This window comes from Papaver somniferum, unplaced genomic scaffold (genome assembly GCF_003573695.1).
Source record: "Papaver somniferum cultivar HN1 unplaced genomic scaffold, ASM357369v1 unplaced-scaffold_137, whole genome shotgun sequence".
NCBI lineage: Eukaryota > Viridiplantae > Streptophyta > Magnoliopsida > Ranunculales > Papaveraceae > Papaver > Papaver somniferum.
In genome coordinates, this window is record NW_020622934.1 from 8,837,361 (window position 1) to 8,909,449 (window position 72,089).

At 38.4% G+C, this 72,089-nt stretch overlaps 1 long non-coding RNA gene and 1 pseudogene across 1 annotated transcript; one reads left to right on the forward strand and one right to left on the reverse strand.

Annotated features, from left to right (window-relative positions):
- Nucleotides 1–32,756: 32,756 nt before the first annotated feature.
- LOC113334879 lies at nucleotides 32,757–37,112 on the reverse strand (annotated as a pseudogene).
- A 163-nt stretch (nucleotides 37,113–37,275) lies between these two features.
- On the forward strand, nucleotides 37,276–39,553 carry LOC113334966. The gene is made up of 2 exons (XR_003353065.1): nucleotides 37,276–37,898; nucleotides 38,727–39,553. It is a non-coding gene; the product is annotated as an uncharacterized LOC113334966 (long non-coding RNA).
- The last annotated feature ends 32,536 nt before the right edge of the window (nucleotides 39,554–72,089 follow it).

Sequence of the window (72,089 nt, forward strand, 5' to 3'; positions counted from 1 at the left end):
ATATATATCACTCCCCCTTAGTCAATACTTCATCTTACAATGAAAATCACTCCCCCTTACATAATGATCTGTAAACCATATTTGTGTAGTGTGAACTACCAAATAATTCTCCCCCTTTTTGTCAATATAAATTGGCAAAGGTACGGAAACTACGGGATCGTAATGAAATTTTCAAAAATATACTTCATGAATAAAAGAGAACATATCAACTTTGTTTCGATGATTTCACGTAGTCGAAACTTAGTGTATTCATCAAGGAGTTTATAAAGATACAAGATTACTCCTACAATATTCCACAACCACACTCCCCGCAAAGATATTGAAATTAAACACAAGCTCAAGTAAGAATTCTCCCCCATTTGATGTCAGTCTCAATAGAACAACATAAGCGACCTTACTTTTACAAGTAAATAAGGATTTTTTTGGACGTTAACAAATCACATGGATTTGTATCCAGTAAACTCGAATAAGTTAACCACAATAGGACCTTATTGATTAATTTAATCGGAAATGCTCAAAATAAGAAAACTTACGGAGCCATACAGTACTTTCACATAAAAGTGAATCAGGGAAAGAACAATACTGCGGAAATTTTCAAAATTTTATTCTATCTTTCATCAATATTTGCATAATGACACAATGGACTTAACTTTTGAGCATATATGAGATAAGCACAGTTCATGAACGTAAACACATATATGTATCTCATAAGAAATTGCAATATATGAAATCAAAAATATTAAATACTGCAAAAATCATCTTCCAAATAGCTTTAGAATTTAAATAAATAGATCAAAAAACATTGCAAGATGAAAATCGTTGAAATAACTATGTGTAATCACAAATAATGTTATTCCAAACCCTAGTTACCCTTCTTAAACATAAGAATAAATTCTCATAAGAAGTTTCCTAGATATTAATAAAACCTAAAACCATGTTGAAAGACTTAGACGTAGTCAACAATTAGATATCGAACAATAGCAAGATCATCAGTCGCTTTCTTCAGTTCTGTCTTCAGAAAAACAAGATTCTTTGTTGAAATTGCAAGTTGTTCACATACAACCCCAAAATCTCAGAGAAGATTTCCAACCAAATCAGATGACATCTGAACGGGTCTGTTGTCTTCATGATCGCATGCAAAGTAACAGGTTATGGTGAGAGTATTCTCATGAAACTCAATAACCTTGCCATCTTCAATTTTGTCTTCCTTCTTGCATTCATTCATCGTGCATTCCATGATATCCCAAGAGGGTTTCGGAACGTACATATATCTAAGAAATCAGGAAATCCGTCTTAGATATATATATATATATATATATATATTCGGTCGAACTCGCAAGCATTGTTATCTCAAGCTTGTTTGCCAAGTTTAGTTGATCAAAACTATATACTTGATTTTTAGTCTATATGGCTATGTCTCTGATTAGGATAAAATGTATAGTTGAGCTTTAGAATTCACGGCGTTCACCAATTGAAAACGAAGATCTACTGAGGAGCTTGGAGGAACTTCATCAACAAAAGTTATGCGGAGACTAAAACTTATCTATCACTCAGATGTCTATTATATTTTATCTTCTAACGAGACTAAGTCGTATAGCTATATAGACTTTTACATTATACATATTTGATATTTCGAGCCGAGTTTATCTAGCTTATCTATTTTTCGAAATATGTGTTGGAAGCTTTTTGCTTTAGCTATGTTCATCATATTCTTGACGAGTTTAGTTGGAAACAATTTATTTTTTGGAAACTGAATACATCTTATATGATTTGTGTGAGACAATCATTTGATGTTAACTTGGGGAGTTTCGTATTGATCATTCGATCGCTTGAAAAAATACTTGAAGCTAATGGTTTGTGTGATACAAGCATTGTCGTCTTCCAAGGATGTTTCAATGATTGAAATGAGAGTTTAGAACAATTACCGACGTTTGGATACAACACGATACGCATACCTAGTATGCGAACTATATTGTGATGATTCAGGTCCGAAACTCCTGTTTGCTTAACTAGTATGCAAATGGATTTACCTGAAAAGGTACGGAACTCTTGTTTGCGTACCTAGTACGTGAACGGGTTTACCTGAGTTGGGTCTGGAACGGTTTTTCGCGAACCGAGTTTGCAAACGGCTTGACTAGGCCAAGGTCCGGAGCTGCTGTTCGCGTACCTGGTTGGCGAACACAGTGGTAAAGTTCTAGAATCAGTCATTACTCATGAACTAAAACATTTATAATTTAAGGAATGCAATCTTTGCAAACCACGGCTTAATGTTCATGAATTGATTATTGTATAAGTACTTCGTACAATTACAAATCAAACTGATTTCGATTCAATTTATTCATATATATTTCTATGAGATAGTGGACAATTGAAGAACTCTATTTGAAACACAGTTAGATTCGTTTGATTATCTTTCATGATTGATTAATCTTCATATTTGATCTAGATGTGTTAGACGAATACAGCTAAGACAAAAGTGTTCATAAGGCTATCTTCGGATAACTATTATTGAGCCAACTCAATATACACGTTTAAGTACGGTAACCCATATCTAAATGAAAGTATATTTCATTTGCGTGTAACAAGCTAAGACCATCTAACGGTGGATATTGATTGCTTTATTTTTAAGCAGACTTAGCTTGAATCTTAAATCAGGATTTCATCTAACGGTGAATATTGAATGCTTTGTTACTAAGCTATCTTAGCTTTGATTGAAAGCAACCCTGATTTGAAAGACTATATAAGGGAGAACTCTAGCAACTGGAAAACCTAATCCCCACACTTCTGTGTGTTCCTAGTTGCGTACTAGAGTCGATTCTCCTTTAACCTAGGTTTTTCCAAAACCATTATAGGTTAACGACTTAAAGACTTCATTGGGATTCGTAAATCCAGATCCAACTATTTTCTCTGTAGTTGCGTAATATGATTTTACTTGTTCTATCTTATTGAGTTTTATCTTCTCTAAAATTTACTCGAGATTTATCTCTGATAGGTAAGATATAAAAGTAATCACAACAGTTCTTCGTCTCAGACTTTTGTGATTCCGCAATAACTTTTCCTATTAATCAGTTGGATTATTGTGAAGTGACTAGTATTTCTAGGATGCTTTTCGGGATTATAAGACCGGATTATTAGTTGGTTCCTGTTCACCCTGATTTTATCAAACGAAGGAACAAAAACCGATTAAATAATAGACATGTCTGCGAGAGACATATTTGTTTATAAGTCTTCGAATTTGGGTTGTAGAAACTCGTAGTTGTGGATGAGATCAGCTAAGGGTATCAAGTGCACAGAATCCGACATGGTTCTAGAGGAGTAAGGAACGCGACTATACCTTAATCGGTGTGAGACTTGGTTAAGGCTCAACTACATTATAGTCTGAAGTTAACTTGTAGTAGGCTAGAGTCTGTAGCGGCTTAATACAATGTGGTATTCAAATCTGGACTAGGTCCGGGGTTTTTATTTCATCTGCGGTTTCCTCGTTAACAAAACTTCTGGTGTCAGTGTTATTTCTTTTCCTTATTATATTTTTATATAATTGTATCATAGGTTGTGTGTTGTTCAATCAGTTGATAAATACGACCTTGTTTGTTGGATAAAACTTGATTGATACTTGGGCATTGGTCTTTGGTACCGTCCAAGTTATTTCTCATATCAATCATGCTCGAAGATTTCTATCTGTTTGATTTGCTGATTGTATTGAGAAAGAGATATAAACTTTTTGATATAATTCTTGATTGAGTCCCACTTTTAAGTTGGTGCTCTCGGAATTACATTGGAGTTAGTCCATATAGATTGTCGAACGAATTATCGAGTGTGGTTGTTATACCCCCGCTTTTTCAATATATATGTTTTTCTAGGAATAAACCCTAGGGTCACATATAGTTCTTTCCAAACACGACAGCGTTGGAACCATACGTACGATCATGAACCAAGATCGCAGGTCGCTTATGGACATGAATAAGGATATTCATAACCAATGAACCAATGGAGCCTAAATGGTAGGTTGGGAAACCTACAATAATAATACTGCAAGTGCACAGTGTCTAACTAGTGGACAATGGCAAGTACAGGTCGTTCCCACGAGGAGTGTGAAAATACTGCTACTAACTAATACCAAAAAGTAACCAATCAAATTCAATATTTCAGAAGTTTTTTTGAAACAATGAAAGAAAAATAATAAAAATGTAACCAAGGATGTGAGAGTCGGTAACTAGGGTTTTATGGAATCAACTACTATTTATATTCAATTACTGATAAGAAACATAATTCTGAATATGTATTTATCTTTTGTTCTATTGGCATTACCTATTATAAGCATAAAGTCGTAAACGTCACTGGTATATCCTAAGTATAGCGCATCAAAAGAATAAATCCAAGCATGCACCATCAAAACGCATCAGCGAGAAAGTTACACGAAACTAAATATTAATTCACAAATATTGTTTGACTATTTTAAGCATAACCCATCAAAGAAATTAACCCAAGTATAAATTATCAAATAATGAGACCAAATATATTTGTAAGACTATCAATTAAGTACATAGGTTTCTAGAACCGGCAATGCAGCAACTCGTTTTCAATAAATCGATAAACAATATCAACAATTAATTTATTCAAATCATAATGGTTTAATGCTTCATAATTCAATTCAATCAAAAATGACATAATATCCAAGTAGTTTTAACCATAAACCCTAGTTACAAAACATCTAGCAAAACATGACAATGGATTTCTCAAAATCCATCAAAACAAATAAGACAAGATAGAGAGATTAAACCCAAAGGATGGTCTTCGTCTTCCTCTTGCTCCGCTCTCACCAAACGGCAGTGTAGCCGCCTCCTTTCTCCTCTGGTTTTGGCTCTGTAGCCGCAACCCCCCTCCTAAAGTTGTTCTCTCCTCGTTTATATCTAGCTGTTGCGAGAAAACAAAACCTAGCAAATATTTGTCAGGCCCGGTCCAGTCAACAAAACCCATTTCCAGTCCAGCACTATCCAACTCAATTCACGTCAACAGCTGCCATTCTCTTCGACCATCGAGGCATCTGCAACTGATTTCAGGAAAACTCAGCTAACCCTACATCAGCCATTCCATCACCTACGACCGCAGATCAGTTGTTTTTCGACCGAATCCTGTTCATCTATCGTCCATCAGTCACAGCTCGAATCCCCCGTCGCCTCAGCTCGATCACCCATGACAACAAACTTCAGTCTACACCATTTCCATTCTTGCCTGGGCTTCATCACCACAAGTTCGGATCCGAGCTTTTGCTGCCACCTCCATTCGAGTACCAGTTCATAGTACAAACCGTGATTATGGAATCGAAACAGAACCCACCAACTTCAATGCCTTAAATTACACCTCATGTGAGTAGTGGCACCTTGAATTGAACATTGCTGCTTTGTTGCTGCTATTAAACTCGTCACTGCCATCGTTATGTTGTGCAATCGAACATTATAGACTGCAGTGATCACTAACACCAATCAGTTGCGAGACCGTTCCCAACTTCAGGCCATTATCCAGTCTCCACAATAAGCTGCTGCCGCTTGATTCTTCTTTAGTACTACCAATACACGCCATGGATGAACCTCTGAAGTTTACATCTCGCAATATGTAACAGCAGATGCTTCAAACCCTCTCGAACTTCCATCTGCTTCTGAAGAAAATGAGATTTCCTTTTCATTCTGATAAAGAGAAGACTTGCATGCTCCTTTACATACCACTAACAACACGAAGCCACGTCCACTTATTTCTTAAATCCTAGTGGACCCAAGTGTTTGGCAAACAAAGCCAAATTCTTTTGTTTCATGCCATGTTTCTCTGTCCGTGAAATGGTAAGATAGCCAACATGGGTTATGGACTTGGCAGCCCACAAGTGCATAAGCAGTCTCATAGTGCCATGAGAGCGCCAGCTTTAGTTTCTTTGGTTGTAAAGGACATTTAGCTTCTTATTGAGTTGTTTATCCTCCGGAGCTCGTATTTCCTTGTGCTTTCTATAAAACCAATAAAAGAATGTTATCAGCCAAAATGTTGAGTCCTGGCTGATATAAATGTGGGTTTAAAATGTAGAATTTACGTGTTTATCAACACCCCCACACTTATATTTTGTTAGTCCTCGAGCAAAACAAAGAATTGACCCGCTACATAGCTGGTCATAATATAAGAGAGAGTTAGACCCGCTACACAGCTGGTCATAAAATGAAAATTTGAAATACCATACACAAGACCCACTACACAGCTGGTTAGAAAATACCCTAAAAAAGACCCGCTACACAGCTGGTCATAACCCTAAAAACATAATGATAATATTTTTTTAAGACCCGCTATACAGCTGATCATCTTTTTCTTTTCTTTTTAATTTTTTTTTTCTAGACCCGCTACACAGCTGGTCATAACATATTTTTTTTTTATTATTATTAGAATTCCTAACGAAAGTCCCACACCTCCACACTTAAACATTAAATTGTCCTCAATGTAATTGAGTCATCCAACGTAGAAATTAAGGTGGGAAATTTTAAAATACAATAAAAGTAAAAGATAGAGTGCATGGAACAAATATGATGGGTTGACTCCCATGAAGCGAAAGGTATTTGTTTCCCTGCTTTCCAGTAGCGTGTAGTCTCAAACAAGGTGAGGTTGGAACCCCAAAGTAAGCTGCCAATCATATATATAGAGTCTGAAAAGTTGGGGACTGACCCAACATATCAGTTTAGCTGAAAAGATAATCCTGCAACCAGATTGATTAGTACCCAGAGAGCTAAAATTGAATTCAATCTTATTTGGAAAATAATTCAAACTTTCCCAATCATATGTGGAAATATGAAGCAAATCAGATTGAACAATTGTTAAACTCCCTAAATCTGGCTCTAAGTCCGAGGAAATAACTTCCGCGGATGATATTGGTTCAAATTCAGCAAAATATGGCAGACGAACATATATTAGCTCAAATTCACTCGTTGAACAATGTCTCAATGGAGCAATGATATAATGACTCATAGACCCACTATCATTTACAACGGTTTCATTATAAATATTATCAAGATGAGTCAAGGTTGGAGCTTTATCGATTGATGGAACTAGTCGAGACTCAGGCAGAATTAGAGGTTCTAGTTTGGGTTTCCATTTATTAGTGTCTAACAGCGGTGCTGAGTCTAATAAGGCATTGACTTCACAAATAACACCATCATCATCAAAATCATACCCAAACTGAGCTAAGCAAACCTCTAATGGATCTTCCGAGTGGCTCTTGCAAAAGCCTTGCGAGTGCATACTTTCTTTTCGCCCACAACACTTCAGGCTAAGGTACCTAAAAAAAAATCAAATAAAATGCATAAAAAGAACCAAAAGAAATCTAAAAGAAGAACAAAAATAAATTATGTACAAAAATAAAATAAAAAATAAGTTATATACGAAAATTGATATCAATCAGAGAGTATTATGCAACCACTCCCCGGCAGCGGCGCCAAAAACTTGGTAGGTTGGGAAACCTACAATAATAATACTGCAAATGCACAATGTCTAACTAGTAGACAATGACAAGTACAGGTCGTTCCCACGAGGAGTGTGAAAATACTGCTAATAACTAATACCAAAAAGTAACCAATCAAATTCAATATTTCAGAAGTTTTTTTTGAAACAATGGAAGCAAAATAATAAAAATGTAACCAAGGATGTGAGAGTCGGTAACTAGGGTTTTATGGAATCAACTACTATTTCTATTCAATTACTGATAAGAAACATAATTCTGAATATGTATTTATCTTTTGTTCTATTGGCATCACCTATTATAAGCATAGAGTCGTAAACGTCACTGGTATACTCTAAGTATAGCGCATCAAAAGAATAAATCCAAGCATGCACCATCAAAACGCATCAGCAAGAAAGTTATACGAAACTAAATATTAATTCACAAATATTGTTTGACTATTCTAAGCATAACCCATCAAAGAAATTAACCCAAGTATGAATTATCAAATAATGAGACCAAAAATATTTGTAAGATTATCAATTAAGTACATAGGTTTCTAGAACCGGCAATGCAGCAACTCGTTTTCAATAAATCGATAAACAATATCAAGAATTAATTTATTCAAATCATAATGGTCTAATGCTTCATAATTCAATTCAATTAAAAATGGCATAATACCCAAGTAGTTTTAACCATAAACCCTAGCTACAAAACATCTAGCAAAAAATGACAATGGATTACTCAAAATCCATCAAAACAAATAAGACAAGATAGAGAGATTAAACCCAAAGGATCGTCGTCGTCTTCCTCTTGCTCCGCTCTCACCAAACGGCAGTGTAGCCGCCTCCTTTCTCCTCTGGTTTTGGCTCTGTAGCCGCAACCCCCCTCCTAAAGTTGTTCTCTCCTCGTTTATATCTAGCTGTTGCGAGAAAACAAAACCTAGCAAATATTTGTCAGGCCCGGTCCAGTCAACAAAACCCATTTCCAGTCCAGCACTATCCAACTCAATTCACGTCAACAGCTGCCATTCTCTTCGACCATCGAGGCATCTGCAACTGATTTCAGGAAAACTCAGCTAACCCCTACATCAGCCATTCCATCACCTACGACCGCAGATCAGTTCTAGAATTCGAGCTCAAAACCCTTCGTGAAAACAGCCATGCTGCCTAAACATTTTGTACTGTCCGTTTCTACCAGTAGCTTGCTCTCCATCTCCACTCATGCAAACACGATCTGCAATTAAGCCCACAGTCACCACCAACATCAATTCAATTATCATACCAAAACTCGCAGTAAGAACACATTCCATTCGTCTTCGTTCGAACCAACACCCCTATGGAAATCTAATTCAGCTGGCATATACATCTCTTCTTCCTTCGTCGAGCTAATCAGTGACCAGCTAATACCCGCTGGCATAACCACCTACTCCACATTCTTCTTCCTTTTCATACTCGGACAACATACAGTCTTTCTCAAAATTCGTCACAGCCAACACCCACAACTGATTGCAAATAGATTAGACATAGCCCCACTCAATACAGCTCATCTCCCAACCCCGGTTGATCACCTTCCTGTTTTTCGACCAAATCCTGTTCATCTATCGTCCATCAGTCACAGCTCGAATCCCCCGTCGTCTCAGCTCGATCACCCATGACAATAAACTTCAGTCTACACCATTTCCATTCTTGCATGGGCTTCATCACCACAAGTTCGGATCCGAGCTTTTGCTGCCACCTCCATTCGAGTACCAGTTCATAGTACAAACCGTGATTATGGAATCGAAACAGAACCCACCAACTTCAATACCTTAAATTACACCTCATGTGAGTAGCGGCACCTTGGATTGAACATTGCTGCTTTGTTGCTGCTATTAAACTCGTCACTGCCATCGTTATGTTGTGCAATCGAACATTATAGACTGCAGTGATCACCAACACCAATCAGTTGCGAGACCGTTTCCAACTTCAGGCCATTATCCAGTCTCCACAATAAGCTGCTGCCGCTTGATTCTTCTCTAGTACTACCAATACACGCCATGGATGAACCTCTGAAGTTTCCATCTCGCAATATGTAACAGCAGATGCTTCAAACCCTCTCGAACTTCCATCTGCTTCTGAAGAAAATGAGATTTCCTTTTCATTCTGATAAAGAGAAGACTTGCATGCTCCTTTACATACCACTAACAACACGAAGCCACATCCACTTATTTCTTAAATCCTAGTGGACCCAAGTGTTTGGCAAACAAAGCCAAATTCTTTTGTTTCATGCCATGTTTCTCTGTCCGTGAAATGGTAAGATACCCAACATGGGTTATGGACTTGGCAGCCCACAAGTGCATAAGCAGTCTCATAGTACCATGAGAGCGCCATCTTTAGTTTCTTTGGTTGTAAAGGCGATTTATCTTCTTATTGAGTTGTTTATCCTCCGGAGCTCGTATTTCCTTATACTTTCTATAAAATCACTAAAAGAATGTTATTAGCCAAAATGTCGAGTCCTGGCTGATATAAATGTGGGTTTAAAATATAGCATTTACGTGCTTATCACTAAACCAGAAACAAGTTTTGAACCGATCATCAAGGAAAGTTTAAAACTTTAGGAAAAACATCTTAGCTCAATAAGTAAATTTAGAGCACAAGAGATTTATTGAAAAGTCAACAAATCGATTGCCTTGTTTGAAGGAAAAGCTTATGAATCTTCCAATTGCTTGTAACAAAAAATATTGATCATTCATATTAACAAAAGAAAAAAAATAACTGGAGCAAGGCTCGATAGTAAGATGATCGTGTTTCCTTTTATAGATACCAAAAAATAATCCAAGTACAACAAAGACCACTTTGTCAAGAACAAGATGTCTTCTTGAGAATCTTATGCATCCTCACATGGTCTCAATGGAGGAGGCACAAACAGAAGTAGTCATGTTGTAACATGATGAGCATTTTACTCATCAAAGGTGTTGACTTTCTCTCACTTTCTTTCTTGAGAAACAAATAAGTTAGTCTCAAGAGAGTCAACAGAACAAAAACGATAATTACCTGATGTTGCTGCCTTCTTTTCCTTTCTAATGTTGCGCTTGAGTCTATTGATACTGGTCTTGAGTTCCGATACACGATTATTGTTCTGAATGTATCCAGGAAAGGTTGAGCCTTCCGATCCAAAACTTTCTTCAACTATAGATGAAGAGTTTGAAAGATTCTCCTTTTGCAGTTTCTTCTTTCTTCTTATTGGAACACGAAGACCGTCATATGTCCTTATAACATCATCCCTTTGACAACTGTTACAATTGTGAAAAGGTTTTGTACTACCCTTACAAACAAAGGTTGGCTCAACACGACACTTTATTTTTCTAAAAGTTGGATAATCAAAACCAATAAAATGAGATAAAGGCTTGATCACTTTTTTAGACATCCAAACAAGAATGTTATGAAGTTTCTCATTCCATAGACGAAAATGACATCTCTTTTCAAGGTGACCTTTGTTTCCGCAGTGACGGCAACTGAATGGAATGCTACTACCTGATTTCATGTGAGTTGTTTTTAGAGGTTGACGAACCTTCCCTGGTACTTCAGATGCTGAAGGTAGTTCATCACTTTTGTTATCATTGAAAATCTTCTGTTGGAAAACGCTATTAGCGTGAACTACACCAATCTTACTAATACTTGGAGCGTCTATTGCTTTATAGCCCAAACCTCGTGTATCATGATGTTTTTTACATGCTCCCAGCATAATAGATAATTTGGTTGAGCTGGAGATAAACGTTTTTCAAGTTTTCTTCCAACATTTTGACCTTATCGTGGGCAGCAATTAGGTCAGCCTCTAATTATTTTTCTCGAGAGAGAAAATCATTTTCTTTTTCACTGAAACAACTTTGTTGAGAGTCACACCTTGCTTCAGATTCTGCAAGTTTTTATTTCAGCACAAAGAGATTTCCACGAAGATTTTCACATTCAGAATTTTTTGAACACACATGTTCTTCACGATCTTTAAGAAGAGATTGTAACAGATTATATCCACAATCATAACCCTTAAAAAAATTCTCATTTTCTTGACAAAGGGGAGTCAGAAACTCAGTCAAACAAGATGTTGACTTCTTTTTCTTAATGAGATGGTCAAAAGGCTTGATATATTGCGAGACTTCCTCATCAACATCTCAATCACTTTCATATGAAAGTTCATCCAATTGTTCGGCCAGGCGGGTTTCCCAGTTATACACAGTTTCATACAATGATAAAGATGTGAGAGAATCCTCAAATGAATCCAAGCTTTGAACCAAGTCAGAATGTTTCTGAACCGGTGATGTGACGTTTGAGATAACACTTCTATCAATAGAGCCAGATTGCTACAAACACAGACTTATGAGTTATTAGCGTGTTTTCCTGCTCTGATACCAATTGATAAAGCGAGGGTATAACAACCACACCCAATAATTCGTTCGGCAATCTGTACGGACTAAACTCCAATGTAATTCTAAGAGAACCAACTTAAAAGCGATACTCAATCAAGAATTATATCGAAGAGTTTTTATCTCTTTCTCAATATAATCAGCAAATCAAACAGATAGAAATTTGTGAGCCTGATTGATATGAGAAATAACTTGGATGGTACCAAAAACCAATGCCCAAGTGTCAATCAAGTTTTATCCAACAAACAAGGTCGGATTTATCTACTGATTGAACTACGCACAACCTGTGATATTTCAATTATATAAACAAATATAATGCGGAAAATAAATAACACAGACACCAGAAATTTTGTTAACTAGGAAACCGCAAATGCAGAAAAACCCCGGGACCTGGTTCATATTTGAACACTACACTGTATTAAGCCGCTACAGGCTCTATCCTACTACAAGTTAATTTCGGACCGGAATGTAGTTGATCCCTAACCAAGTCCCACACCGATTAAGGTACAATCATGTTTCTTACGCCTCTAGAACCATGCCAGATTCTGCGCACTTGATTCCCTTAGATGATCTCACCCACAACTAAGAGTTTCTACGACCCAAAGTCAATGACTTATAAACACATCTGTCTCCCACAGATATGTCTATTCTTTATTCGGTTTTTGTTCCGTCTTTTGATAAATCAAGGTGAACAAGAACCAACTAATAATCCAATTTTATACTCCCGAAGATAAGCCTAGAAATATTAGTCACCTCATAATAACCCAACCGATTAACAGGAAAAGTTATAGCGGAATCATCACAAGAGTGTGAGACGAAGAACTGTTGTGATTACTTTTTATATCTTGCCTATCAGAGATAAATCTCGAGTAAATCTTAGAGAAGATAAAACTCAATACGATAGAAAAACTAAGATCAGAATACACAACTACAGAGAAAATAGTTGGATCTGGCTTCACGAATCCAAAATGAAGTCTTCAAGTCGTTAACCTATAATGGTTTTGGAAAAACCTAGGTTAAAAGAGAATTGATTCTAGTACGCAACTAGGATACATGAAAGTATCGGGATTAGGTTTTCTAGTTGCTATAGTTCTCTCTTATATAGTCTTTCAAATTAGGGTTGGTTTCAATCAAAGCTACAATGGCTTAGTAACAAAGCATTCAATATTCGACGTTAGATAAAATCCTAATTTAAGATTCAAGCTGAGTATGCTTATAAATAAAGCAATCAATCTCCACCGTTAGATGGTCTTAGCTTGTTACACACAAATGAAATATAAATATATTTAGATATGGGTTACCGTACCTAAACGTGTATATTGAGTTGGCTCAATAACAGTTAACCAAAGTTAGCCATATGAACGCTTTTGTCTTAACCATATTCATCTAACACTTTTAGATCAATAGGAAGAGGAATCAATCATGAAAGATAATCAAATGAATCTAATTATGTTTCAAATAGAGTTGTTTAATTGCTCACTATCTCATAGAAATATATATGAACAAGTTGAATCGAAATCGGTTTGATTCGTAAACGTACAAAGTACTTATATGAGAATCAATTCATGAACATTAAGCCACGGTTTTCAAAGATTGCATTCTTTAGATCATAAATATTTTAGTTCATGAGTATGAGAATCATACATAACCGATTCTAGAACTTCACCACTGTGTTCGCAAACCAGGTAGGCGAACAACAGATCCGGATCTTGGCCTAGTCAAGCCGTTCGCAAACCCGTTTCGTGAACAACCATTCCGGACCCAACTCACGTAAACCCGCTCGCATACCAGGTACGAAAACAAGAGTTCCGGACCTGAATCATCACAATACAGTTCGCATACCATGTATGCATAGCGTGTTGTATCCTGACATGGGTAATCATTCTAAACTCTCATTTCAATCATTGAAACATCCTTGGAAGAAGACAATGGTTGTCTCACACAAACCATTAGCTTCAAGTAATTTTCAAGTGATTGAATGATCAATACGAAACTTCCCAAGCTAACATCAAATGACTGTCTCACACAAATCATATAATATGTTCAAGGTAACTTTCACATGATGATCTTTTTAAATGATATTTAGTTTCCAACAAATAAATAATTTCCAACTAAACTCGTCAAGCATATGATGAACATAGCTAAAGCAAAAAGCTTCCAACACATATTTCGAGAAATAGATAAGCGAGATAAACTCGGTTCGAAATATCAAATGTGTATAATATAAAAGTCTATATAGCTGTACGACTTAGTCTCATCAGAAGATAGAATAGAACATACTTCCGAGTGATAGATAAGTTTTAGTCTCCTCCTACTTTTGTTGATGAAGTTCCTCCAAGCTCCTTAGTAGATCTTCGTCTTCAATTGGTGAACGCCGTGAAGTCTAAAGCTCAACTACACATTTTATCCTAATCTGAAACATAGCTATAAGTAGACTAGAAATCAAGTATATAGTTTTGATCAACTAAACTTGACAAACAAGCTTGAGATAGCAACGCTTGCGAGTTCGACCGAGCAGTGCTCTAACAAAAATATAATCATTCCAGTAAGGGAATATGCAACTAAAGAGAATCTGCTTATGCGGTAATTTTATACTACCAAGATAATAAAAATTTATCTTATCTTAATCAAAGTAGACCATACGATTATAGTTTCATTAAAAAAAACATTCTAGTCAGAAAATATTTGAAAGAACAATTTGTATTAATTTATAAAAAGAAAAAATTATATAAAAGTAAGCAAATTTTGTATTATTGAAGTAAAAAAATAAAAATATAATTCAGCGCTGATGCAATTCCAATGGGTTGAGAAGACAAGCAGATTTGTTTATTTTGGGGATACTATTTGATAGATAAACATAAAAATAGGATGGATAAATAAGTTGAATTGAATTGTTGTTTGACTATATTATGAGCGTCCATAACTTGTCCACCATCATAATTAATCCAACAAGTAATATTACACAATCCAACGTTGCAATGACTTATATCGATTGAATCCAACGCCTACTATTAGTTAAATCCAAGAACTATTACTAGTTCAATCCACTATAACCCTAAATTTAGCAATGTAAGACAATTTTTTCCATGTCCAAAAATATGCACCGCAACTATGAATTCATCATCATGATATCCAAATATCCATGCATGACATAAATTTGTTCACTAAACCAAATCTTACCTCGTAACCAAAATCTATTGTGTGGCCCGAAATATGCCATGAGACGCAAGGTTAAACCGATGTATTGAATTTATATGTTGATCCAAAGTCTACATTGAGACACAAGATCAAAATAATCACAAAGTGACCCAAGACTTGCCATTATGAGAACGAATGTGCTTCGTGACCCAAGTACATGAAAATCACTAACAATGGAGAAAATTATTTTTAATATTTCCTAGTTAAATATAAAATTGACTAGGAAAAAAGTGAAATAACCCTCCATCCTAAGCATATCTATAGAATATGTTGTCGTAATAATAATCATTATGGAAAACACAATATTATCATTTAAATTAAAGGTACTAGAATTAAGCATTTATAGAGCTATGTTTTGCTATTGTCATATCTAAAAACTGAGTAAATGACTTATTAAATACTTTAAATGCGAATATTAGTGGAAAATCTTAGCGTATAATATGTATTCTAAAATCATATTTTTATACATAGTCTTAGTCAACTTACTGTATCAAACCCTAATTATAATATTCATATTACACAGTTGTACTTCTACTCAGGTTCAAATCATAAACATGTCATGAAAATTCGGCAGTGCTATTTGGCTCCCTAATCTCCACCTTCCTATTCTCCTCTCTACAATCTAAATCCCACATTAGGGGTATGGTGAACCCCACATGAACCTGAATGCGAATCTCGATATGGATGTGGGGCTTAGATTGTAGGGAGGTGAATAGGGAGCCAACTAGCATTTCCGATAAAAATTCTACATCTGTAACGGGGTTTTGAGATTTATAAACTAAAAAATAAACTCTAAAGTAAAGACGATAGTTAAGGAATCGTTATCCATCACTAAAATTATGATCAATTAATAAGTCAGATTTTATTTTTTCATCTCCCTTTATTCCATTAAATATTTAGCATCCTATCATGGACTCGCTCGGATAAAATTCATTATATCATCAAGTAAAGCAAAAAGAACTATTGCTTCCTATTAGATTATGGCTCAATAGCCACTTAAGTGTAACCTAGTGAAAGCAATGGTCTTTGTGAATTATGTTATTATAAGAAACCTAGAGCAAGAGCCTCTTAGTTTTAACTTAGGCTACGATCCTACACATAATGACATGGCAGCATCTCGTCGTTAGAAACTATATTGTGAAACTTGTGATTAGGGTTTTACAAAAAAATTGGATCTCAAAATATAGTCCATCTATAAATATGTTATCAAGGTTACTCAATTGCGCATTTAAATAATCAAGACAACAATCATATGTGGCGATCTTACTTCATTAATTGAATTACCATGTCTAGGAATTCAAATTCATACAACCAATAAGAATTAGTTTTGCATGGGTTTTTCGAAACTCGTGGAAATCTTTCAGAACAAGAAGTAGAAGAAGAAAATGCCATGGTTTTGTCTTAAAGGTGACATGTATTATTCTACTTTAACTTTTTTGATCCTTTTGTTATACAATTGCTTATGGGTATTTTATAATTATAGGAAGTCTTCTTATACATCTCTCACAAATCTAGGCTTTAATGTTTAATTGGGACCTTGTTTCCTCAAATTAAAAGTCAAAACCACGGAGAGAGAAAATCCCCAGAAGCTTGTTATAGTCGACGTAGTCGTATCCCATGACCTCGTCAACCGTAGAGACATAGAAAATTCAGAAAATTTCTTCCCAATTTTGACTAGAAGTCGGCATGAATGTGGTTACACGACCATACCGACCGTACATGAAGCAAAAATTTCAAGTGTCGATTGTTTCGCTCATAACTTCTTCTTCTTGGGTCAGAATGACCTCGTTATTTCTTTATTATTCAAAACTGCTCGGAAGCTACTACATCAAATAAAACAAGTAAAATTAAAGCATAATATTATATTTACCTAAAGCGGTGAGACGCTAAAAGTGGGATTCTAGGGTTTTGAAAGTGAGTTACGGGAGGTTGAGCACGAACAATCTTCACCTAAACCACGCACAATGGCCGTTCAAAGGCTGCTTCAGTCACAGGAAAGAGGCTTATGGTTGGTCTTAGGTAGGGAAGCAGATGAAGAGAGAGATCAGAGAATTATAGAGATCGAAGAAGAATTGCTCTGAGAGTTTATGAGAAAGTTGTGTTAGCTTGGAGAAATAGAGGACCTATTTATAGCTGAATTCTCTAATCTCAGGTTGGTGAAGATAGGGATTACTTGATGTGTTGTGCGGAGAACTTCTCCCGTCTCTTCAGGATTAGATAGAGATAAACTAGGTTAAGTTTATCCCATTATTACACCGCATTTACTATCTTCTACAGTGAGAAATAGGCCGGGTATTTCTCACACGTGCCGTAGACCGCCAGACCAAAATCCTAATTGATATCCCCCCATTTGTCTGAGGCTGAGTTAGCATTTGTGATGATATGTTGAGAAAAAGAAATATTTTATTTATCCGAGTTGGCCAAGATAGAGAAAAACTTTCTGATTTGTGAGAATGACTAGGATGAGTCAGGTGAAAAGACATGAAATGCCTCAGAAATCGTGTGTAGAGTGTGAGACAAACTAAGGTTGAGATCCCTCTCTCAATGAACGGTCACATATGTCACGCAGAGACCTTATTATTGCATGTGAGTCCCTTTTTTGATCATGCGGAGCTCAAGAGAAGTTATCCACGTTTTGGATAGACGTGTATAGTTCAGGCCCAATTTTCTAGTCGTGATTGTGTTTGAGACACCGTGAAAGAGGCCTGAGGCATAGATGAGGCTTGTGATTAAGTTTTATACTTGTATAAGACTTTTCAGACGAACGACTCAGCTTGGATGGGGCCATCTGAGATTTGGCCGACGCGGCTGGGGTTGTCTGAGATTTAGCCGACGCGTCTAGGGCTGTCTGAAAGTTGGTCGACGCGTCTGGGGACGTCTGAGAGTTCGCCGACGCGTCTAGGGACTTATGAGAGTTTTCCGACGCGATATAGTCTGTTCGAGACTTGTCCAACCCGATGGAATATCCCCGAAGTCAGCAGTGAAATGTTTGGGATAAAAAAGAAGGCTTGCACGCCTGATAATGTCTCTGCGAGACTTTGGCTCACTTGTATTTGACTAGCGTATCTTGCAGAGATATGATAGGAGTCATTTGTGTCTGTATTTGTGGGTACGACATGACCAGTGTATCTCGGGAGGATGCTCTAGGAGTCTATCGAAAGGGCCCATAGGCAGAATAACCAGCGTATCTCGCGAGAATGTCCTAGGAATTATTCGGAAGCTTCAGTAATTCGAGTCAGAGCCTAGAGTAAACATGAAGAGTGTATCTCACGGTGATGTACTGGGAATCAATCCTTGATCTCAAATAGGGTGAGTCGTTCTTACATGAGACATGTATATCTCCGTTCCGGGTCATAAATACGTCGGGGGCGTTTTTACGCATCTACACAGCTTACATGACCAGTAGTTTCTCGTTAAGGATGTTTACTAGGGAGGCTCTTTTTACTAGGCAGGTTGTGCACCCTACCTTGAGTGTGCAATACTGGAAGATTTGGGAGAAGTAATGTTGTGCTAGTGAAGACAACATTATTAAGAAGACGGGCAGGAGCATGCCTACTATGTGCCACTTGTGCAGGAAGAGTTGTGAAACTATTAGCCATATCACTTGGCATTGCAGAGTTGCTAGGAGGATTTGGGCTTGGGCGGATGGAATTTTTAATCTGCAACCTAATGAAGATTTGGTGGCCTCTTACAAGGCTGCTAAGGGGCGTAGCAGGATGATAAAGGATCTTTGGCTTGTTGCAAATCTTGCAATTTTCATGGAATTATGGAAGCTGCGCAACAAAGCTTATTTTGAAGGTATGGCAGTTCAGTGGCTTGGTTTTAAAGGTAGAGTTTATCAGGTAATTCGTGATAACTCAATTAGAATGAAGGGCCATATGTACAACAATTTATAAGAATTGCGCATTTTGAATTATTTCAAGGTGCGGCATAGATCATGCAAAATTTCTACTCCAATTGAGGTTAGTTGGTCCCCTCATAATCCATATGAAATCATGATCTGTTCTGATGGTGCGTCACTGGGTAATCCAGGCCAGGCATGTTCTGGTGTTACTTTTCGTGATTCCTGCTCAGCGGTGCTTGGAGTTCTTAGTGTTGGTCTTGGTTGTCAGACTAATTATTATGCGGAAGTGTGTGCAGTAATTTATGGTGCGATGTTAGCCAAGAGGTGGAATGTTAAAAATATTTGCATTCGGTCATCCATGAGTTTCATCCAAGCTTTTCAAAAAGGTGAGTTACCTTGGAAGCTAATGCAGAACTGGAGAATGGTGAAGAGTTTTTATACCAACATACGTTATATTCATAGTTATAAGGAAGTTAATTTTTCAGCTGATGCTTTGGCCAAGCAAGCTTGTTTGCTGGCTGAAGATATTTTTGAGTTTTATGAGGGTAGGCCAAGTTTTATTGTATTTGTAGAATGGTCTGGAGAGGTTTATTTTCGTTTCAAATAGGTTAGACTAGTGGATGGCCTCACGGCTAGCTACTAGGCTTTCCTAGTCCCTGTACAGTTTTCGTTTTTTACTTAAAAAAAAGGATGTTTATTAGGAATCATGGCATCACAATCATCCGCATCTCGCAAAGACATGCTGGAATTGTGGTTGTTCTGGTTCATAAGTACGCCGATGACGTTTTACGCTCTACGAAACCTACGTGACCTGCAGTATCTCGTGAGGATGTGTGCTAGGAATCACGGCATCACGACCAGCAGTGTCTCGTGGGGACGTACCAGGAATTGGGGGTATGGGTGTCTTGAGGGCCAAGGGCTTAATCTCTCCCGTGAGAGTTGAGTTTTGTCTATGGTCTTGAAATGACAGTTTTTCCCCTAATCCAAATTTCACCATCTACATATATAAAGAAGAATGGCATCAAAGAAAAATGTTAAAGCATCTGAACAGCAAAATAAATGCATTTATCAATATGAAACATAATCAATAATTATAAAACATATGACACAAGAGATCTAAATAATATAAAATATAGTGGTGTTGTTTGGTGTCCCAAAACATTTTGGTGAAGCCTTTTTTCTAATCATCTATATGACCTCTGACTAAAATGGCTTTTCCAACTAACAAATAAGGTAGGAATAATAATAACAAAAAGTTACTTAACTCAACATGTAATAGGGCGGAATAATGATGCTGGATTTAAATCCCGATGATCTCTATTTTGTTGACTCTGTTTTGTGTTTTTTTTCCCCGAAAAAGAGGCAAGCCTCGTATATTGATCTTAGAACTCCAATTCAAGATTGGGATTGATTACAGGACTGACTCTAGAATTTTCAACAGCTACACATATTTCAAAGAGTTTAAACAAACAACAAGGCAATCAAACCTGTTAACAACATAGTCCCAAGCCCTAAAATGAACAAGAATTCCTTCCATTCCTAACTGATTGCATCGTAACAGGACAGGTTTAAGTGGTCTTGGTTGGAACAAGAGAAGCATTTCCAAACCATATAACAAACCCACATACAGTAGAGATGTTAGGATATGCAAATCCTACCATTTCTCAGGGTTTTTTTCAAAATCATAGTGGAAGTGACATAGGTTTAACAGGATCCATAAATCCATCCTTCTGCAATGATTTTTTCGAAGTAACAGTAGCATAAGTAACAGATATAAACTAAATCGGTTATAAGATGGATGAATCGGTCTGGAAAGGACTGGATCTTCTTCAAACTCGGTCTTACTGTCTTTGTTGTGTCTGTAATAACTTGTGTCGGTGTCTTTGGATCTCTAGTTGTTGCTGGTTTGTGAACCAGAGTCATGGTGTCTGTCAAAGTTACTGCTGGGTGATTCATTGTTGCCGATGCTACCGGAGGATTTGCTGGTGTAGATTCCTTTGATACGAACAGTTTGAGCTAGGGATTGAATAGAAATCCCAAACCTTGATTGGAACCCCTTTAATCAACAAATCCACTAATTTAAAATCACAACAGATAAGATGAAGTTCTTAAGAAGCAAATCTAAGAAAAAAAGTGCAGAAAATAGAAATCAATAAAACTAAGTTTAAAATTAGATCGGTAAGTTAGAAGACTATGAAGACTTGTTCAAAGAACATGACTCTTGTCAAAAAAACTCCAATCAATATATACCGGAAGCAGTTACAAAAACCAACAAACAAGAGGGAAATCAGAAGATGAAGGAGAGGGAGAAGATGGGTTGAGTTTCTCCTGCTAAGATTCGCTCCAAACGGCGGATCTGAGCAGGAGAAACTCCGGGCGGCTAAAGTTTCAGCTGGAGTTCGGAGAGAAAAAGTTGGGAGAAGAAAGAGAAAGAGTAAGTTTTTATTTCGTAGTTGGTACTTAATCTAAATGTTGAGAATTTGAAACATGCTAACATCAATCAATACTCACCATCGTCGTCGTGTTCTTAATCGAGACTATCATTTCCTCCCCACCAACACTATCACCACCACCAATAACATAAGATCACAACCACTACCCTCAAACAAGCAACACTGCACTACCATTTATAAATCCAATTCCACTGAGTTTATTTTTATTCAATTCATTCAACAATATATACAAATCTATATACTCATCTAATATATTTCATTTCTTATTGCAACAGAAGATACAAATTACTTGACCAAACATTAATGAATACTCTATATCATTTCTTCACCACAAACACCAATACACCATTCATTTATTCACCACCTAATATCATCACATCCATCTAACTAGAACCACCAAACCACCATAGCTAGCACCAAGACCTCCACAATTACAACCACAACAAGCACCAGTTCCATCACCAACACCCACCACCACGAAATGAAGTCTTTTTGCACTTCAATTTCATTAGGAAAAAATAACTAAAATATTTTCAATGGATTTATATAAGCTCCAAATCGTTCAAATTTAAGATATTGGATTAAAAATAAACAGTTACAGAGAAACAAACTAAGAAACATAAAGAAAAGAAATAAAAAATAAGATGACGAAGAAGAAGAAGTCGATTTCATAATCCCATCAAATTTCATGGTGTTCAATATTATGCTTAAAGCCTCAATCATCAAATTAAATAAGAAGCATGTTATTGGGGCATCACTTTCCAATAGAGGGGTTTCACTAATAGGATAAAATGGGTTACTAGTTACTAAATTCAAAAACCCCTTATCTAATTTTTTTCTATAATGGCTAAACAACCCTTATTTATTTTGTATTAATTATTTGATTAAATTAGATAATTTGGTATTAGATTAAATTAACGATTTTGATTTACTTGTTAGAGAGAAAAATAAATCAAATTTTTGGGTTTTTGGAGGGAAGAGGAGTAGAAACAAGAAAGAAAAGCAAAAAAGATTTTTTTGAAACCCTAAAATTTTTAGATGTGTTTACGGTTGGGTTTTTGCTTACGTATCCGACCATCAAACGGTTTTACGTCTAATAAACAGTGAATTCCTAACTGTAACCGCATAAAATTGGGCAAACCCTAAAAAATTAGGGCTTGTTTGATAAACTCGGACTTAACCGTAAATTGTAATAGAATTACGGGTGGTTCTTTAAAACTCAATCCTATCTCTTTCTTTTACGTGTGGCCCCATCATCGTCTCCACGAGATTAATCGGGAACATCTAACCCACCATCTGGTCAAACAAACTGATGTGGCCAGAATAAACCTATGCGGCAGATACATACTACTACATGGTTAATGTTTATCCGACTTGATCATGTTTAATTAAGTAAGGACACGTATGGTCCTATACGGCGAGCTACTGTTAAGTAGCTTCCATGCACTCCAGATAAAACTGTACGTTTGTGAATCCTTTGTAAAGAGTAGTTCACTTCAGCCATTTACAAAGGAGTAGTTCACTTCAGCCATTAACAAAACGAATACTCTTCTCTTCCCATATTCTTTATGGTCCCCTTTCTTCTTCGATTCCTATTATGCTAACGGTAGTTTGAACCTTATCTCTATCATTATTTGAAACTCTATACGATAAAATACCATATATTTCCGTATCTTTCCATATCAAGAAGACGAAAAATTATCGTCCTGGTGAAGTTTCCTAACAAAAGATATACAAAATATTTGTAAAATCGTAAAAGAATATATCCCGGCTCTGCACCAAGACGGGAATTAAGCAGATTTAGCCTAAAATTATGATCATTGGATATATTCTGATCTATGGTCCTTATATAGTGTGAAAAATGAAATACAGAATTCAAGTAACAGGGTCCGTAAACTAAAAACCATTTGAAACCTCCAGGATAATTATGGTTGCTTTAAATCTTACTCGAAACCAACGGTTGCTTTAAATCTCACTCGAAACCAACCGTAACAATATTGCGGTTATAAAAACCCAACCCTAGTATCACATGCAAATTTAGAAAATCCAAATTACGGTTGGGATATGAAGAGCACCCAACCGTAACTGCATTTTTAACTATAATTTTCAATGAAATTTGACTGCATTTTAAACTCTAATTTTAATAGAATTTTAGTGAATCCTTTTCTTCCAGTCTTTAGTATCAATTTTAATCGACGATTGTAAACATTTTGAATGGTAGATTAACCGGACACAAAAAAAAAATTGGAAAGAAAAAGAGTTGCGGGTAAAGAAGACGAGGAGAGGAAATAAAGGAGAAGAAGAGCTATTTCGAGGAGAGGAAATGAAGGAGAAGAAGAGTCATGATTTTGATTAGTTTTTATTTTGTGATTAGGTTTTTTTTAATTAACGAGAGGGTAATTTAATATTTCTTTGTATAGATGGAAGGGTAATTTCGAATTTTTATATGCCTTTAGACCCCCTTAGCCAACTATCTAGTTCACTATGAGTCCTTATGAAACCTCTCTATTGAAAAGTGAAACTCCAATAATAGGTTTCTTAAATAAAGTGTTTTGTAATATGATAGAGATAAATACACGAACTAGAAAATGAAAGCACCATAGAAAACTTGATTTTTCAAGGTTATGTTTTGCACTACAATTACAGAATAACCCTTATGTTTTTGGAATATTTTAACATCTGGTAAGCATCTGTTGGGAAGGTAGATCGTGAGATTCGCTTTCATCTATAAACTCATAAGTGCCTTTCGCATGTTATCATTTATCCTTAAAATTATACTTTTAGTAATTAATATATATAATTAATCCCCTGACACGCTCTTCTAAATCGAAAATTCAAGACTTTTACGATTCTTGATTTTGTTATCGATTTTATTTCTGAACCGCTCTTTCTCCTGATAATAATCCCCGCCACCGTCCAGCATGAAAATACCCCATCAGAATTATATTTTCTTACAACAATGTTGTGTCATTACGGCACGGGTTATCCGCTAGTTTGTTGATTAAGAAAACACCTTGCAGTGGAAACCGACATGGTATTCATACCACGTCCATAGTGGAGAATTTACTAAGATAGATAAGGTTTGGACGGGTCCAATTATGTGCGACACTTCTCTGAAGAATGTATATTTATCATGTTAATTTGATTGATTGATTAGTTAACGGATGACATATTACCATCCATGTTTAGAATTTCGACTCTCTTGCATAAATCCCTAAATTAAATGGAAAATGGATCATTTGTCCAAATATTTTTAAATCACGATTCAAATGGACAAGTAAAAAATAGTTTGGGTGAAATGGCCAAAATAAAAATAGCAAGGATGAAACTGGATTCATCCTATCTTAAATTTAAAAAATAGCAAGGATGAAACTGGATACATCCTGTGTAAATTAAAAATAAGAAAAATATTTGAAAATGGGCACGATGAAATTGGTTACATCCTGCCTATTTTTACATTTTTGTCCATTTAAACAGTATCAAAATCTAACTGTCCATTTCATCCAGGAATTGTTGATTTTGGTCTTTTTAACCAATTTTATGTAAATTAAATTAGTGGTGAGGCTAAAATGTCACATGTACGATTTTCATAAAGTGTGTACAAAATCGGACTCAGTCTGGACATACAGAATTTACGACCCATAATATTCTAGAAATCGAAAACGATCTCCCTATGCACCATCTCGTGTAAAAAGCATTACTAGGTTCGACAGCCTCGCCTCAAACGCAGTGAACTCTAGAACCATTGAGAACATTTCTTCCACCATGGTTCATAGTCCATCAAGAATACTTCACCCTGCTCCTTAACTATGTCAAAAGAAATTCTAACCATTTGCTCATTTCTTCATCAAAGAGGGTTTAACCATTTTGTTGTTTTGTGCATCAAAGATGTTTTACCGCTTTTTTATCGTTATTATTTGTTCACCAAGATGTCTTTTACTTGTTGTTCTAATTCGAGGCTTCTTTTCTCTTAAATTCCTAGAAGAGTCTTCACCACTATCACACGAGATAATGGAGGTGTTAATATTTCCAAGAGGTTTCTCAAGGTTAAATAAAATATAGATTTACTGAGAAAGAATACGATAAAAGTGAAATCCCCTCTCTCTCACTCCTTTTTCTTTAACAAAACACCACCGATAAAACTGAACGGAGCCGGGAGATTTCTTCATTATTTCTTACTTTCTAAGTTAGTTAGTCGTTTTATCTTAGTTGTTATTATGTTTTCTACTTATCTACACCATTTTGGTGATTTTATTTCTTCTTTAGAGGTTTATTTTCGCTTTAGTGACGGTTTTTAGTTACTGGTTGGGTTTTATAACCAATAGTGATGCTTTCCAACGAAGTTCTCCATCTTTATTGTCTCCAATGACAGAATCTTCATTAGAATCTTATCCGATAATGGAATCTTCATCAATGATCTTTTTGACGACGAAATCTTTAGGGTATATTAATTAAATACCCTTAGTTTTGACACCCAATAAATATACCCTTATACAACAATAAATATACCCATATCATTTAAAAACCTTATCCATACAAAAATAGATTACCTTAATACCCTCACTTGTATAATATTTTTCTTTATTTCAAAATACAAGAAATTTATTTCTCTATCAACTTCACCGCCACCATTCCACCGCCACCATTCCACCACCATCACCGCCACCACCATCACCACCATTCCACCACCAACATCGCCGCCACCACCACTACCACTTACTAATTACAACCACCACTAATATTCCATTACTACCACCACCTCCACCACCACCACCACCACCACCACCACCACTCTGCCGTCGCCACCACCACTCTGTCGCCGTCGCCGACACCACCGCCGCCGCCTCCGCCACTACCACTAAATATTGGTGTCAACAACTAAAGTTGATCCAAAAATTAAAAGTTCAAAAATAACTTTACTAGTACATATTCAAGTTTTTGTGTATCAACAAAGGAAGCTGATCCCACTGAATGGAGTCAACAACCAAAGTTGATTCCAAAATCTGGTGTGAACAACCAAAGTTGATCAATTTTCTTTGTTTAAAAAATAACTGAAAAATATTCCCAATTTTTTGGGTCAACAATGGAAGTTGATCCCAGTGAATGGAGTCAACAACCAAAGTTGATCCCAAAATCTGGTACCAACAACCAAAAGTTGATCAATTTCCTTTGTTGATACAATACGTGAAAAAAACTCCAACTTTTTTGGGTCAACAATGGAAGTTGAGCCCAGTAAATGGATCAACAAAAGTAGTTGATCCCATAAAAAATGGTGTCAACAACAGGAGTTGATCCATTTATTGGATCAACAACAGGAGTTGATCCATTTATTGGATCAACAACAGAAGTTGATCCCATAAAAATGGTCGACAGTAGAAGTTGATCCCATGATTAATAAGAATTAATTATGTACATACATCCTCCACCACTGTCACCACCACCGCCGCAACCGTTATCTTCATTACTCCTCTCTTCATAATTCCATATATATACCCTGTAATTCCCACACATTCATCTAATCATTTTAATCACAATCCATTAGAAACATTAGAAGCTTCATATTCGAACACACCATTACTTCTCAGTAACAACAGGTTCATCATCTCCAACATATCCCATTGATTCACACAACATAACCATCTCGAAATTCAATTAACCTCGCCTACATCTTTGTGTATCAGTTTTGGCTACGATTTGTTTCTCTAGTTCTACTTCAATCTTCATCACTCACACCACAGCAGTACTCATCCTGCCTTCTTATTTCTCTTTCAATTCTGCCTAAAATCTTGAGCAATCACCCATCAAACCAACCTCCAATTCCTTCGAAAATCAACCATCCAAGGCTGTAACAAGTTCAATCTCGTATCAATTTCTTCAATTGAATTTCATCATCTTGAACTCAATCGTCCATTAAAGCCATCATATATACTGTCTCGGATCAATTTTATCGTAACAACTCTCAGATCTCCTTTTCTTAATCAAATCAAATCGAATCACACCACCATCTTCAATGCCAACAGCGACAACCAGTCGTTCGCAGACTTTGCTCAAAACTAGATTTCAAAACCTAAAAAATCAGATCTGGATTTCTTTGGATCTGATTTTAAAAATCAATTATAGAATATGGGAGTATTTGCAGAGGTGGTGACGATGAAGATGCTGGTGGTGGTGGTGGAGCGATGGAGATGGATGGTTCGCTGCTAATTAGAAATGAAGACGAAGAAGAAGAAAAAGGGGAAGTAGATAAAAACGATAGGAGGGCCAATTTGGAATAAATGAAAACCTTAATGGACCCCTGATGGGATTAGAGATGGAAAGGGGTATTTTTATTGTAGGATAAGGGTAGTTGTGAAGGCCATGAAAAGGAGGGTCATTTATAGGGCTGCACATGGGTCGGTTTGGGTCGGGTTTGGCCTCACCCACCACCCAACCCACTGATGGTGGGTAGCAGAAGTTGTCACCCACAACCAACCCAACATAACAATGGGTCGGTTTTCACCCGACCCACATTAAAATGGGTTGGGTCGGGTGGGTGGTGGGTTACCCACCATAAAATACACATTACAGTTACATTGCATCAAAAAAAAAGTTACAGACTTACCTAAGACTCTTACAGATGACAATTAAAGAACTGACCCAAAGTCAAGTGTAAAAAAATGATAATTATAATCCAGAGAAGTAAGAAGTTGGTGCAAAGTTGCAAAGTGCATACAAATTACAAGAAATGAGTTCAATTGTTCGAAGCTCAAAAGATAAAAGACTATTCAAGGAAGTGATTGAAGAAGTGAAGACTGAAGTGAAGTTAGCGATTTAGGTTTAGGTATTATATATCACTACTTCAACGGTTGTGATTCATCTAGGATAGGTAATCTAAGGGTTAATATTAACTAAGAAATATTTAGGTGGGTGGGTGGGTTGGGTCGGGTGAGGGAAGCTTTGACCCATAGTCGACCCAAAATACTATGGGTTTTGATGTTGTGACCCATAATCGACCCGCTCCTAGATGGGTTGGGTCGGGTGTGGGTAATTTCAGGCGGGTGTGGGTTGGGTCGGTGGGTTGAGTCGGGTTTGTGCAGCCCTAGTTGGTGTGATGATTAGAAAGCACACAGAAACACTTGCAAGTATACAAGGTCAAGATTTGTAATAAAAGGGTGAGTAGGGGTTTGTCCACAGGGAGAGGAGCATATAAGAAGTTTTCCTAGGCTAACAATGGTGACAATGCACTATGGCAGTGAGCTAAGGGCATGTAAATGGCATGAACCAAAGATGCAAGGTAAAGCAATAAAGAAACAAGCTAGGAAAAGAAGCACAGACAATAACCAAGGCTTGGAAGGTAAAGCAGCAAAGAAACAGCCAAGAAAAGCAGCAAATAACCAAGGCTTGGAAGCCAAGGGCAGGGTGAGTTTGTGCACTGACTTCAGTGCACAAAAGGCTTCAAAGTGCAAGAAAATAAAAGGCAAGAAAATAACTGAAATACAAGCACACAGGACTGAAAAATGAAAGTTTCTGAGAGGGAATTGGTGGGTAAGCCAAGGCTTATGATCCACCTTGTGTCCTAATCAAATGACATGTTTCTAGGTTATGTTTGTTCCTAAGCATACATCTAGAAATGGAAGAACACCAAATTGCTCACTAGTCTACCCCTAGCATTGGCTGTCTTTTGACAGTACAGCCAATCACAGGCTCTATGAGCATTGGTATCTCCCATTTGCTCAATCAAAACACAGCAACAGGAGAACCATCCTAGCTTCTAGTCACATGACAGTGCACAAGGCTTCACTGAGCCTTGGCCTGATGCTGATTAGCTCATGCTAACCATGAAGTAGCAACATACATTCGTCATAAGATATAATTTAGACACAATTTGCAACATATCATACAACTACAAACATAAGCAAATTTCAACTGTCAACAGATAAGCACTGAAATTGAAATTCATAAAAATTTAGCTCAATTCTCTACTGGCTAGTCCAGAGAGATATACAGTGTCCCCTACACACTTCACATAACATCAATTTATACCCATTACACATCATTGGGTTTTCCCCCAATTTTCCCCCAAAATCAGTAGAACTAGGGTTTGGTGAAATTGATTTACCTACTGTTGATGAGATACTCGCTCCATCTCGTCGACCCACTCTTCTCCTGCTTCTTCTCGTTCCTCTCATGCTTCAATTGTTGCTTTAATCATCACTTATATCCCCAATTTCTCACCTAGGTTTTCAGTGAGCAGAGAGATGAGAAATTGAGGTTATTAGTGATGCTAAAGAGATGGTACGTGATGGTGATGATGGGTTTAGGTAGAATAGAGTTGGGGAGAAAACAGTGGAGTGATTTGGGGTGAGGTGGTGGTGATGGAGACGGACATGGTGGTGGTACAGAGTATGATGGTTCTGCAGAGGGGGTTGGTGGAGGAGATGGGTTCGACAGAATGGGGAAGGGTGCGTTTGTTTGGGGTGTAGGTGCTCGGTCGCTAGGGTGTGAGGCGAGTGTATCGAGTTTGATGATCTGCGACGCTGAGCCGTGGGATAGGGAGATGAAAGATCAATCGGACGGTGAGATGAAGTGAAGTTTGTAGCGACCGCTGGATTATATAATACAACAAAATCAACGACGCCAGATGGAGTTAGGTGTTGTAGTGTTAGGCGGAGATATCAAACTTCGATGCACAGCAAGAGAGCGACCGTTGGATTCAACTACCATCTAATCTGAAGGCTTGAAATTTCAGCGCTGTGGTGCTTGGCAGAGACTTCAGATTTTGATGTTCTGTGAAGGAGCGACCATCGGATGCTTCTGGGAACTGATCTGACGGCTGAGAACGGAGGCGTTTTTGTGTGTAGAAAATGAGGTTGTGCGCACCATTCTTCGCGGCTTCCTTGCGTGATTTCTCCCGGCTTTTCACTACTTTTCTGCTCTTTTCGCTCCGCGACTCATCCGAACTTTATTTATTACCTAAAAATGCAAAATTAATTAATAAAAATATTTATTCTTGAAAACAATGAAAATACAGAATATGGGATAAAATGTAGAATTAATGCACAAAAGATGAGTTAAAATGCCAACAAAAAGGGATAAATATATACAATATTTGGCACTCATCACTAGTCATTTATATAATTCCCACAAATCTTTATCACTAGTTACAAGAGATTTGAGCAAATCACTACTATTTTGGGAGCACATCTTTCTCAAATAGAAAAACAAACTAAATGGTTAGAGTTTAATTCCCAGAAAAACCATTTTTTCTCTCATATAATCGGGTCTGATTCATACCTATTAACGAAAATATTCCTTGTTTATCAAAAAATAAAATTTATGTACCTCATCTATCTATCTAGTTTAATTAGAAAACGTCCATCGAAACTAGGTTTTTCTTCTAGCCGAAGGACTAGGATATTCCTAAGAGGAAATCCACACTAGAGTTTTGCCGAAGGTATAGTATCTGAGGCATGAGATATATGGGAAAAATATCGTTTGGTCCTTTTTTATGTGGGACCATGTTTGTTTGGTCCTTTGGTCAAACGCCTTTACTGTTTGGTCCATAATTATTTAAAAATATTAAACTGACAAAAATACCATTCTGTGTTAATTTTTATTTATTTTCTTGTAGCAGTTCATTCCAGAAATGAAGTCCATACAAAAATCTAAAAAAAAAACAGACTTCATTCTAGAAATGAAGTCCATATAACAACCTAAATAAACAAACTTCATTCCAGAAACGAACTCCATATAAAAACCTAAATAAACAGACTTCATTCCAGAAATGAAGTCCATACAAAAACCTAAAAAAACAGAGTTCATTCCAGAAATGAAGTCCATATAAGAGTTCATTCCAGAAATGAACTCCATATAACAACCTAAACAAACAGAGTTCATTTCAGAAATGAACTCCATATAAAAACAGAGTTCATTTCTGGAATGAACTCCATATAAAAGCAGGGTTCATTTCTGGAATGAACTGCAGCATCATCATCTTCATCATCTTCGTCGTCTTCAACAACAGCAGCAACATCTTCGTCTTCAAAAACACCACCGTCTTCATCATCAATGGCAGTAGCAGTAGCAGATCTTTATCTTCTTCATCTTCATCATCAAAATCAAGATTAACACCATCGTCTTCATCGTCAACAGCAGCAGCAACAACATATCTTCATCTTCTTCATCATCTTCATCGTCAACAGCAGCAGAAAAAAGAAAATCAAGATTAACACCATCATCTTCATCTTCTTCATCATCATCATCAAAATCAAGATTAACACCATCGTCTTCATCGTCAACAGCAGCAGCAATAACATATCTTCATCTTCTTCATCGTCAACAGCAGCAGAAAAAGGAAAAAAAAACTAAAAAAATCGTATTCAACAGTACCAACATCATCGTATTCATCGTCTACAACTACCGATCTAAATATCTAAATCGATTTTCACCTTCATCACCATCGTTTACAGCAGCAGGAAGAAAAATAGAAGAAAAAAATGGAGACGCCATTAACAGGAGGAAAAAGAAGAAGAAAGAAAAAGAGAAAGAGATTAGATCTGGAAAGATGAGAGAGGAAGTAAATCTGAGAATGATTTATTCTCTCTTACTTTTTGACTATATATATGGTTCTTATCCAAAAGGGTATTTCTGCCACTACAAGGTGACATTTACATCATCCATGACATCATCCTAGGACCAAACCATAATTTTTAGGACCAAATTATAATTTATATTACCAAATAGGACCAAACAGACAATTGACTAGGTCCACTGGACTAGACTGTCTCTAATATATTATTTGTAGGACCAATTGGTATTTCCTTGGAGATATATTTGGTTCTCAAGTTTAGGATTTCACAACAGATTATAAGATGTTGATTGGGATCGTATTCGATGTTGATTGCGATCGATCCTAGACATCATGTATCTGTCGTACACATTATAAGAACTTGTTGATATATACCCTGTTACGCTTGTTGATACCATTACTTTGGGATCGATAACTCTAGAACTGGGACAATTGTTATTGTCCAGATATGGGACAATGAATATGAATCTTTATTCATTCCCCTCTCAACCATTAAGATGCAGATATGGTTGATATGATATCGATGCTGGCTCCAGATTTTGAACTACAAAATAATACTACACAACATGCAGTCTAGCTAGCCTAACCGCTTGGGGATTGAAACAGGAGTTTTTTCATTTTGTTCCATATCCACCACTGCAACATCTCATATTCTGTATTCTCATGCAATGAAATGGTCTTCCCGAAACAAAATTCAGTCTGTCACAGCAAGTTTGCAGCCACTTTGGCGATAGGCTTGAATACGATTCTGTTAATATTCCGTTTCTTTGCAAATAAACTTTACTATAAATCATACCTTCAAATATACTGTTAGGTACAGTTTAATATGAAAAAGTAGCAACAATTGAAGATTAACAAGAATACTTGTTACAGACTATATATATTGCAATACAAGTCTAAATCCAGTGAAAAAAGATTAGATATGAAGCTGAGAAGCTTCAATTTTTTCGCTATATATGCCTCTAATAATAGTACTAGTTGTGGTATTGGGGTTGACTGAATATCAAGGGAACTCAAACTTCCCGAGCCCACCCTGAATACTAGAAGGAGGGCTAATGTAAACCCACAGCAATGAAATAATGATCGAAAGCAATCCAGACCAAACAAATACTATGGTAGGAATCTTCCCTCTTCTTCCCATCAATCCCTTGGCAAATGGGTATAAATGACTCAATACCCAGAAACTGAAAAACACACCTCCAAGAAGCTTGCTCCATTGTGGGTATGGACTGTACATTGTCCTTGCCACTCCAACAGCAATTGCAATCATGTTCAGCATCATAATTGTGATTGGGGGAACCATCAAGTAACTCCACCTAACTACATACAGCTCAGCAAACTCATCATCTCCGTCTTCAGGTGTGGAGGATTTTGATGTCAATGTAAATGAGATATCAACACCAGCTATTACTTTCAGTAGCCCTTGTAAGACAGCAGCCGGGTGGGCGCTCGTACCACCAATCAACCAGAACTGTTCATTTCGCCACCATTCCTCGAGTGCGATACCAGACCATTTGATCTCAAGGATGGCAAGCAAGCATAGAGTAACTGTAATGATCAACAAGAACAGAAGGAAGGTCACACTGAGGGACTGCACTATGAACTGACCTGTGAAAAGAGAAACTGCAGGTAGGATGCAGTAAATAATAAGGAAGCCTGATGTAAAAGGGTACATTCCGACATTGAAGTATGCAATCCTCTGCAGAAATTTCATTCTACGACTTGCAAAGAGTGCATTATTTCGGGAGAAAAAGATCTCAACAGAACCAGTTGCCCATCTCAGTACTTGATGGAGTCGGTCAGTTAGGTTGATTGGAGCTGACCCGCGGAAGGCATCCCTTTTGGTAACACAGTATACTGATCTCCATCCTCTATTATGCATCCTATAGCCCGTGACAACATCTTCCGTAACTGAGCCATATATCCAACCTACTCTTCGACCCCATTCTGTCCTGTCTTCGTAGAAGCAAGATATGACACTAATGGCCTCTGCAACTGTTGCAGCATCTAATGGCTCACGAGGCACTGCAAGCGAACCAGCTAGCCTACCTTGTTTACCCCTTCATAGAAGTTCTTCAATCAGTCTTCCTCCATATTCTGCAACTGGGATAGTGGCCACTAGACTAGTAGAGTTCCCAAACCTCCTAGGAAGAAGTTGAGATTCAATTTCTGCATCATCATCAACCTCATTATGTTCTCCATTAATTGCCACAACTGTTTCATTTTCCCACTTCGCTTTCTTGGAATTTCTGAGAAACAATTTAATTTTCCTTGAACCAAGCCATCCATGGTGTTCTGTAGCCCTTGGAGGACTGAAACCATACAGAGCGATTCTTCGAAAAATGCAGCCCGTTCCGACATACATTGGACCCTGCAACCCATCCAGTGCTCTCATGCTCACATCAAAGAATACTGTGTTGTGGTTTGCGTATCTATCACTAGGATCAACACCTTCAAATCTTTGAGGAAATTGAACATAGCAAATTCTATCACCACCCCTATCTAACATGAAGCACATTCCTTCTCTTAGAGCCAAAGAGTTGTAGATATAGTGATCGCAGTCTAGATTGAGAATAAATGGACCATTAGACATAATTGCACTGGTTCGAACTAGAGCATTCATGGCCCCAGCTTTTTTGTTATGATCATAACCTGGTCTTTTCTCTCTAGATACATACACCAACATTGGCAACCTGATATCAACATCCAGTGTGTTGATTAAGTTCTCTTCATCTGCTTCACAACCCATTACTGGTTCAGAATTTGGTGGTGCTAGCATTGCCTACAGAGAAAAGGAACAACTTAGAAATCCGAGTATCTATGACATCAAATCATACTGAATGATGAAACAAATTAACTAACAGAAAACTACAAGTGGTACTATACCTGAATTATACCGGCATGATCCCCTCTCGAGTGATCTGTCTCAGCAGAAGGCCATGTACCTGGCCAATGCGATCCATCTGACATCCATGTAGCCTTTGGAACCTTGATACGATCAGAAAGATTATCACCCAATTCCACCTGTTTCTTCTTTGCTCTTAGCTCTTCTTGAGTGTTATAAGCATCTGATCGTCTCCTTATCGACTCAGGCAAGGAATTAACCCTTACTTTAAATTCATCGTACTCTCTCTTCACTTGTCTCCTTTCTCTAACAAAATCAAGCCGAACTTTGTTCTTTAGAAAATCTCGCTTCTGTACAAAGTAGGCCTCTGGATTTCTTGGCTCTATCTTGTGTTTTCTGCAAAAAGGAACCCATATTCTAGCAAAACTTGCAGTTTCAGCTAGAGCTTCAAATGTTAGAAGTGCTCCTCCATCATCAGATAGATAACAAGCGATTTTCTCCACCGGATACTCAACAGCCAAAATTGAAAGAATGGTGTTGGCAGTGACTAAAGGAGGCTCCTTTTCTGGGTCAGCTGTAGAAACGAAAACATCTATACCAGGAAGATCCGATCTTCCCTTCGGGTTGCTTAAACTCGGGGATTCAAAACGATCTTTTAGTACATTGAGATCAGTAACTCTGTTGACAGGGCAGAGTTTTGGAAGCTGATCAAGAAGCCATGATAGTGCAAACCAAAGTTCACAAGTAATTGACATTCCCCATAACCACATAGCCTCATGGTTAGGATGTTTAATTCTCCATGTAAGGAAGAACCCTAGTGCAATGAAACGGACAAGCATAAGCAACCTGTAGTACAAGCAAAAAAGATGTTACTACACATACAATAGCAAGCTTCAACTTCTCCTTCACTGGCAACTACCAAATTAACCAAAAATAAATAAAGTGGAGACAAATCAGCTATCACAGGAAAACATTATACGTTTTCTAATAGCAATATATTGTGCTAAGCTATTGTATAAAGTAGACAATGAGTTACACTCTATCAGTACCTAATACCTACTAAGCTAGCCAATCTTGATGAACTAAACGAACTAAATCAGTACATGCAGGAACATATTATCCATTGTATATTGAACATATTCTACCCAAATAATCAAGATCACATAATACAGATAGATGATAATTAAACTTCATGGGCTTGATAATTAAACAAAAAGAACAGTACCGAAGGGAGAAATTACCTGTACGGACTGATAATAGCAGCAGAAACCCCAACTTTCCTAGTTAAAGGACGGCTACTTTTTTCTCTGAAAGGATACTCAAACTCGTTCACCGTTGATCCATTAACATACCCATCTTTAGGCCAAACAGCATTACCATATCCATAAGTCCCTTTGGTCTCAAAAAGCCATCTGCTATGATCAAACTCGGTATTTTGTGGAGCTTTAAAAGATCTCACAATTGAAAACCTATTATCAGTTTTAAAATCTTTCACAGAACGTAAAGGACGAGGTTCATCATCTTCCTGTTCAGAACCTGAATCAGTTTCTTCATCTTCATAACCAACTTCTCTGTATGGTTCTTTACAACCAGGACACTGTCCTTTACCTCTATCAAGACATTCCACATAACATTCTTTACAAATCTTGAAACCACATTCACATGGAACCTTTGAATCTCTTTGAATAGCTTTCCCATCACATCCATTCATTCTACAAATCGTTCCTTGTAAGGTTTTAACCATCCCTTCAGAATCATCAATTGAAGTATCAATTACGTGACTTCTAGTAACAGAATTAAACCCACCTGTAAACAAAGTACTGGTGATAAAACCTCTCTCACGCTTTTCATCAAATACTTTCCGTTCTTCCTGTGGGAAACTAGTTTGAGAAGAAGATAAACCGATTTGATGATCTGGGGTTGGGGGAATATGAACTGTATAACTGACAAATTCAGAACTGGGTTCTTCTTGAATCTCATCTTTAGTTACAGAATTCGAATATCTTCCACCACTTGATGTTCTGTTTCCTCCTCTGTTATTACTAAGTGGAGAATTTTGATTGTTAGACAAAGAAACACGTCTAATTGGACTTGTTAACCCTAAATTTCGAAACCCATTTACTTTACCCTCCGAAGAAACTGTAATCTTCACCGGAGATGAAGAAGAAGTAGCCATTTGAACCATGTTTTTTCTGTAATTTTCTTTCAAGAACTAACAGGGTTTTCAAAGGGGCCAAAAACCCAGAAATTTTTTGATAAAAAGAACTCAAAAGAAAGATTACTGTAAAAGAGAGAGAGAGAAGAGAGATGAAGAAAATATGAGTAGTTTAATATGAAATTATAAGATTTTGATGGAAGAAGATGATTTTAAGATGATTGTTGGGGAAAATAATAAAGAAGTGAAGTCAAAACAGAGGCCTGCAACGGTCAGATTTGAAAATTTGAATTAGATCATTTTGGGAGTACGTGAAGAAAAGTGATAAAATAATGAGAAAGAAAGCTTGAATTTGTAACGGTCGAAAAATCTTGATGTGATTGTGAAAATTTGAAATTTATAGGTCCCCGTTGGATGAAAGGATAAAGTTTTCTGGAAAAGGACAAAAGTAAGAGCCTTTTATGGGAGAAGGATATGAGACAAAGCTGTTGCAGTTTGAATTATCTTACATAATGATGGAAAACATCTTCCAGGAGAACTAGTTGGGATATGCTACGATCAGTATTGCCTTCAAAAAAAAACAAAAATTATCTTACATACTGATATAAAGAAAATAGGCCTTTTTGGTACGACTTCAAATTTTCATGTATACTTTCTATGCAGTCTGTCGGATCAGATTACTTAAAAACACGGAAATTGATTACAGCCGTCCATCTGATCTCTTACTCACAACAACCGATATTTCTTCCCAACGAGACGAAAACAAACTCTATTGTGTTCTTCTCCCTAACATCCGTCACATTTGAAAATTCTCCTCACAGGCTACACAATAATGAAAATAGAAAAATTAGGTATTAACGAATCAACCGATCACAATCGAAGTTAAATTTCTACTTCTCTTCACTTGGGTGGATTCAGCTGATTTGGATTCACAACTTTGGAGTTTCTAAAGATCCAGAATTCAAGTAGGTAAGTTAAAACATTAATTTAGGCAAGTTAGACCATCAATTTATGTTAAGATCCATTTGATTTCCTTTCATTGATTAATATTCTATAGTTTACTTTAATTTGAACCTTAACTGTTTGACAAAATGCCCAAATCCACCTGATTGTTTTCACTGATGCATCAATTTGAACCTTAACTGTTTGACAAAATGCCCAGATGAAAATAACTTCTTTCTCTTTTAATTAAACTTCTGTTGCTACTTAATTACAGTTGTTAACCGTGTAATATCAGTAATGTTTTTGTTTACGCTCTTGCAAATTGTATACTTTATAGATGAATACCTCTCTTTTCAGTTTAAACCATTTATGAACGGCAAAGGCGTGGAATGCCTATGAAGCTTTGTCGCGGAACTGTACACCTAATCATGTCTATTAGGCTCTTGCTTTGTCAGGCCATCACCAACCTGTAGTCTTAACTTAGCAGTCATGATCTGCCAACGCATATTTTTCGAGCCTTTAGATGTAATAATTACGCACATGAAATGTAGCTGACGTGCAGGTATTAGTTGTCCTACTTCTATTTTTTAAGAAGTTATGCCATCATCTAAATATTGATCATCAAAGTATTATCAAAGAATTTGTCGCGACATACTATGTATGTTTAGTAAAAAGAAGATTTGTTTAATTATTTTTTGGTAAGAAAATAACATGTCTGTGCTATAAAGAAAACAAATGGAGCTTATTTTTAGCGACTGTATCGTTTCAAAATTGATGAAGTACACCTCATTATGATTTTATTATTATTAGTGAAGCTGCAACGAATTATGCTTATGTTGTTGATGATATTCGCAGGTTATCAAGTATCTCTCGCAGTTCAAGTGGTTATAACAATAGGGTGTGGCAACATTTGCTAGAGCCCTAGGGTCATAAAACAACTTCGGCCTCTAGCATTAGCAGGTACACTGATTGAAAGAGGCAAGAAGCGTCAATCTAAAACTGTCCGAGAATTACGGCACTGGAAATAAAAGAAGCAAGAAGTGTCGTGAATTCCACCTACAACAAAGACAACTTCATCAACTACCGGGTTTCCTTTATCATATTAGAAACAATGTAAGAGCTTTATCTTCAATGCAACTTGGACGTCGTTGCCGGTTCAAGTGGCAGGCACATTTGCGAGTCCGTCTTTATTAAGATGTGTGTTCGACTGTATCATCTGGACCGAGAACATTGTAAACCAAGTAAAAATTATCCTCATCACAAGTGCCTGGAGCTTTTGGCTGAAATAACAGGCAGATTGTGTGTGCGTTATTGCATCCGTTTTGGATCGGACACCCACTAGCCGTCTGTTCAAGGGGCAGGCGCATCGCGCGTGAGTGTTATACTAGTAAATATAATCAGTATTTTTTTCTTTCAAATACTAGTATTTTTATGGCAACTAGCAAAAAATGCATGCGCGATGAGAGTGTCGGTCCTGTTCCAGTTACGAATTTTTCACTCGACAAGTTTTCAAATTATTGGAATCAGATAAGCAATACGTTTATAGCTTGAACTTATCTCTTATCACGTGTAATTTAGTGTGGTGAACTCAATATTTTTAGTTTAAAAAAACATACATGTCGAGTTTTAAGCGTCTAATCATCTAACATATAGTTAAATACTATGTTATACTTTTCACTATACACCTAATCATATGTCCTAGCCATATGTGTTAGAGCACTTCTCGGTCAAACTCGCAAACGTTTCTGTCTCAAGCTTGTTTATCAATGTTAGTGATCAAAACTATAAGTCTTGATTTCTAGTCTACTTATAGATGTCTCGGACTAGGATAGATTGTGTAGTTGAGTATTAGACTTCACGGCGTTCATCATTTAAGACGAAGAACTACTAAGGAGAGCTTGTGGAACTTCATCAACAAAAAGGTATGTGGAGACTGAAACTCATCTATCACTTGGAAAGTCTATTTCTACTCTATATCCTATATTGAGACATAAGTCGTGTTACGATATAGTTTTATATTATACTCATTTGAGATTTCGAGCTGAGCTTAACTCACTTACATATTTCTTGGAATATGTGTTGGCAAGCTTTCGCTTCGACCAAGTTCATATTGATCATGTGAAAATCTCCCAGTAACATCTTATATGATTTGTGTGATACAAACATTTGGTGTAAACTTGGAATGTTTCGATTATGATTATTTCAATAACTTGAAAATTTCTTTGATGTTAATAGTGTATGAAAACGGTTATTGTCATCTTCTAAGAAAGTTTCAATGATTGAAATAAGAGTTTAGAATACTTAACCATCATTGGATTATAAACATATTGTGCATTCTTGCATGTATGTGATCCATGACCGGAACTAAAGTATGCATACATGTATGCGTACTTGAAGTTGTGAAATTCCGTGTACCAAGTACATATACCGGTACGCATACTTGCGTAAGGTATAGGTCCGGAAATTTCTGTTGGGATTTGGAAGTGTACTAAGTATGCGTACCCGTTTGCATACTGGCGGACCCACACTCAGACCGGCTACTTAAGTATACGTACCCGTTTGCATACTTGAGTAATTAAAGTTCTAAAATCGGTTGGCTCATGGACGAATACATTTATATATTAAGGAATGCATTCTTTGCAAACCGTGGCTATAATGTTCATGAATTGATTCGAGTGAATCAAACCAATTTTGATTCAGTTGTGTTCTTGTATACTTCTATGAGAATATAGCAATTGAACAACTCTTTAACTAGTTTCATTTGAGTTATTTGAACTAGTTATGGTTAAGATGAATAAGGTTGATATGAGAGTATTCATATGGCTAACCTTTGTTAACTATTGTTGAGCCAACACGGTGTACACGTTTAGGTATGGTTACATAAACCTAAATGAGAGTACGTTTCATTTGTGTAAGCTAAGTTCGATCTAACTGTTGAAAGATATTAGCTTGAATTTAATCAGGTTTTCATCTAACGGTGAATATTGAATGCTTTATAACCAAGGTAACTTAGATTGAAAACCCTGATTTGAAAACTATATAAAGGAGAACTCTAACAACCGGGAAACCTAAACCCTGTAGGTTAACGACTTGAAGAATTCATTGGGATTGTGAAGCCAGAACCAACTATTTTTGATACGACCTCAAATTTCCGTGTGTACTTTTTATGAAGTCTTTCGGATCAGATGACTTAAAAACAAGGAAGTTGATTACAGCCGTCCATATGATCTCTTACTCACAACAATCGATATTCCTTCCCGACGAAACTAAAACAAACTCTATCGTGTTCTTCTCCCTAACAGCCGTCACATTTGGGAATTCTCCTCAGAGGCTATACAACAATGAAAATATAAAAATTAGGTATTAACGAATCAAACGATCACAATCGAAGTTAAATTTCTACTTCTCTTCACTTGGGTGGATTCAGGTGATTTAGATTCACAACTTTGGGGTTTATAAAGATCCAGAATTCAAGTAGGTAAGTTAAAACATTATTTTAGGCAAGTTAGACCATCAATTTATGTTAAGATCCACTTGATTTCCTTTCATTGATTAATGTTCTACGGTTTACTTTAATTTGAACCTTAAATGTTTGACAAAATGCCCAAATCCACCTGATTTTTTTTCATTGATGCATGTTCTATGGTTTACTTCAATTTGAACCTTAATTTTTTGACAAAATGCCCAGATGAAAATAACTTCTTTCTCTTTTAATTAAACTTCTGTTTCTCCTTAATTACAGTTGTTAATTATGTAATGTCAGTAATGTTTTTGTTTACTCTCTTGGAAATTGTATACTTTATAGGTGAATACCTCTCTTTTCAGTTTAAACCATTTATGAATGACAAAGGCGTGGAATGCCTATGAAGCTCTGTCGCGGAACTTTACACCTAATCATGTCTATTAGGCTCTTGCTTTGCCATGCCATCACCAACCTATAGTCTTAACTTAGCAGTCATGATCTGCCAACGTATATTTTTCAATCCTTTAGATGTAATAATTATGCCAATGAAATGTAGCTGACATGCAGATATTAGTTGTCCAACTTCTATGTTTTAAGAAGTTATGCCATCATTTAAAGATTGATCATCGAAGTGCTATCAAAGAATTTGTCGCTACATACTATGTATGTTTAGTAAAAAAAAGATTTGTTTAATTATTTTTTGGTAAGAAAATAACCTGTCCGTGCTATAAAGAAAAAAAATGGAGCTTATTTTTAACGACTGTATCGTTTCAAAATTGATGAAGTACACCTCATTATGATTTTATTATTATTAGTGAAGCTGCAACGAATTATGCTTATGTTGTTGATGATATTCGCATGTTATCAAGTATCTCTCGCAGTTCAAGTGGTTATAACAATAGGGTGTGGCAACATTTGCTGGAGCCCTAGGGTCATAAAACAACTTCGGCCTCTAGCATTAGCAAGTACACTGATTGAAAGAGGCAAGAAGCGTCAATCTAAAACTGTCCGAGAATTACGGCACTGGAAATAAAAGAAGCAAGAAGTGCCGTGAATTCCACCTACAACAAAGACAACTTCATCAACTACCGTGTTTCCTTTATCATTTTAGAAACAATGTAAGAGTTTTATCTTCAATGCAACTTGGACGTCATTGCCGGTTCAAGTGGCAGGCACATTTGCGAGTCCGTCTTTATTAAGATGTGTGTTTGACTATACCATATGGACCGAGAACATTGTAAACCAAGTCAAAATTGTCCTCATCACAAGTTCCTGAAGCTTTTGTCCGAAATAACAGGCAGATTATGTGTGCATTATTGCATCCGTTTTGGATCGGACGCCCGCTAGCCTCCGGTTCAAGCGGCAGGAGCATTGCGCATGCGTGTTACACTAGTAAATATAATCGGTATTTTTTTTTCAAATACTAGTATTTTTGTGGCAACTAGCAAAAGATGCATGCGCGATGTGAGTGTCGGTCCTGTTCCAGTTACAAATTTTTCACTAGACAAGTTTTCAAATTATTGGAATCACATAAGCAATACGTTTATATCTTGAACTTATCTCTTATCACGTGTAATTTAGTGTGGTGAACTCAATCCTTTTAGTTTGAAAAAACATACATGTCGAGTTTTAAACGTCTAATCATCTAACATGTAGTTAGAAACTACGTTATACTTTTCACTATACACCTAATCATATATAATAAATATATGTGTTAGAGCAATGATCGGTCGAACTCGCAAGCGTTGATATCTCAAACTTGTTTGTCAATGTTAGTGATCAAAACTATAAGTCTTTATTTTTAGTCTACTTATAGATGTCTCGGAGTGGGATAAATTGTGCAGTTGAGCATTAGACTTCACGGCGTTCATCATTGAAGACGAAGAACTACTAAGGAGATCTTGTGGAACTTCATGAAAAAAAAGGTATGTGGAGACTGAAACTCATCTATCACTTGGAAAGTATATTTCTACTTTATCTTCTATATTGAGACATAAGTCGTGTTACGATATAGTTTTCTATTACACTCATTTGAGGTTTCGAGCTTGTTGATGGTGGTTTTTAGGTCAGGGTTAAAATTGTAAAACCTAGCATTTAATGTTCCATCACTCCGTAAAGAAACGGAGCCATACAAAAGTGATGAGTGTCCAACCTCTTCACTGGCGCATTTATTGAGCATTCAATATATTCACATGAAATTTACCCAGAAAGGTGCATGTAGCAAAAATCCCAGATACTCTGTAAATTTCAACACCTTGCTTATATTATTCACTAATGTAAGGCCCCCTGAGTACTTTTCCCGTGTTCAGATCCCCAGCAGAACTCTTAACATTGTTACGGCATGACGGATTTGTGTTCACTCGCAGCAGAGTAGTGCAAATTTCCAAGTATCAAGATTAAGATCCTTGCATGGAATACTCAGTCAGAAAGCAAAGAATAAAAAGAGCCGCGGAGTAGGAGCAAAAACTAGGGAAACTTGTCCATGCCATAGGCTAGCCGACGCCACTTGGCCACTCCCCATGCTACCCAACCAGCCCTTATTCCTTTGTCGACCAATCAGGTCGCTTTAAAACTTCCACACTCCCAATAAGTTGTGGCTGGGCCATATTTGCCGGCCCTATTCTCTATCGACCAATCAGGTCACAAAAAACCTACCACGCGCGCCAAAAGGGTAGCCACGCCCGTGCTTGGACGACACCCTACTTTTATTGACCAATCAGGTTACTCTAAACCTGTCACAGCTTTAAAAGAGGTGGAAATTGTGTCAAGAGGTCGCCATACCAAGTTAGCTTCCCAAAACCGCGCCAACATACTAACGGCATTCCAAACATGCAAAACGAGCATGCTAATCGCACACTCCAAACAGGCATGCCAACTGCACATGCCAAACGCGCCATTTACCGCGACATCATGCCAAACCACTCTATGTGCGTGACAAGCTTCACAACGGACTTCAATTTGGCTATCCTAAACAGAAGCACGACCATGCTCTAGTGGCGGTGGATGAAACCCTAATTTCTAGTCGTGGCACAAACTATGCCACTCCGGGCCCACAACATGCCACGATCCGTGGAAGCCCTAATAAAGGCATCACAACATGCCACTCGTGGAAATATTGACTCATGTGACCATTTTCACATAACAGCCTGACTATGGATCTTTTGGCATGGCTCTGGCGGCGTTTACATGAAACGTTGTTGTGCCACGGCCACATGCCGCATGCCATATGCGCTTATTAGGGTTTCAGCATGCCAAACCCTAATTTAAGCAAAGTTGCTACGCCAACCGAGCCAAACAATGTTCCACAGAACATTGGGATCGATGTGGCCACTGAAACTGATGTTTCCACACCACATTTGAGTCTAACACCAATGTGCCAAAAATTTAGTAGCCATGGGTATGCTGGTAGGCTTTTAAGAGTGTAAGAAAATAAGACAATGAAGAAGCCTACATGTTATACCTGCAAGTGCACAGGGTCAGTTGTAGCTTGTGTGCAAGAACAGGGTCATTCCACAGGGACTTGAGTGTGATTGAAATCTTCCTAGCTAAAGTTATCCTACAGTGAGCTAAGGGCAGTAAACTATGGTGACAGTGACAATGAACTAGAGTGGTAGTGAGCAGTGATGGATGAAGGCAGTGAATAGTGATTTATGGGTACAAACCAAATCTAGGTTGGGTGGAAGGACATCAGATTGTGACTTATGTAGGACGATAGGCACATCATTACTAATCACATCAACATCTCCTAAGTCTTCTACACGTGTCACAACATGCTCACAATCATCAAACAAATTGGCAAGATCACAATCAGAGTCATCAACAAATTTATTCTCATCCATCGGCAAATCAGGAGAAATATCACAATGTGACCTAGGTAGAGAATCAGACACATCAAATATATTTTCATGCATATTAGCATTAGTGTCTACAGAAGATTCAACTATTCCTATGTCATGCTCATCTTCGCAGAATAATTGTACGAATCCCATGTCAATATCAAAATCAAATGAATTACAATGAGTATTAGAAAAAACAACATTCATGAAGGTCGAGGGCGAGAAGCCATATGTTATTGAACCAACAGGTTCCACAATATTTTCATGTTCTTCTAACATATCATCATAATCATCATCATGGTAGCATGCATATTGGTCCTCATTAACAGTGGTGGTGTCATTAGTCGATTCATGTTCCTCTAAATTAGGTTCATATTCAACACCATTTACATGAATGGGACTAGACACTTCATTAGGGACAACATACATTTCCTCATGAATTTCCTCCTTTTGTAGGTGAAGCAAAATCTGATCTAAATATGCATGAATTCGTGATGTAGATCTATCAAAGTTTTGCTTACCGAGTCTTGAAGCTTCTGTGGTGGAGTCTAAATTCATGGGAGTACAAAATTCTTCAGGTTCAAATTGTGGTGAATGCTACATGTGTGCATGGTCATTAGGATTTACAAAATATTGATCGCAACCCTCAAAGGATTGATTATGGTCCCAATGACTACCATTCTCACAATTTATGGGCATTTCATACCTTGAATTTTCTCTAGATTGCCTAAAATTATGCAAAATATGACAATTCTCAACAGGGTGGTCTAAACTACCACATGCGGGACATGCATAGATTTCGGGTTGCCTAAGAAAATTAGACGTGACAGATTCCTCATGTGATTGCATTTCTAAAGCTGCGATTCGAGCTTCTAATTGATCGATCAGTGATGATTGTGTGAGTGAGGCACTAGCAAAATGTTCATTTTCACGTTGTGGTGAATGATGCATGTGTGAATAGTTATTAGGGTTCATGTATTGAGGCTCGGGACTTTGAAAATGTCCATAATAATTCCTATAACTATTGACATCATGGTCTATGGGAGGTTCATAACGTGGAGTATGTCCATACGCAAGTTCTCTAAGGGATTTGTTGTATTCCCCAACTGTAGGCCAAGATCTAGACATGATTTGGCTCAAAAGCTAAGTAACTATGTTACAAAGCCCAAAATTTGGTTTTTAATGGGTTTGGATTTTTGGGAAAAATTTAGTTTTTATGGGTAACATTTGGTTTTGTCGGGTTTGAAAAAGAAATTTGGTTTTTAATGGGTTTTAGAAAATTTGGACTTAATGGGAAAAGAAAACACTTTGGTTTACTGGGTTTTGAAAACTTTGGTTTTAGACTTTGAAGACAAAGCACATTTGGGAGCTTTTGGTTTTGATGGGAGCAAATTTGGTTTTAAAGAGGTAGAAAAATTTGGTTTTTAATTGGGAGCAAAAATTTTGGTTTTAGTATTGGGAGAAAGAATTTTGGTTTTAGTGTTGGGAGCAAGCCCACATTGGTGGAAGAAATTGCTTTGCCAAGGGAAGGTGAACTAAGCCTACAATGTGTATGCAAACTGAAGCCCAATGTAGCTTTTGAAATAGCCCAACTGTTGCTTGTTTGGTCTGAGGCCCAGTTGGGCTTTCAAAAGTTCAGTTTTTCTAATTTAAAACTACAGGCCCAAATCAATCTAACACCACAAGCCCACAAGCAATTAAACAAACAAGCCCACAAGTAATTAAGATTACAAGCCCAACAGAAAAATGGAAAAAATTATTAGAAGCCCACAAATTAAAAATGGAAGCCCACAGGTTGGGTTCTCTTAATGGGTTTAGGCTTACTTGCTTAAGCACAGCCCAGCTGTTCAGTTTGGTTGCAAAAGCCCAGTTGGGCTTTGGATCATCCTAAGCTTTTGTCTTTGTTGAGGCCCAGTTGGGCTTGGCTTATGAATGGCAGCAGCACCACTTCAGGCCTAGCAGCAGGAGCAGATCAGCAGCAACATCACAACAGCAGGCTTTGCAGGTTCACAGGGCCACAGCAGAGCAACAGGTGCAGAAGGAAGCAGCAGTTAGCAGCAACAAGCAGCAACATGGGCCACATCAGCTCAGCAGCAGTCTTGGCCTGGCACAAGCAGGAGCACCACAGCAGCACAAGCACAACAGCTCAGCAGGAGAGCAGGAGTACAACAAGCACAGGAGCAGCAGCAGCTCCACAGCAAAAGCAGCAGGATAGGCAGGTACCTGCTGGCTCAAAGCAGAAAGTGAGTAAAGATGCAAGCTATGATGCAGGAATGTAAGTGAACAATATGCAAATGAGTATGCAATGCAGGGAAAGATGCAAATGCAATGAACTATGATGCAAATATGAAGATGAAAGTGAATGCAACAAAACAGCAAAGAACAAATCAACACACAGCGCCAAGTCCCCGGCAGCGGCGCCAAAAACTTGGTTGGCTTTTAAGAGTGTAAGAAAATAAGACAATGAAGCAGCCTACATGTTGTACCTGCAAGTTCACAGGGTCAGTTGTAGCTTGTGTGCAAGAACAGGGTCATTCCACAGGGACTTGAGTGTGATTGAAATCTTCCTAGCTAAAGTTATCCTACAGTGAGCTAAGGGCAGTAAACTATGGTGACAGTGACAATGAACTAGAGTGGTAGTGAGCAGTGATGGATGAAGGCAGTGAATAGTGATGCAAGACAGAAATGTTGACAGTGAGTAAAAGTGAAGATAAAACAAGTGAAAGAAAACAGTGAAGAAACTGAAAACAGTGGGAATGGAAGTGTATGAAGATGGATGAGAATTCTCTTTCACCTAGCTAGTTCACCTGGGTTAACCTTGTCATGTGGCTAGTTAACTACCTAAAATCCTTAGATAACCCCTAGCATTGCCTATCTGATTAAAGCATAAACAATCACAGGTCATTTAGGTTCCTAGGTTTCTAACTAATATGGTTTGTTCATCCCTTAGATTATTACTAACTCCTAGCATTAATGGTCTGTTTAAAGCACCACTAATCACAAGCCAGTGAACCCTTGGAATGTCACTAACCTAAGTGTTTTGAGCTCAACAGGGTCTAACCCAAATGGTTAACCAACATGGTTCAATAGTCTTCTCTAAGATTTAAACAGGAAATTAAACTAACTAACATGTGAGAAACAAAAATTGAAAGATGGAATTAAACAGCAAAGAACAAATATGAACAGAAATTGAAGAACCCTAAATTGCTTTGAAATGGAAATTGAAATGAAATTAACCCAATTAGGGGGTATCTCGGATGACCCAAGAACCGTTTTAACATCCTACATCAGTTCCTATTTATAGTTTACAACAAAATCCCTAATTTCACCAAACCCTAAAATTTGCAAACCCTAAATTTTGGGAAAAATCAAATTCGACATACCCATGTGTAAATTGGCTTCGACCCATGCTTCTTGATGTTCTTCTGCTCCTCCTCTAGCTCTTGTTGCGCTGTTGGCATAGCCCTAGACTTCTGTGAACCCTAGCTTCTCTCACTGTCGAGTTTGTAGCATCAGGACTCGATGCTACAGACGAGAAAGGAAGAGACAAGGGTGGTGATGGAATACTGAGTTTGTCGGGGGAAGGTGGTAGTGGTGGTGTTCGAGATGAAGGTGGAAGAGATGGAGACGGCGGAGCAGACATGGCAGTATCTGCCATGGTCGGGGGAAGAGGAGAAATTTTGGGAAGAGAAGATCGATGGGAAGAAGGGAAGGGAGTGTTTGGGTGAAGGGTATGGGTTCCGATGCTAGGGTGTGAGGCGGGTGTATCAAAGGTTTATGCTCAGCGAAGCGAAAGCGTAGGATGAAAAGGTGATGGAATGATACAATGACGCGATAGAAGCGACCGTTGGATGATGAGATACAACAAAACTGACGGCTTCAGATGGAGTTAGGTACTATAGTGTTTGACGGGAGCTTCGGAGTTTGATGCACAATGATGAGGCGACCGTTGGATGATGAGATGGATCCAATCTGACGGCTCTCATGGAAATGGGTATGGATAATGGAAATGGATTTGGGTAAGGGTTTTGGTCCTTGGGTATGCCAAGCCCATATCTTCTTTAAGAACAATTCTTCCTCTTCAAGCCCACTTCTCGTTGATCCGTCTCTTGCAAACATCATTCTTCGCTTCCTCCTAGCGGGAGTCTTTGCCGTTTCTTTGCTCTTTTTCGCTCCGTGAGTTAACCAGGCTTTATTTAGTACCTAAAAATGCAAAATTAAATAAGAAAAGTATTTATTCTTGAAAACAACGAAAATACAGAATATGGGATAAAATGTAGAATTAATGCACAAAAGATGAGTTAAACGCCAAGAAAAATATATAGAAATATGCACTTTTTAGCACTCATCAAATACCCCCAAACCTGAATTTTACTTGTCCTCAAGTAAAACAAAACTAAGGAAATCCTACCTATACCACTGTCGTTGGTCTCTCGATTGCATTTAGCGAATGCAATAATCCTTTTAAACCACTAAGTGTCCCTAGTGGACGAGTGAAGTCTCGTGAAGGTTTGCTTAGAACGTACCTACAAAGTTCTAGGTCAAAATATAAGCTCAGATTCCATCAAATGTGACATGCAAGTCAGTTTAAGCTCACAGCAAAATGGAGATGTCAATCTAGCTATCGAAGGCACAATCCTAGCACTGATAACAAATAAAGACATGTGATAAGAGTGTAAAGTGTATCTACACATGTGTAAAGAAAGATCGGATGTTATGACTACTAATCACCAAGAGATAGTTTCTCAGGCTAAGAACCAAGGTCGAAATCTAGCTAGCTGTCCGGACTTTACGAGAATTGTGAATGAGTAGGAGGTGTTTCACAATTACTCGCGTTGTACATCAATGGCATACACCCTCCTTGCTTATTACAATGAAACAACAAAATGACTATTTACATTGACTACTCTCTTTTATTTTTGGAACAAGAGAGAATGGAATTGATAAATACTTGATTGATTTTTTTCATTTTTTTCATTCTTTTTTTTTTTTCTGAATATATACATCATTTTTTTTTATTTTTTTTTTTAACAAGCAATACTTTTGATACATATACAAAAGGAAACAAAAAATTACATGACACTTTGCAAGAGGTAGCCCTTTTTGATGCACCCAGTTAAATTCGATGGTTGTCTTTCTTAATGTAACCTCCATCTTCTATCCCAACCAACCAAAGAACAAGCTAGTCAAGTTTCGTTCAGTATTCTAAAGTGATTGGCAACTAAAACTTCCGATAGAACACCTCAAGGATGAGGCTATACATGTATTGGTAGATCGTGCGCGTGCAAGTTTCTTATCACTATGTGAACTGTGCTAGAATCAGGGTGCCTAAATATCTAGACTAAGACTCCTAATAAAAATACATATTTGCACAAGAGTCAACATTTCAAGGTAAATGAGCTCCATTTTTATGTTTTTTTTCAATTTTTTATTTTTTATTTTGATTTTTTTCATTTTTTTCAAAAAAAAGGAGTTCTTGTTTTCAATTATAGCATGTGATCGAAGTATCTACTTTTCACCCCCAAACCTAAACTAAACATTGTCCTCAATGTTTCAAAATATGAACAAAATTATAATACAACATATGAAGAGGATCATGTTGAGTAGAGAAAAAGGAAAGAGAATACCCGATTTCGGCGAAAGCAATATTAGAACTCCGTTATTCAAGGCAAGAATCCAACATATGTCAGCCGAGATCATATTGGATTAGCAAAATATATACAAAAGGAACAAAAGGGTTTTAAGAAATTTTATCTACTGGATTATATACAAAAAATTCACCATACACTAACAATCTAAAGAGTTGAGGATCAACCCAAAAGACAAAGTGTAGAGGTTTCAACAGCTTCACACAAATATAACAAGAAATAAACGCAAGTGAAACTGTGAAACAAAATGAGCTACCCCCAAACCTGGATTTTTCAACGGATAAAATTTTGGAAACAAAATCTCGCAGTTTTGGGGGTTCATCATGTACAAGGTCTAACTCAAAGTGCACTGTGCTAGGGACGGGCAAACATGCTAATTCCAACTGTGGTTCCTCAAATGTATTATACTTAAAAGCAAAATAGTCCAAGAGGACTTGGGAAGCACACAGTTCCAAACCTAGATTAGGGACTCTCAGAAAAGTCGGTTTGACAATATGGGTACAAACCAAATCTAGGTTGGGTGGAAGGACATCAGATTGTGACTTATGTAGGACGATAGGCACATCATTACTAATCACATCAACATCTCCTAAGTCTTCTACACGTGTCACAACATGCTCACAATCATCAAACAAATTGGCAAGATCACAATCAGAGTCATCAACAAATTTATTCTCATCCATCGGCAAATCAGGAGAAATATCACAATGTGACCTAGGTAGAGAATCAGACACATCAAATATATTTTCATGCATATTAGCATTAGTGTCTACATAAGATTCAACTATTCCTATGTCATGCTCATCTTCGCAGAATAATTGTACGAATCCCATGTCAATATCAAAATCATATGAATTACAATGAGTATTAGAAAAAACAACATTCATGAAGGTCGAGGGCGAGAAGCCATATGTTATTGAACCAACAGGTTCCACAATATTTTCATGTTCTTCTAACATATCATCATAATCATCATCATGGTAGCATGCATATTGGTCCTCATTAACAGTGGTGGTGTCATTAGTCGATTCATGTTCCTCTAAATTAGGTTCATATTCAACACCATTTACATGAATGGGACTAGACACTTCATTAGGGACAACATACATTTCCTCATGAATTTCCTCCTTTTGTAGGTGAAGCAAAATCTGATCTAAATATGCATGAATTCGTGATGTAGATCTATCAAAGTTTTGCTTACCGAGTCTTGAAGCTTCTGTGGTGGAGTCTAAATTCATGGGAGTACAAAATTCTTCAGGTTCAAATTGTGGTGAATGCTACATGTGTGCATGGTCATTAGGATTTACAAAATATTGATCGCAACCCTCAAAGGATTGATTATGGTCCCAATGACTACCATTCTCACAATTTATGGGCATTTCATACCTTGAATTTTCTCTAGATTGCCTAAAATTATGCAAAATATGACAATTCTCAACAGGGTGGTCTAAACTACCACATGCGGGACATGCATAGATTTCGGGTTGCCTAAGAAAATTAGACGTGACAGATTCCTCATGTGATTGCATTTCTAAAGCTGCGATTCGAGCTTCTAATTGATCGATCAGTGATGATTGTGTGAGTGAGGCACTAGCAAAATGTTCATTTTCACGTTGTGGTGAATGATGCATGTGTGAATAGTTATTAGGGTTCATGTATTGAGGCTCGGGACTTTGAAAATGTCCATAATAATTCCTATAACTATTGACATCATGGTCTATGGGAGGTTCATAACGTGGAGTATGTCCATACGCAAGTTCTCTAAGGGATTTGTTGTATTCCCCAACTGTAGGCCAAGATCTAGACATGATTTGGCTCAAAAGCTAAGTAACTATGTTACAAAGCCCAAAATTTGGTTTTTAATGGGTTTGGATTTTTGGGAAAAATTTAGTTTTTATGGGTAACATTTGGTTTTGTCGGGTTTGAAAAAGAAATTTGGTTTTTAATGGGTTTTAGAAAATTTGGACTTAATGGGAAAAGAAAACACTTTGGTTTACTGGGTTTTGAAAACTTTGGTTTTAGACTTTGAAGACAAAGCACATTTGGGAGCTTTTGGTTTTGATGGGAGCAAATTTGGTTTTAAAGAGGTAGAAAAATTTGGTTTTTAATTGGGAGCAAAAATTTTGGTTTTAGTATTGGGAGAAAGAATTTTGGTTTTAGTGTTGGGAGCAAGCCCACATTGGTGGAAGAAATTGCTTTGCCAAGGGAAGGTGAACTAAGCCTACAATGTGTATGCAAACTGAAGCCCAATGTAGCTTTTGAAATAGCCCAACTGTTGCTTGTTTGGTCTGAGGCCCAGTTGGGCTTTCAAAAGTTCAGTTTTTCTAATTTAAAACTACAGGCCCAAATCAATCTAACACCACAAGCCCACAAGCAATTAAACAAACAAGCCCACAAGTAATTAAGATTACAAGCCCAACAGAAAAATGGAAAAAATTATTACAAGCCCACAAATTAAAAATGGAAGCCCACAGGTTGGGTTCTCTTAATGGGTTTAGGCTTACTTGCTTAAGCACAGCCCAGCTGTTCAGTTTGGTTGCAAAAGCCCAGTTGGGCTTTGGATCATCCTAAGCTTTTGTCTTTGTTGAGGCCCAGTTGGGCTTGGCTTATGAATGGCAGCAGCACCACTTCAGGCCTAGCAGCAGGAGCAGATCAGCAGCAGCAGCAACAGCACAACAGCAGGCTTTGCAGGTTCACAGGGCCACAGCAGAGCAACAGGTGCAGAAGGAAGCAGCAGTTAGCAGCAACAGGCAGCAACATGGGCCACAGCAGCTCAGCAGCAGTCTTGGCCCGGCACAAGCAGGAGCACCACAGCAGCACAAGCACAACAGCTCAGCAGGAGAGCAGGAGTACAATAAGCACAGGAGCAGCAGCAGCTCCACAGCAAAAGCAGCAGGATAGGCAGGTACCTGCTGGCTCAAAGCAGAAAGTGAGTAAAGATGCAAGCTATGATGCAGGAATGTAAGTGAACAATATGCAAATGAGTATGCAATGCAGGGAAAGATGCAAATGCAATGAACTATGATGCAAATATGAAGATGAAAGTGAATGCAACAAAACAGCAAAGAACAAATCAACACACAGCGCCAAGTCCCCGGCAGCGGCGCCAAAAACTTGGTTGGCTTTTAAGAGTGTAAGAAAATAAGACAATGAAGCAGCCTACATGTTGTACCTGCAAGTGCACAGGGTCAGTTGTAGCTTGTGTGCAAGAACAGGGTCATTCCACAGGGACTTGAGTGTGATTGAAATCTTCCTAGCTAAAGTTATCCTACAGTGAGCTAAGGGCAGTAAACTATGGTGACAGTGACAATGAACTAGAGTGGTAGTGAGCAGTGATGGATGAAGGCAGTGAATAGTGATGCAAGACAGAAATGTTGACAGTGAGTAAAAGTGAAGATAAAACAAGTGAAAGAAAACAGTGAAGAAACTGAAAACAGTGGGAATGGAAGTGTATGAAGATGGATGAGAATTCTCTTTCACCTAGCTAGTTCACCTGGGTTAACCTTGTCATGTGGCTAGTTAACTACCTAAAATCCTTAGATAACCCCTAGCATTGCCTATCTGATTAAAGCATAAACAATCACAGGTCATTTAGGTTCCTAGGTTTCTAACTAATATGGTTTGTTCATCCCTTAGATTATTACTAACTCCTAGCATTAATGGTCTGTTTAAAGCACCACTAATCACAAGCCAGTGAACCCTTGGAATGTCACTAACCTAAGTGTTTTGAGCTCAACAGGGTCTAACCCAAATGGTTAACCAACATGGTTCAATAGTCTTCTCTAAGATTTAAACAGGAAATTAAACTAACTAACATGTGAGAAACAAAAATTGAAAGATGGAATTAAACAGCAAAGAACAAATATGAACAGAAATTGAAGAACCCTAAATTGCTTTGAAATGGAAATTGAAATGAAATTAACCCAATTAGGGGGTATCTCGGATGACCCAAGAACCGTTTTAACATCCTACATCAGTTCCTATTTATAGTTTACAACAAAATCCCTAATTTCACCAAACCCTAAAATTTGCAAACCCTAAATTTTGGGAAAAATCAAATTCGACATACCCATGTGTAAATTGGCTTCGACCCATGCTTCTTGATGTTCTTCTGCTCCTCCTCTAGCTCTTGTTGCGCTGTTGGCATAGCCCTAGACTTCTGTGAACCCTAGCTTCTCTCACTGTCGAGTTTGTAGCATCAGGACTCGATGCTACAGACGAGAAAGGAAGAGACAAGGGTGGTGATGGAATACTGAGTTTGTCGGGGGAAGGTGGTAGTGGTGGTGTTCGAGATGAAGGTGGAAGAGATGGAGACGGCGGAGCAGACATGGCAGTATCTGCCATGGTCGGGGGAAGAGGAGAAATTTTGGGAAGAGAAGATCGATGGGAAGAAGGGAAGGGAGTGTTTGGGTGAAGGGTATGGGTTCCGATGCTAGGGTGTGAGGCGGGTGTATCAGGTTGATGCTCAGCGAAGCGAAAGCGTAGGATGAAAAGGTGATGGAATGATCCAATGACGCGATAGAAGCGACCGTTGGATGATGAGATACAACAAAACTGACGGCTTCAGATGGATTTAGGTACTATAGTGTTTGACGGGAGCTTCGGAGTTTGATGCACAATGATGAGGCGACCGTTGGATGATGAGATGGATCCAATCTGACGGCTCTCATGGAAATGGGTATGGATAATGGAAATGGATTTGGGTAAGGGTTTTGGGCCTTGGGTATGCCAAGCCCATATCTTCTTTAAGAACAATTCTTCCTCTTCAAGCCCACTTCTCGTTGATCCGTCTCTTGCAAACATCATTCTTCGCTTCCTCCTAGCGGGAGTCTTTGCCGTTTCTTTGCTCTTTTTCGCTCCGTGAGTTAACCAGGCTTTATTTAGTACCTAAAAATGAAAAATTAATTAAGAAAAGTATTTATTCTTGAAAACAACGAAAATACAGAATATGGGATAAAATGTAGAATTAATGCACAAAAGATGAGTTAAATGCCAAGAAAAATATATAGAAATATGCACTTTTTAGCACTCATCATATGCCAGGCGCCACTTACACCATAGTGCCGCTGGCACTTGCAAGCTATGTCATCCATTTCATCGTGCCACTGGCATGCATGAACTATGCCATCCATGCCGCAATGACACTGGCATGCACTAAAGGCGCCACTATGCCATTATCAGGCGCCAATAGAAGGTAGCCATAATCAACGGCTATCCTTCCTCATGAGATGAAATATCAGCCATCCAAGTTCGCCACCGAACTGACAGACTTGTGGCAAGTTTTAGGCGACCAACCGCCTAAATCCAGTGGACATGGCTACGTCAGGCGGTACTTGCACCACTGTGCCGCTGGCATGCACGAACTATGCCAGTCATACCGCGCCACTGTACCATTATCAGGCGCCAACAGAAGGTATCCATAATCAACTGCTACCCTTCCTCACGAGATGTAATATCAGACGTCCAAGTTCGCTATCGAACTTATAGGCCCGTGGCAAGTTTTAAGCGACCAACCAAAACGAGCCTAATAGCATCACATGCTATTTTCCTGCGGCAAGTCCCCTGACTTTGACTTTCCACACGTAGAAAAGTGCTACATGTTTTCCACGAAAACACTCGAGACATCAAATATGTCACAAACTGGGGGATACTCATCAGGGTATTGGTCTGGCGGTTTACAACGTGCGGCGTGCAATGCGCCCGTTACAAGAAAGTGAGATGAAGCGGGACAATTAGTGATGGTGAGAAGTAACGGTGTAAACGAATCCACTTCCTTCATCATGGAAGCATAATGTCTGACAGTTACATGTTACTCCATTCTTCCACCACTCAATCGTTTCCACTTCCTACGAGTTCAGGTTACATTATAATATGACTTGTATGGATAGGCTTCACATATTTCCACCAAAAAATAAGTTTTTGGTCGGCAACAAGATAGTATCCAGAAATCACCAAGAACTGATAGCTTTTCACTCTGCAAGCCAGTTCCACTTTCTGATACAAGTCATAAAACAAGCCACATCTTCAGAATTAATCATTCTGGTCTCAACACTCTCTTCGCTTCCCTCCCTAAGACCAACCCTTCTCCTTCACTTTGTGACCGAAGCAGGCCTGGAACGACCATTTCTTGGTTTAGGCCAAGATTGTACAGATTGATCTCTCGAATCAAAAGTACTCTCGTGCACTGCATTGTTTAGGGTTTAAATTCGTTTCTTATCCACACACCCAAATTTACCATAACCAGCAGAAACAGTTTTCACCCACAAACAGAGCTGAGATTAACTCACTTACATATTTCTTGGAATATGTGTTGGCAAGCTTTCGCTTCGACCAAGTTCATCTTGATCATGTGAAAATCTCCGAGTAACATTTTATATGATTTGTGTGTGTTTTGGGGTAAAAACTGATTCTGCTGTTTTTGGTAATTTGGGGTGTGTTGATAAGAAACGAGTTCAAACCCTAAACAAATGCATTTCACGGGAATGCTTTTAGGTTCGAGAAATCAATCTGTAAGAATCTGGCCTAAACCAAGAAATGACCGTTCCCGATTCAATTCGGTCACAAAGTGAAGGAGAAGGGTTGATCTTAGGAGGAAAGCGGAAAAGGTGTTTGAGATCAGAGTGTTGAACTATGAAGGTGTGACTGTTTATGACTTGTGTATCAGAAAATGGTTTCTGACTACTTGTGTTGATAACACCTGTGTCCTGCCTTTCGAAATATATTGAAAATCTATTTATACAAGTTATTTGAGCACAACCCTGATCTCTTAGGAAGTGGAAGAACTGAAGTAATGGAGAAGTGGGTTTTTTACGGAAGGTATTGATCATCGTATTTCGTTATGAGGAATGACTTATCACATGTTCTCCCACTACTCTCATTACTGATAATCGTCTGCCTTTCCTGACACGTTCTCGTAATGGACGCGTTGCACGCCGCACGCTGTAAACCGCCAGACCAATACCCCAGTAAGCATCCCCCAGTTTGTGACATGTTTGATGTCTCGAATAAGTGGGTCGTGGGACCCACCGCGGAGAATAACATGGTGTTATTAGATGAAACAACTAAGTTTTTTATGAGGCCAGTATAAAATTGTATGTATTCGATGTATGTGAAGCATCGCAGTTAAGCAGCTCAAACTAATCGATGTGTATGAAGCATCATTGTTTTAGAGCCTGATTGCATAAGTCGCGGATTGGCGTCTTAAATGAGGCATGATCGACGACCTTTGGGTGATCGTTTGAGGACCTACGGTCAAGTCATCACTTGGTAGATCGCCTCATGTGGAAGAAGGATGGTCGGTCTTCACAATGTTGCTTTGCTTGTTTTCTGAGAATAAATCTACACTGTCAGATTAAGTTGGCGAAGTTGGATGGTCGTGATTAATTTTCGGCAGTTGTTCAATGTTGTTGACACGATTTTTAGGGTTTGGAGGCCGTTCGACCAACTCCCTTTTGACCGAGCGATTCGAGATGTTGCGCTTAGGTTTGAGTAGGTCGGTCGACCATGTACAAAGGTGGGTTTCCAGCGAGCATGTTGACATCCCCTGGGTCACCTAAAATTAAATCTAAGCCACTCAATTCGGCAAGTGAAGTTGGATGGTTGTGATTGATTTGCGGTAGTAGTGTGTTGCAGCAAACGTAATTTAGGGTTTTCAAAGTTGCGCGTTCAAGCTACTTTGGGCAAACGATTTGGTATGTTCCGGTTTTGCCATGGAGAGGTCGATCGTCCAAAGAAGAAGTTGGGCCAATGGTGAACACGTTGGCACTTCTTTGGTTTCTCGAGATCTGATCCAAGCCATCTAACTAGGCTGGCAAAGTTGGAAGGTCATGATCGATCTGCGACAGCTATGTATCGCCGCAACCCAAACTAGGGCTTTGTTCACGACGCATTTACTCGAGTTTGGGCGATCGATTTAGCGCCCTATAGGCTTGTCGCCGGCAAGTCGTTTGTTCAAGGGGGAAGTGGGGCCTCCAACGATCATGATGATACTTCTTTAATCGTTTGCAGAAAGATCTAAGCCGTCCAACTAGGCTGACGGATATGATAGCTTTTGAGACCGTTTTTTACGGTCTTAGCTCGTTTGAGCTTGGTTTTTACGCAGCGTAATCGCTCATGTTTGGGTCAGCGTTAAAGCGCTTGTGAATGAGCAACATGGGGGTTGATCAACTAGAAGACTGGTGGGCCCGCCGGTGGTTGCTACAGTGATTTCCTAGTCCTGCTAGGAGTAAGTTATGCTTGTTAAATCGTGCGGCCAAGTTGTGTGGCCGTGATCGTTTCTGAGACTAACATTAACAGTCTAGATTTTCTTTAAGAAATAAATGTGTGTTTGATCACGCTAACTTTAATTAAAAGTGTGTGAACGCGTTGATCTCTTTGTCAGAGAGATGTAGCCTGTATGAGTATTTTTTGTGCAGATCCCAATACTAGCACTTTGGGAGATTCATGTTACTCTGCTGAGAGTGAGCGTTGATCGTCATGTCATGCCAGTATTGAGAGTTCGGCTGGGAACACAGCACGGAAAAAGTACAAGGCAAATCACGCATTAGTTAATAATGCTAGCATAAGATAGAATTCACAGAATGTTTGGGATTGCTAGCACCATTCTGAATGAAATTCATCTATATAATGAGTTGTTTAATACATGTATAATTAAAGAGGTTTGAGCACTCGTTACTTTCAAATGGCCTTTATTCCTTTGTAGGATCACAGCGTTAAATATAGGTTTTACGACTTTGACCCTAAACTAAAAACCACCATCAACATTAAGTCCCATGCTTAGCACGTAACAGTGACATTGTTACGGGGTAAGCACTAGATGGTGACAGATAAAGAAATTCTCAAGAGGAGTTCGATGCACATTACCAGGATAGAGACTGGCTTGGTCCTTACGTAGGGCACATTTTCTTTCAGTGCGGTTATCTTTTCCAGATAGATAAGTATCTACTTGATTGTTATCCCGTACCTGGAGCCTTTATACACGGCGAGTAGAGACTCCTTTTCTTCCCGGGTCTTACTGATTTGTGGAATATAAAGAAGACGCTGGAGCCTTTTTCTCATCACAGGATTTCTTCTCTTATTCGTTTCAGGTATCGCTCCATGTTCATTATGCAGTTTGGTTTTGATTGATAATAACAATTTTATTTACCAGCTGTTGGTATGATCATAACGTCCCTTTTTGCAGTATATGATGGGAACTGCTGGTGATGATTACTCTTTTACTTCTCCAGAGAAAAGCTTTAAAGTTGACAGACCCGAGGCTGGTGCATTTGAAGAGGTGATGGCCAAAATAGATCCTATATTTTGTGAAGATGATCGTGCCATACAGAGTATGTCTCTTATGCAATTACGCCTCGTTCGGGAGCGTGTTCAGGCTTTCTTGGCTTCGGTCGGCATGGACGAAGAATGGAGACGTGGCGAAGCATCTCAGTCGCCAAGCGCGAGAGCTGAAAGGTTTGCAGCTCGGCTAAAGAGGCGAAGGATCGAGCATGAGCGGCATTCCAGTGAAAACAAGTATGATTACACTGTCTGTAACGGAATCATCATCCTCGATTCTGACTTGGACGAACCAGAGCATCCTCAGAAGGCTATTGGGGCAGTGCCTGAAGGGGAAATCGAAGTAGCTTCCGTAGAAGATGTTGAAGCAACCGCCGGAGGGAATACTGAAGTGGATGCTGGAGAGATCATGGTAGCGGCATTCGAAGAAGATGTTGAAAAAGCTTCAGGAATGATGCCGGCGGTTGAAAAAGATGTTGAAAAAGCTTCCAGGAATGATGCCGGTGCATATCCTGGAGGGAATATTGAAGCAACCATTGAGGAAGGCGTCAAAGCGGCAGGGGAGGTCGACGTGGCTTCCCTGGAGGATGCAGTAATAGCTTGCGATGATGACGTTGTAGCAGCTTCCAACAATTCCTATGAAGTTACTGTTGATCCTTCCTAGGACTAGATTTCCCTTTGTTTCTTTTATTCTTGTTGAATGCTTTCATAGTTTGTAGACATTCCTTTTTATGCTCAGCGGTGACTAAGTTTAGGTTTAATCAAACAATGATCCTTCTATTCACATTATATTGAGACCCAATTGTGACACTCTCCAGGGTAATAATAGAATCTTCCTATTTCATCAATTCACGCATATAACTCGTGATGCGGTTTTATGTGTCATGTCTTCGTGATGATTGCTCACGATCTCAAACAATGAAGGACGATGCGATAATAGAAACTAGAGATTAATCATGAACCTTTTTTCCAGTAGGTAGAGTTTTGCAAATCTCATTGTAGGGGTGATGTTTCATTGTTGGAGTAGATCGTTCCCTCTGATTACCCAAATGAATCATCTTTGCCCTTTCTTCATGTACGTATTCCTTCGATGTTTCTCGAAAGATATAGGATGTTTCTTTTAGGGTTTTGTATTTCTGGTTTGAACTGATGGGTAATGAGGGTCTTAAATTCGTTCACGACTTCGTGTTATGATTCGGGAGTAAAGAGGTTTCTAAAAGGAAATAACACTTTGACCAACTTATAAATTGAAACCCTAATTATGAATGAAAGCAGTTGAATCATCTTGGGGAAATCATAAATATTGCATGAAATAGGAAATTGCTGGAAGAAATACTAAAGTGAACGCTGGAGGAAAAGGTAGCACAGCATTTTAGGTATGGAGAACGCTGGAGGAGATGGTAGCACATCGTTTTTAGGTATTGTAGGGTTCGATTCATCGTGAGTGAATCGTCACGCCTTTCAGTTTGTCAGCATTGATGAGCTTGCAGTAACCGCCTAAGATAACATCTGCCACCAGGTATGGCTTATCTTCCCTTTCTGTAGGTGAATCAGACTGAGCAGTCATTTTCACTGTCACATCCGCAACTTGAAACGCGGTCGCCTTTGTTACCAAATCTCCAATTTGAAATGGGTTTGGGCATTGCACAACTACTTGGTCCTTGGGAATGTCATCTTTAATCGAGACAACTTCTAAACTTTTGACAAAGTGTTTGAAAGGACCAACATCCCATTCACATCTCCTAGTGGCGGTTGGGTTGTTGATTGGAGCAATTCCCCGGGACTTAGCAGAAGGAGGAGTGACCGATTGCAAAAAAGATTGTTCGATAAGACTTACTTGGGTTCGAAATCTTCTAACGTATGCTGATGGGATCTCTCCAGGTACTTGCGTCATATCGGCAAGCTTCCGATACGTCAACAGATAATCTTCAGGATTTGAAGGCTTGTTGGTAATCCTTTCAGGTATAGACACTGGCAAGGGACACACTCCTAACTTTGCTTTGTTGTTATGCACCCACAAGCGCCCCAGAATCATATCATAGTTCGGGTAATCTTTCACAATATGAAACCTACCGCGTGTTAGAGCGTCTCCTATCTTGATTTCGAGGTCGATGTACCCATAAGCATCTCTAGACTCTCCTTCGGAATTTTTAATTATGGTTGGGCAGTGAAAAACTTCCTGCTTCGAAATCTTTGCATCTTTCAGGGCCTTGACGGTGACAATGTTTAAATCAGATGCTACCTCAATCAGCACGTTGTCGAACTCGACATCCTTCAAGCGAGCGACAGTTAGGAGTCCCCAGTTACATCTTGCGTTTCCTAGGAAGGATTGTGGTTCAGGATCAACTTTCTTAACTGGAAACAAACGCTTGCCTGATATGACACGGTTAAGAGCCCCAAACATGTCTTGACGCTGTGCCTTTGAGAAATACAGAATTTCATACAATCGTTCCAACATAGACTGCACGGTCTTGTGAACAGAGTCCCCAGAAATCATGCAACTCTTGACAGGAAGGGGGTCTCTGTTGACTCCTTCGTTTCCTAGTTGAAGTTCTCCCGCATCCACCTTCTCTTTGAAAATGCGCTTCGACTTGTTGCAGTCACTGGTTGGGTGATTGACGAACCTGTGATAACGACAGTATTTGGGATTCGCCATCTCTTCTTTAGTTGGCGGACGTCTAAGAGGAGGTAGCTTGATTGCATCATCTTGAATCCATGCTTCCAAGAGTTAAATGACTTCATCTATTCGAAATGGGAAGTCTGGAGCATCTCCAGCTTCAGGAGCTTTAGTCGTGGCTTTTCGAGATGTGGTTGTCTGCGCTGGTGCTGCGCGTTTGGGTTGTTGCTCCGTTGCTGGGGCTTTCCTTTTCCATCATTCGCCTACCACGCTTACCGAAGGACCAGTGTTGTATTGCTTGTTGATAAGACACCTATTCCCTCGAGTTTCGCGTGCATCCTCATCTCTAGCCGGTCTGGTTCTTTCCAAAAGTGTTGGTGCGGTCGTAGACGATCGCTTAGCAGCTACATGGAGTTCAGAAAATGTTTGGAAGCGCAGGTTTTCCAGTAAATCACGATATATGGGAACCATACCGTTGATGCACGACTCTACCAATTTTTGTTCGGCCACGTTTGGATCGTGACAATCCAAAGCTTGAATTCTGAATCACTTGACGTAGTCGTTCGGATGCTCGTTGTTTCGCTGAAATATTCTTCCAAGGTCCGAGAAAGTGATTTTCTCGGATACAAAAAAATACTTTTGTAAAAAGCGGTGACCATCTCACACCAGTTTGATATGTTTTTTGGCGCGATGTTGTTGTAACAGGTGTATGCTCTTCCGGTAAGTGACTTTGAGAACTCCTTTAGGCGGAGGACGTGATTGTATTCGTGTTCTCCCAAAGATTCCAGAAAAAAAGAGATGTGTTTGCGAGCGTTACCAGTAGCATCATAAAGGGAAAACTGAGGAGAGGAGTATCCTCTCGGTAGGGGAACTCTTTGCACGCCAGGAGGATATGGAGGTTGGTGTTTGTGCAGGTCCGACGGGTTTTCTTTGCCTCGATTTTGGGGAAGTCGTTCAAGATTCTCACGAGTGATGAAGCTGGATGGCTGGTTCCTTTCCCATGGGCGTTCAGGTGCAACACGAACTTCCTCATCTATGAATGCACGTCCTGCTGAAGTGCTTGCGCAAAGAGTGTTGAAGGTACTTCTTAGGGTTCCATGGGCTGACGCGGTTCTTGCGGTAGTCAATCTGTTAGCGTCTTAAGGAAAGTCAGTACCTCTTTCTGAGTCGAAGCCATGTCTGTCTGAGCCTTAGCGAGAATTTCTTGCATCTCCATCAAATCAACAATGGTAATAGGAGGTTGGACTCCTCTGATTCCTCCAGCCCCTCGTCCTGACGGGGGAGTAGCAGCTACTCTGGTGACGACCGAAGGGGTTACACTTGAAGAAATGTTGGGGTTTGCGGCTGCTCTGGCTCTGGTGATGGGAGGTGTTACCGAGGGAATATCTGCTCCGCTGGTGTTGGTGGTAGAGGACGTAGTTCCACGAGATACATTGATTGTATGGATAGGTTGTACAGTAGCGCCACTGACAGAGACATCAACGTCGATAGTATTGTCAGTGCTAGTTCCATTTGAATTGGTCAATGATCCAGACCTAAGATCCACCATTTTGAAATTTGAGAAAATGGGAATGAAATTGAAAATTGATCTTGCAACCGAGAGATTAATCTCCCGTTGTGGTCGCCAGTTGTTTTGGGGTAAAAACTGATTCTGCTGTTTTTGGTAATTTAGGGTGTGTTAATAAGAAACGAGTTTGAACCCTAAACAAATGCACTGCACGGGAATGCTTTTAGGTTCGAGAAATCAATTTGTAAGACTCTAGCCAAAACCAAGAAATGTCCGTTCCAGATTCAATTCGGTCACAAAGTGAAGGAGAATGGTTGATCTTAGGGAGGGTAGCGGAGAAGGTGTTTGAGACCAGAATGTTGAACTATGAAGGTGTGGCTGCTTATGACTTGTGTATCATAAAATGCTTTCTGACTACTTGTGTTGATAACACCTGTGTCTTGCCTTTCGAAATAGATTGAAAATCTATTTATACAAGTCATTTGAGCGCAACCCTGATCTCTTAGGAAGTGGAGGAAGTGAAGTAGTGGAGAAGTGGGTTTTGTACGGAAGGTAGTGATCATCGTGTCTCATTAAGAGGAATGACTGATCACACGTTCTCCCACTACTCTCATTACTGATAACCGTCCGCCTTTCCTGACACGTTCTCGTAATGGACGTGTTGCACGCCGCACGCTGTAAACCGCCAGACCAATACCCCAGTAAGCATCCCCCAGTTTGTGACATGTTTGATGTCTCGAATAAGTGGGTCGTGGGATCCACCGCGGAGAATAGCATGGTGTTATTAGATGAAACAACTAAGTTTTTTATGAGGCCAGTATAAAATATTGTATGTATTCGATGTATGTGAAGCATCGCAGTTAAACATCTCAAACTAATCGATGTGTATGAAGCATCATTGTTTTAGAGCCTGATTGCATAAGTCGCGGATTGGCGTCTTAAAGGAAGCATGATCGACGACCTTTGGGTGATCGTTTGAGGACCTACGGTCAAGTCATCACTTGGTAGATCGCCTCATGTGGAAGAAGGATGGTCGGTCTTCACAATGTTGCTTTGCTTGTTTTCTGAGAATAAATCTACACTGTCAGATTAAGCTGGCGAAGTTGGATGGTCGTGATTAATTTGCAGCAGTTGTTCAATGTTGTTGACACGATTTTTAGGGTTTGGAGGTCGTTCGACCAACTCCCTTTTGACCGAGCGATTCGAGATGCTGCGCTTGGGTTTGAGTAGGTCGGTCGACCATGTACAAAGGTGGGTTGCTAGCGAGCATGTTGACATCCCCTGGGTCACCTAAAATTAAATCTAAGCCACTCAATTCGGCAAGCGAAGTTGGATGGTTGTGATCGATTTGCGGAAGTAGTGTGTTGCCGCAAACGTAATTTAGGGTTTTCAAAGTAGCGCGTTCAAGCTACTTTGGGAAAACGATTTGGTATGTTCCAGGTTTTTCATGGAGAGGTCGATCGTCCAAAGAAGAAGTTGGGCCTACGGTGAAAACGTTGGCACTTCTTTGGTTGCTCGAGATGCGATCCAAGCCGTCTAACTAGGCCGGCAAAGTTGGACGGTCATGATCGATCTGCGACAGCTATGTATCGGCGCGACCTAAACTAGGGCTTTGTTCACGATGCGTTTACTCGAGTTTGAGCGATCTATTTAGTACCCTATAGGTTTGTTTCCGGCAAGTCATTTGTTCAAGGAGGAAGTGGGGCCGCCAATGATCATGCTGATACTTCTTTAATCATTTGCAGAAAGATCTAAGTCGTTCAACTAGGCTGGCGAAGTTGGTTAAATATGATAGCTTTTGAGACCGTTTTTTACGGTCTTAGCTCGTTTGAGCTTGGTTTTTACGCAGCACAATCGCTCATGTTTGGGTCAGCGTTTAAAGCGCTCGTGAATGAGCAACATGGGGGTCGATCAACTAGAGGACTGGTGGGCCCGCCGGTCGTTGCTACGGTGATTTCCTAGTCATGCTAGGAGTAAGCTATGCTTGTTAAATCGTGCGTCCAAGTTGTGTGGCCGTGATCGTTTCTGAGACTAACATTAAAAGTCTAGATTTTCTTTAAGAAATAAATGTGTGTTTGATCATGCTAACTTTAATTAAAAGTGTTTGAACGCGTTAATCTCTTTGTCAGAGAGATGTAGCTTGTATGAGTATTTTTTGTGCAGGTCCCAATACTAGCACTTCGGTAGATTCATGTTACTCTGCTGAGAGTGAGCATTGATCGTCATGTCATGCCAATATTGAGAGTTCGGCTAGGAACACAGCACGGAAAAAGTACAAGGAAAATCACGCATTAGTTAATAATGCTAGCATAAGATAGAATTCACAGAATATTTGGGATTGCTAACACCATTTTGAATGAACTTCATCTATATACTGAGTTGTTCAATACATGTATAAGTAAAGATGTTTGAGCACTCATAACTTTCAAATGGCCTTTATTCCTTTGCAGGATCACAGCGTTAAATATAAGGTTTTCCGACTTTGATCCTAAACTAAAAACCACCATCAATAGTGTGATACAATCATTTGGTGTAAACTTGGAATGTTTCGATTATGATTATTTCAATAACTTGAAAATTGCTTTGATGCTAATAATGTGTGAAAACGGTTATTGTCATCCTCTAAGAAAGTTTCAATGATTGAAAATAAGAGTTTAGAATACTTAACCATCATTGGATTATAAACATACTGTCATTCTTGCATGTATGTGATCCATGACCGGAACTAAAGTATGGATACCCGTATGCGTACTTGAAGTTATGAAATTCCGTGTACCAAGTACACATACCGGTACGCATACTTGCGTAAGGTATAAGTCCGGAAATTTTTGCTGGGATTTTGAAGTGTACTAAGTATGCGTACCTGTTTGCATACTGGCGAATCCAAACTCAGACCGGCTACTTAAGTATGCGTACCCGTTTGCATACTTGAGTGATTAAAGTTATAAAATCGGTTGGATCATGGACTAATACATTTATATATTAAGGAATGCATTCTTTGCAAACCGTGGCTATAATGTTCATGAATTGATTCTAGTGAATCAAAACGATTTTGATTCAGTTGTGTTCTTGTATATTTCTATGAGAATATATCAATTGAACAACTCTTTAACTAGTTTCATTTGAGTCATTTGAACTAGTTGTGGTTAAGATGAATAAGGTTGATAACAGAGTATTCATATGGCTAACCTTGGTTAACTATTGTTGAGCCAACATGGTGTACACTTTTAGGTACGGTTACATAAACCTAAATGAGAGTACATTTCATTTGTGTATAACAATCTAAGTTCGATCTAACGGTTGAAAGATATTATCTTGAATCTAATCAGGTTTTCATCTAACGGTGAATATTGAATGATTTGTAACCAAGGTAACTTAGATTGCAAACCCTGATTTGAAAACTATATAAAGAAGAACTCTAGCAACTGTGAAACCTAATCCCCACACCTCCTGTGTGATACTAGTTGCATAAGCTAGAGTCAATTCTCTTTTAACCTTAGGTTTTTCACGAAACCCTGTAGTTTAACGACTTGAAGACTTCATTGGAATTGTGAAGCCAGACCCAACTATTATTGGTACGACCTAAAATTTCCATGTGTAATTTCTATGCAGTCCGTCGGATCAGATGACTTAAAAACAAGAAAATTGATTACATCCGTCCATCTGATATCTTACTCACAACAATCGATATTCCTTCCCGACGAAAAGAAAACAAACTATATTGTGTTCTTCTCCCTAAAAGGCGTCACATTTGGGAATTGTCCTTACAGGCTATACAACAATGAAAATATAAAAATTAGGTATTAACGAATCAACCGATCACAATCGAAGTTAAATTTCTATTTTTCTTCACTTGGGTGGATTCAGCTAATTTGGATTCACAACTTTGGGGTTTCTAAAGATCCAGAATTCAAGTAGGTAAGTTAAAACATTAATTTAAGAAAGTTAGACCATCAATTTATGTTAAGATCCACTTGATTTCCTTTCGTTAATTAATGTTCTATGGTTTACTTTAATTTGAACCTTAACTGTTTGACAAAATTCCCAAATCCACCTGATTTTTTTTTCATTGATGCATGTTCTATGGTTTACTTCAATTTGAACCTTAACTATTTAACAAAATGCCCAGATGAAAATAACTTCTTTTTCTTTTAATTAAACTTCTGTTGCTACTTAACTACAGTTGTTAACTGTGTAATGTCAGTAATGTTTTTGTTTACTATCTTGCAAATTGTATACTTTGTAGGTGAATACCTCTCTTTTCAGTTCAAACCATTTATGAACGACAAAGGCGTGGATCATGTCTTCGACTTTGTGTCGTAGCAACTCTTAGTTGTGGGTGAGATCAGCTAAGGGAATCAAGTGCGTAGTGTACTGCTGGGATCAGAGACGTAAGGAGCGCAACTATACCTTGATTCAGTGTGAGATTGATTAGGGTTCAATTACAGTCCAGTCCGAAGTTCATTGGTAGTAGGGTAGTTTCTGTAGCGGCTTAATACAGTGTGGTTTTCAAATCTGGACTAGGTCCCGGGGTTTTTCTGCATTTGCGGTTTCCTCGTTAACAAAATTTTGGTGTCTGTGTTATTTCTTTTCCACATTATATTTTGTTATATAATTGAAATATCGCAGGTTGTGTGTTGAATCGATCAATTGGGAAATCCAACCTTTGGTTGTTGATTGAAATTGATTGATCCTTGAACATTGGTCTTTGGTACCGTTCAAGTTATTTCTCTTATATTCAATCGGTCTCGCAAATTCTTATTTGATGATTGCAAATTGAATTGAGAGATAGAGATATAAACTCTTTGATATACTTTTCTCTATATTGAGTCTAACTGTCTTGGTGATCTCTTGAAAGTATATTGGAGTTTTTCTATTCATATTGCCAAAGAAATTGTTGAGTGTGGTTGTTTGACCCCCGCTTTTTCAATTGGTATCAGAGCAGGAAAACATAGGGGTGCACATACCCTACCCATACTCGCCAACCCTACGCTACTCGCCAGTTTTTTAACCGTATCCTACCCTATCCACTATTTGGCGGGTAGGGTGGAGGGTAAAGATTTTCTTAACCGCCAGTAAACGGGTAGGGTGGCGGGTAAAGCTCAAAATTATCCTACCCTACTGAGTTTCGAGCGATTTCTACTAGGGATGCACATACCCTACCCATACCCGCCAACCCTACCCTACCCGCCAGTTTTTTAACCGTATCCTACCCTATCCACTATTTGGCGGGTAGAGTGGCGGGTAAAGATTTTCTTGACCGCCAGTAAACGGGTAGGGTGGCGGGTATAGGCCATATCCTACCCACCCTACCCGTTGTGCAGCCCTAGGCAAACACATTAAAGACCTCATAAGTCTGTGTTTGTAGCAATCTGACTATGGACGATAATATCTATGAAAATGCATCACCAGTTCAGAAACATTCTAACCTAGTGCAAAGTATTGTGTTTCCTGAGAAATATCTCAGTCTTCTCCATCTTCTAAAACTGTGTATAACTGGGAAGAACGCCTAGACAAAAACTTGGATGAACTTTTCGATGAAAGTGATTAAGAAGAGGGACAAGATGTTGATGAGGAAGTCTCGCGGTACATCAAGCTTTTTGATCATATCCTAAAGAAAGTAAAGTCAACTTCTTGCTTGGCTGAATTTCTGATTCCTCTCTGTCTTGAAAACAGGAAAATGAGAAAACTCTTTAAGGGATATGACCGTAGTTATAGTTTTCTATAATCTATTCTTAAAGATTGCGAGGAAGATCTATGTTCAAAAAATTCTGAATGTGATGAGCTTCGTCAAAATATTTTCGAGTTGAAAGAAAGACTTGCAGAAATCAATGCAAGGTATGACTCTCAAAAAAATTGTTTAAATGACAGAGAAAAAGTTTTTCTCACCCAAGAGAAACAATTGGAGACTGATCTAAGTGCTTCTCTTGAGAAGGTTAAATCCTTGGAAGAGAAATTGAAAAAAATTCAATTCTAGATCTACAAAATTGTCTTCTATGCTAGGAGCATGTAAAGATCATCGTGATACACGTTGTCTGGGATATAAAGGTATAAACTCTCCAAGTTCTGGTAAGATCAATTTTGTTCTTCCTAATAATCCTTCTCAAGTTGAAAATTTCACCAGCAGTAAAAGTGAAAAACTCTCTTCAGCAGCAGATGTCTCTAGAAACCAAGGATGTCATCCCTCTAAGACTGCTCAGTTTAAACGGTTAAAAACATTCATGTCAACTTGTTTTGGGGTAAAAACTGATTCTGCTGGAAATGGTAAATTTGGGTGTGCCGCCGAGAAACAAATATAAACCCTTAACAAATGCAATGCATGGGAGTACTTTATATTAGAGAGATCAATCTGTACAATTCTGGCCTAACCCAATAAATGGTCGTTCCAGCCTTGCTTCGGTCACAAAGTGAAGGAGAAGGGTTGATCTTAGAGAGGGAAGTGAAGAAGGTGTTGAGATCAGAATGGTTAACTCTAAAGGTGTGGTTGTTTTATGACTTGTATCAGAATGTGGAACTCACTTGCGGAATGCAGAGTTCTTTTGTGTTTTTCTGGATACTTGTGTTTATAACTAAAACTCTTTTGTCGGTTGAAAACCTATTTATACAAGTCATAGTTGAACGCACCCTGATCTCATAGGAAGTGGAAATATTTGAGTGATGGAGAAGTGGGGATCGTGTAAAAATGTTGAAAGCCACGTCTTGCTATGAGAGAAGACCGGTTGGTTTACACCCAATACTTCTCTGCTGCCACTAACTGTCCACCTTTCCTAACACTTTATTATAATGGGCGTGTTGCACGCCGCACGCTGTAAACCGCCAGACCAATACCCAGATGAACATACCCCAGTTTGTGACATGATGTCTCGAGTATTTTCGTGGAAAATATGTAACAAGTTGTTAAGTGGGTCTTGATTGCAAGACCTAGCTATTTTGACCAATCACGCACAAGCTACGCGGCGGGGCGTCATATTTGAGCATCTACCAGGAGCTATCCATGTACATTAAAGATGTGGTCGGTCCTATAGGAGAATGATGGCGGTAGCCGTTTTGACATCCTAATGGTTGGCCCAAATTAAATCTAAACCGGTTAAATTGGCTAGCAAAGTTGGATGGCAGAGATGATTTGCAGAAGTTTGTGTTAATTCATGAAATTTCATAATCAGAAAATTCAGATGTGAGACCCTCACTAAAACTGCTGTAGAATTCTCATATGAACTCGGATTTTGATTATCCCCCTCCTCCATTCTTATCATAAAAGAATTCCCTATCTTCACACGCGGGAATATTTGGGTTTAGAGCTCGTTTAGGAGGTGAAAATATCCCGACAGTAAAAAATCAGGAAGAATTCAGGAGAAATTCTGTCAGTTTTCAGCCATGACCTAGCTCGCCTTTTAAGTTGTATGTTTTAGCTCGTTAATCCGATTGATGTGATTTTTTAGTATGTTATGCCAGACGTCTATACGAAACTTTAGGCTTGTATATCATACTCAAATTATTTACCAAATGCTCTCAACTGTTAGTTCAATCTTTGATGACCTTTTGGATATCGTCCAACAAATATTTTGGTTTGGCCACCCATTTTTCATGTTTGTTGAATCCATAGTGGGAGTAAAATGAATAAACTTCAAGTTTGTTCATTATATATGAATTTCCTTAAGGGTTATGTAAACTGTTACAGATTGATTGTAGAAATTATCTCTAGGTTCGATCTTTAGATTTGAATGGCGAAACAACAACAAGAATAAAACCCGTCGTCATTAATAAAAATTCAAGTTTTGGCGTAAGGTTTATGGTTAGTCCTTTAGAAACAAGTAAGCGTGTTAAAAAATGTGTGCGGCCAGCGAGGACAATTCTGGACGATTTATATGAATGCA